The sequence below is a fragment of the Pimephales promelas genome, chromosome 5 (genome assembly GCF_988280905.1).
Source record: "Pimephales promelas chromosome 5, fPimPro1.hap1.1, whole genome shotgun sequence".
NCBI classification, from domain to species: Eukaryota; Metazoa; Chordata; class Actinopteri; order Cypriniformes; family Leuciscidae; genus Pimephales; species Pimephales promelas.
The window spans coordinates 28,885,164-28,941,707 of record NC_142773.1 but is presented as its reverse complement, the minus strand read 5'-3'; the positions used below and the strand labels follow the sequence as shown (position 1 = coordinate 28,941,707).

Here is a 56,544-nt window from a genome sequence, read left to right as displayed (position 1 = left end):
GTGTTTGACACAGGGAATCTGGGGTACAGTATGGGTGTCTCTCGTCCAATCTGGTAATTAAGTGGGGTGAGAGCCAGGAGGGGCTCAGCAGGGGCGATGCCTGGATGGTAGGGGTCCTTAAGTCACTGCAGGGTATGTAGGAGATCACAGAGAGCCAGAGACAGACACCCCACCAGGATTCCAGGCTGCTTTTTGACATGTCAGTAGTGTGGAGGTGTCACCATGCTTATGTGCAGATTGTGTCTCCAATTCATGGAGCCGAATGAAATGAATTCCACCACTATACTATACTATACTATACTATACTATACTATACTATACTATACTATACTATACTATACTATACTATACTATACTATACTATACTATAGGGCAAAGGAGTGAGAATAGTTTGGTCTTATACCGCTGTAAAATTCTGAAATTTTGTTTGTTAGCTAAAAGGCTCTTCCATAGGAAAACACAATGAATCTGTTTTAATTACCAATGCTTGCAGAGCTGTCTTAACTTTCTCACAATACAGCTGTAAAAAAGTACACAGAATGAGCAACAAACTAATTAATCAAAATAATATTACAGAGATTAATATCCATAGCAATTATGAACCATTAGGTCAGTTTAGCAATGAAATTTTCAGTCTGCCTATGATGGGAAATCATTAAGTCCATTGTTCATAATATATATATATATATATATATATATATATATATATATATATATATATATATACACACGCACATTAATAATACTGAGAGGCTCTTTCGCTTTCCTCTTTTGTGTAAGACTCTGTAACATAAGTTTACATTGCCAAAACAAAGAGCAAAATCTGATGCCATTTTTAGTAAATCTCTTTCGTGCAAATAAATATTAAAAAAACTGTCTGATTGGATATGAAAACATTCTCCCTTTGTATAAAATGAAAACGAATTTATCAAACATCATATCAGGAAAAATTATACCGGGTCTTTGGGTTCAACAGTTTTTGAAAATTAAATTAAGGGCTTGCTCCCCAAAGAAATTGAGATCATATCATTACGACTATTATACTTTAATAATATGACATTAATTGAAAACCAAGGAGTGACCTGCTGGAACACACTTTTTCTCGGCAGTGCCTCTGACAAAAAATGCCCCTTGGGTTGATTTACAGTAGTACTTACATTGGGAGCTAATAAGTAGAGTTAAATGAAAAATACGGGACAACGTTTTTAATTAGGGCAGTCATCCCTAAGAACAACATACTTCAAGTTGATGAGTAAGATTATCATACCCAGATTGCAAGGTATTATGCTGGTTATGACCTACAAAATTGACTCAATATAAGGTCAAGGTCGAGAATCATCATGTCCTGCTGAGTGTCAAAATTAGAATGATTTGAAAGAACATAGAGAAAGTTGTCCTAATTCAACACACAATTACAATCAAAAGCCATTTAATCAATCTAAAACTATTTTAAACAGCATTTTACTAATTATTATGCATGTAAGCTTTAATTAGTTAATATTAATTGAGAGGCTATACTTGTAAAAATCCATTTGCCACAATAAAGGATAATTTCAAATGAACATTTAAAAGAAAAAGAAGATGAGGATTGGTAAAAGGGACCTAAGATATGGATATAGGTATATGTAAGATATAACACTTTAAAGTGTTGAGATTGATTAAACACACACACACACACACACACACACACACACACACACTATACCAATAACTTTCTACACTAAAATCATTTGAACAGCAGGCAACTTTTTGTCACTAAAACATTTGCAGAGGGCCATTACCCAAATCCTCAATTGAGAGGGTTCTTAAGGAGCTTAAGGGTCTTGAATCTCATAAGAGAGCAGTCTAAAGAGGCGCGTTCAGCTCCGCTGAGCCTTTAATAAGTGAGATACATCCCTGTCCCTCTGTGCACCTCTCTTTAGCTCACATTTCAGTCAGGACTTCAGCGGATGGCAATACTAAAGTAGGGTGAAAAGGTCTCCTTTTCTTTGTACACATATGAATTTTTGGTCAGTTCAGTGTCATTCCAAAACGCATAAAAAAGTAAATGTCGACTAGGCTATATTGCTGTACACACAACTGAGGTCACTAATCTCATGAGGAAAAAAAAGACGCGATTATGTTCAACCGTTTAGGCTAGCTACGTTTAAATTTGACTTGGTTCAAATGTTCCAAACCTTCTACATTCGTATTACAGAATTGAACCAGTCTGGCAGCAATTTACCCAAGTTTGACATGTTTTGACATCATGTTAATCTAACAGGTGAAATGAATAGAAATGGGTCTGTAATTTCACGAGGATTACAGGCAGAGCATTTACATTAATTGCCTATTAGTGCTCTCACAAGTTGCTTTTTTTCTTCTTCTCCCGGACGACAAAAACAGCCATGCACGAGCTCAGAACACGGCGTTATTTGAGATTTGGGGTTTACAGATGAGAACATCGACACATATGGTCTAGAACCACCAATGAACAATGGCTACATCCCTAAATGCATAATGTCATTTTACAACAAAGGAAAATGAAGCCGACGCACCGCTGATGCGTTTCCCTGCAGCTGGCAAATATCATGCTTACTGAAGTCACCGAAGTTACGCTATGTAATCACGCTAATTAGGCTGAAAATCAAAACTTTAACATTTGTCCTCTTTTAAAACTAAATGAAACTTTATTTCAGAAGTTAAAAATGATAAACATTCAATGAAATTATTTAAAATGTGGAGTAGTATCTGGCTACTAACTTGGGAAGAGATGATGTAGATAAATACTTTTGTTGAAGATTTTGTTGAGTTAAAAGAAAAGAAAAAAGAAGTTAAAAAAAGAAGGGTTAAAAGAACTCTGAAAAAAGTTAGGCCTATATTTCCTTATTATAGCCAGATTTTTTAATTTTGTTGATTTAATGAGACGATTTAACAGTTCACCAAAAAAGACAAAGTCTGTTCCACAAATAGATAGATCATTCTCTTATGAATTCCCACCGTAAAAACAAACATAGCATAATCTAGCTGTCACTTTTTGGATGAATAAATCAGCGATGTGGAACTTTTGCTACAAAACCTGTCATCAAAATTGTTTTACAGGGTTATTTTACATCTGAGTGATAAGTTTAATTTCATTCGCAAGCTTAATATCCAATTTAAATGCATATGGTATTACAAGTGACAGCGTTTTGCATGCACTTTAAACATTAGGTGTAATGAGGTTTGGTGATCTCGGAAAATTTAATAAAAGTTTAAATAAAGATTAATCGTGAATGAGATGAAAATGAGTATTTCCTATAGGCTAATTTTGGCACTTTGGCGACAGCTAGGCCTGGTCAAACGGCTTCATATCTTTGAGGAATTATTGAAAAAAAAATCTAAATAAATTATTAAACTTGCCCAAAAAACAAATGCCATAAATATTACAATTATTGGCCTGTTGTCGCTCTATGTTTTGCCTGTTGTAGGTGTTTCCTTCCCAAGAGATGCCCAATGAGTTTTTTTTTTCCTTTCTTTTTTTTAATTAAAACTTTAAAATTAAACAGACACAAATAGACATAACTGAAGACAAGGCCAGCGTTGTCATAATGCAAAATTACAACTAAATAGCATTTCCTATATAACACGATTTTATCCTCGTGATGCAGTTTTATATGCTGTGTGTTTGCTGGTTGGTTCTCAGCCTCAGCTCACCCTTTTGTAGGTTATTATTACTTCACTCATTAGCACAAGGGTCTTTTACAGAACAGCAGTTTATCTGTCAAAGTTGGAAAATTTCAGACTAAAAGGGCTGAATAGAGCTCTTCCAGCCATGCAGCAGAGTTTTACAGAGACATGTTATACTACTGGGATTACTTTAATGGTGGTTTGTGATGTCACAGTGTAACATCCAATTAAAGCTCGTCCCCAATGACATTCTGACAATGCCAAACCTTGCATGGCATCCTATAGGTAAATTAAGTGAAATGTGGTTAATTTACCATTTTTTATGTAGCCTACGGTATAAAAAATTATTGGTCTCTATTAGCCTACAACACATTATTTTGCTGGGTTCTGTCAGCAACGTTACGAGCGAAAGAGCTGCGTATTAACCATCATCAAAAAACATTGAATAACTAAACTTGCTTCAAGAGTTTGAACAGAAGAAAAGCCTCAAGATATTATGCCACACATTTTTTTTTTAATTCAGGAGAATTATTACGTCAAACATGAGATGACATCATGAATATTGTAGTAGGCTATAGTTCAAGTAGCCAACTGACCCCAACGACATGACCTCTCTATTCTCTAGGCTATACGTTTCTCTTGCATAATGTTTTTTTTTTATAACATTTAGATAAGAAAAAAATAGTATTTAGTTTTTACAATATTTAGTTTCCTTTATGGGTTATGAGCTAGCCTATACAACGTTTACAACTTTTTTGTTGATGTAACAGCCAAGTAAATAAAGTGAAAACCAGAAAATAAAAACTTACGAACTTTTGAAGCTACTCAGTCGGTTTGTTCTGGTGGTCACAGATGAAATCGAAATGTTTGTCAGAGGCTTCGTGTCACAGAATGACACTGGTGTGATGTTGTATGAATGACATGACCATGTCATTTCCTCCCCATTGAGACTCGCTGAGTCCTTTCACCGATATTATTAGCATCTGGGTCAGTCATTATTGTAGTCTATACAGAACAAAACGAACGAGGGGGTGAAGGAGACAGAGCATTTCCTGTCCTTGTGAGCTTTTCTGAATATTGATCTGAATATAGATGTTAGAGTTGTAGTCTAAACCATAAGATGCATTTGCATCAAGATCAAATGACTGTCAATGCATATAGTTGAAATCCGAAAAAGTCTGTAATAATAGAGCTTCATGTAAATGTCACATATTTTTATGACTTTAAACTTGGGTAATAAAGAACGTAACAAAAACACAGCTTTTGACTGGCTGGAACGTTTCTATTTTATGTGCTCACAAAGCGTTACCGCTATTGTGCAGCAGTCGGTTATGCCTGACCTCAGATTCACAATGACAAACTTTTACTAAACAATAACGAGAAAGGATTTCGGGGCGCCCAGTTTTACTCTACGGTCTTTTCACTCTTCTCTTTCTCTCCGTCGTGCTCTTTATTTCTCCAAAATAGGCTACATGCACAGGAGGAAGAAAAACAAAATTCCAAAAGATTCTGAGGGAAAACAAAGGGCAATATACGGATAATGTTGAAGTGAAAAAAAAAAACGTTTCAGTTTCAAAAACTATACAATATTATTTTACGTTTGTTATGTTTCGTTATTCTTTATTCGTTATTAGCCTATATATTTTTTAATGTAAATTCAAGGGTACGCGAAGACTAAACCTTTAGGAAAAACAAAAAAAAATTAGAACATGATATCATAAAACTCATAAAAATAGGCTGGTCAGTATATATATATAGGCCTATAGGCTATATATATATATATATATATATATATATATATATATATATATATATATGACTATGACATATGTATAAAACTATTTGAGAATAAGATATTATAGTAAACTCAATAGGCTCTGTGAAAATAATATATAGGCTGTAGTCTAGACTATAAATTAAGTTTTATGGGGATTTTTTTTTTTATAAAACTCAATATATGGACAATATATTGGCTATATGTGTTATTCTCGAAAACGTTTATATATATATATATATATATTAGACTCACCCACATTTTGCCTATATTTCTACAAAGCAGTAGGCTCTTTCGTTTTGTTATTGGAGAACTACTTTTGACAAATGATTACAATTTATGGATGCGGTTCATTAAAATAAACACGCAACAGAAGTTAGAAGCAAAGTTAATTTTGAAATGAAATTTCATTTTTTTTTATTCAGCCCAATTTTCTTGACGGTCAAACCCCAATATGAAATTATTTATTTAAAAAAAGTAAGTAATTCCCAGCTTGTTCTTGACCTCTTAAACTACGGTCTGAAGAACAATTAGCAAAACACAGTGTCTTTCAATTTCATCTGTGATTGACGGCTCAGGCAAGTCCAAGTGTGCAACATACAGCCTATTGAAAATATTTTAGTTCGTTTTCACGTCTATTGCAAATTGTTTCACAATTTCGACTACCTGAAATTATGATTCCTAATATAAAATCTCATGATATTTGTGGATCTTTAAGGCATCCAAACGTTCAGTTGGTCTCTATACATGAGGAATAGTAGGCCTGCATCTTATGCGATGTCATCATATATTATTGAAATTAGTTTGACACGGCTGAATTGCTGAAAATAATTAGCCTACACCAAAACAGCATTTAGAACTGTGCGCAAAATTATCGTTTTCGACATTGGTGATGTGAAGATTTTGAGAACTGAATTGAACATCATCAGATGTCTACACCTGTTGCAGAAGTCGCTTATATCTGAGGGACCCGAACAGATGTCCCATTCCACGTCATCCCGCGAGGCTTAAAACATCTGAAGTTGGCCAGCAAACTGAGAATCGACTGTGACTTCCATTTGGGATTTGTTATTTAATGTGAGTTGCCTATAAAATGTTTAGCAAGATATTTGTTTACAACGAAGTTGCTTCGCACCACCACTCCAAGTTCGATTCAAACTGAAGTTTCCGGCATGGGAGGCAGGCGCGCTAACAAGGACAGTAAAGACTGCAGTCTTGGGTCTAAAGAGATTGCCTCTTCACTTCAGGTGAGGAGTGAGTTTTACCTGCACAGGTCTTCAATAGCTGGCCTCCGTAACAATCCCCCCTCCCCCAACAAGTTATATTGTTAACTTATAAACAAGTTATAAGATCATTAATTTATGATACAACTTGATCTATCTAGGCTATATGATACAGGCGAACTAATGAAGTCACTTATAGCCTATACGTCACAGGTCTTCCGACATCCGATTTTTGATGTGCTATTAATCCTCAATAGTAATCGATTCAGTAATATTTCAAAACACAAAATTATTCACATGAAAATAACCACTCACTTAAATTGGTTAATTTAATGACCCACTTTTTTTAGTGTTGAATTGAAGATTTTAGACCGTCTCTACCCAACAAACACACACAGTTTGGAGCATAAGAAACAAACTAAAGACATTTTTGGAAATATATTGTTTATTTCATTTAAATTTAAATATAATTTTAAATATGTTTTATTTATATTGTATTCATAAGAACACAATGACCTTCATTAAGAAAATGAAAAGACATGAATAGGCAACATCAATGTTTTTTTTTTAATTCAATCAATTTTTAGGTTTCAAGTTTTTTTTAGTCCAAACTTTAGATGATTCTCAGCTGTTATAAAATAGCCTATACAACAATGATTTGCAATATAATTTTACTTTTTGCAATATGCGTGTAACCTAAATGCCGTTCAGTGCAATGCACACTGTATCTAATTTGCATAATTTTCTCTTGGGGCAATAATGAAAATAGTATAAATAAATACCTGATAATGAGAGTAATTTCGAATATTTTCATACATCTCATTTTTCATAAGAATATTGATATTTATTTCCCTATTCACTTGTCACCCAAAATGCCTTAAACAAACAAGTCCTGGTGTCCTCTACTGAGCATGGATGAAATTATGTTTCATAGCATCCTGTTTAGTATTATAGCCTAACAGAAGTCATATTCTGATTTAAAACCCCATACCGTTTTCTTGAGATGTTGATTTCTGAAAAAACAATTTGAAAATAAGTCAGATTTAAATGATAATAACAAAATATGATAATATTTCCATAAGTGTGCTAAATTTTCACAATAAGCGTCTAGCCAACATTCGGTATCTCTGCAAAGCCCTGAATATGCTCTTTACAGGACATCCATTACTTAAAACCGTGACTTGTATGTTGTCAGAGAAATTATAATGTCCTCTACAGATAAAAAAAAAAAAAAAAAAGCCTCAATTGGGTCTCAGGAGACTATGATGAAAAGATCAACACAAACATTAAAATCAGAGGAAATACCGGAACATAACAATAAAATTACGTGATATCAGAAGTTCACAATCTGAAACAGGAAATGGTCGGTAACCTTTATCTTCATCCTCTAGGTCCCTCAAGGTTTTCCCCCTATTTCTTCAGTTTGTTTTCAAAAGACAGGAAGCTGGGGGATCCCGTGTGACCCCAGCATTGTTCTAGACCCGATATCACATCCATTGACTGGGTCACATCTGTGCTGATCTGAGCTCTATGATCTGTGAGCTGGCAAAAGCCATTGCACGCATTCACAAATCCCTCTTTGCTTCTGCGCGCGACCTTTTGTAATGGGGGAAAAAAAAAATAGACTTTCGTAAATGTTTCGCAAACTCCAAAACGGACAGCCTTCTAATAAAGCTTATCTACGAACTAAAGCTTATATATTCTACTTACCATTCAAGTAGGCCTATGCTATTCGTTCGACTTTTACTAGGTCAAGATAGGCATTAGCTATTAAATTAGAGTACACTAAAGACACATGAAGATTTAAAGTATGTTCAAGTCTCGAGGACTCAACCCTGACCCAGAACTGGAGATGCTGCATTCGATAGGCAAGTTTTTGTTTTCGGTTTGGTTAGATGGTTGATTTTTTTTTTTTTTTTTTTTTTTTTTTTTGCGGGCTGTATATAGGCTTGCCTACCACCACGACAACGCGATTCAAGAGTGTTAATCCTCAAGGCTTTCTCTAGGATAAAAAAGGTGCATCAAATTACTCAAACCCGCAATATGACCGCTTTTAAAAGTTTTGTGTTTCTGTAACAATCTTTGTTATGACTGGCCTGACAAATGTCACATTTTAGGCTTACCATTTTACTTTAAAAATGACTTAAAACCTCAGTTTAGAAGTAAACATTCTTCATGTATCAGCGTTTCCCTGTCTTTACAAAACAAACATAGTTGTAATACCCTATAAACATCATATTTAACTCGTATAGCCTTGTCAGTTAACGAAAACTAAATTTGAATGCAATCTAATGCCTACAATAACACAATAAGTTATAAGAAATAACCAAGAACAGTTGACCATAATTATTTTTTATATAGGTTTACATTACTGCCTTTATTCTTGACAAAATTTGAAAATATTTTAAAACCAGTATTGGAGGGGGTATCACTTGTCTTAAGAAAATGGAAGAGAGCGCGAGAATGGGAACATGAATGCACTTACAACACGCTGTTATCATAACTGAACAAATAAAAAAACTAAATAAATATCTTATTTCAAACGTGCCTTATAGATTATAGCCAAGAGTCCGTGTGTACATAATCTATGGCTGTATATGACCTAAATTAAACAAAACATAGCCTACTCAAAACACACTACAGCAAATAGCCTACAAGTTTTTGCAGTGCCCTAACAGGTCTCTGCATAACTTTAAAAAGTTTAATAAGATCAATAAAACACTTCAAATTACGCTAAATGAAGATCGCACTTAGGCTACTAGCATATAGCCTCATGGGCTAAGCAAAATGAGCGCAATATCTATTCATTCATTCACTGTAGCCTACACAAAGGCCTATACCCAGAAATGAAAGGCTACACTTTTGATCTTTAAGTGTTATGCATCAACTAAAAGTAACTTTTATTGTAAAACATGCTCTTTTGTGGCCAATTGATGATGAGCACACAGATGCTTACCGTGATCGAACACCTAACATTCAGACGTCACACCATGTCAGACAGCAACTTCGCATACACGATTCTAAAGAAGTATTCTGAAAGTTTTCCATTCAAAAACTTCGTGTTGCATTCATGTTTTTAAATCTTTTCAGATGAATGATTATATCATGTAAACTGTCTGTAGCCTATACATTAAACAGTGCAGGCCTATGGATTTGAGATAGATTTATCAAAACTAACTGCGATTAAATAAAGCCGAGGATCCCTCTGTAAAGTCAAAAATGAAAATGAAAAGCTAGTCCACAATTTCCCAGGGATGAAAGGAAAAGGTGAGCACGAGAGTGAGGCTACGTTAGCTCCAGGCTATCTTTGCTAAATACCACAATGAGAGCCATGCGTCCACTTTTTGTTAGTAAATTTGATTTTCAACAAGGCCAAAAACCGGTCCTGGAACTTCCCAATAAGCTCACTTCCAAAGTGGTCGCTGGTTTTATTTTGACGCTCCAGGACGCCACGCACGCTCCAAAGATCACTGGTTTGCTTCGCTGGTTTCTTTTAAAGCGCCACAGCTATTTATCCTATTTAAAACTACTGGAGTGAATTGCTTTTCCTCATTATGTTCCACGAAACAGATGAAATAAACCGATTGATTTAATGCAATATTTTGGACACGAATGGCAAACCCTGTTTAAAATATACAAGAACATTAACACACAATACGCCAGACCATAGGGACATTGCATAGCCCATCTACTAACATTTCAAATGATGGCGGTTTGTTTTAGGCTATTGAAAACGAGACATGTTTTCATCATTTACTTCTGATGAAATAAACGGACGGTAAATCAAAACATTTTTTTGTGAGTGATGAAGGGTGCTATACGTGCGTAGGCCAATTAATTTTTCATTATGAGGACTTAAATACACAGTTATAGGTAGGCTACTTACATAGGCTAGGTTTCTGATTTAACCGCAATTGCACAGCAATTTACTACTGTAGGATAATGTGGACGAAATTATGAAATTGGACAGACTGTGACCTACTACCACAGAATTACGTGTAAACTGAACACACCCCTCCCCCAGTGCGATCTAAACGATAGTTTAGAGACTGCTCAAAAAAAAAAAAAGAAAAGATAGCGATTTCACACACAGGCAAATAAATGTGTTTGTCAAATAATTCGTTGTTCGCCTAGTGGTTTAAAAATACAAAATATTGGAATGCTGAACACTTCTGGGCAATAGCTACTATCGCTTTAAGTACTGAGAATAAGGCGAGGTTGGATGCTGTCATTTACTCGAGAGTCACTGGGTCATGTGATAAAATTTCGCTCCATTTATTGGCCAAAGGCACGTGTCTAGGATACCGGACTACGACGTCACCCGGGGGGACTCGTATTAAAAATAAGAACAAAAATCCGTAGTGAAAGTATTCCAGAGCCAGTTTGCGTTTCCTTGTTTACTAGAGCAGGTCTACTGCTTTGATACTGCATAGATTAAATTTGCCTGTATATTTTATAAAGTAGATATAAAGACAACTGCAAGGGGCACACTGTGGAATTAATTTTTAAAACTATGTTTTTTCGTTCTACGCACACAAGGCGGTTTCGTCGTATTTAACCGACAAAAGAATCGGAAAAAAAGGATTTGTCCTTTTTTCCTGTTTGTTTCTCTTTGTAGTGAGACAAAAATAATAAGGAAAATATAGACTAACTGGAACACAAACATTCGCGTGTGTGCGCGCGAGAGAGAAAGGGGTTAAAAAGAACATTTGGATAGTTTCACTATGGAAGAAAATGATCATAGCAACAGAGATGTGGAGCGCCAGGATTCGGGCGATGAGTCCAATAGGGCTATTCTACCCCTGTTGCAGGCTCCTGGAAACCTACTCCCTCACAGAATCACCAACTTTTACATCGACAACATTTTAAGACCAGACTTTGGTCGCAGGAAAGAAGGAACCAGACGCGACGAAATTAATTTAGTTGAAAGAGAGAACCGTTGTCCATCGGCTCCCGGATCAAGACAGGTAGGAGCTCCGGTGTCCGGGGAAGGAACCTCGAGCCCTCACCAAGTAAGCGCGTCTAAAAAAACTGATATTACTGCAGACGCATCTCTGAAAGCCCGTGCAGAGACTGGAGATCAATGTTTAAGCTCAGATTCGGATTGCTCCCAAAGTAACGCTGGGCAGACGAACAAACCAATGCTTTGGCCTGCTTGGGTATATTGCACAAGATATTCAGACAGACCTTCATCAGGTAAGATTTTATTTTATTATTATTATTATTATTTTTTTGTTCAAAGTTTTTTTGTAGCCTACTCAGAAAGTGCGCCTCTGTTTGGCTTGAAAGTGAACAAATAACAATAAAAAAGTTATGTTTGTAAACTATTAGACATTTTGTAGATTAGAAATGGGGCAAAGGAAGAGGAAATGTTCTTTATGCTATATGCGAAACGGCCCGCCAAGAGTCAGGGAGATCTATTTTGTGGAATCCATTCTCTTTAAAATTAACAGGAATAACCACATTTTTATTATATGATTTAAAATCGAATATTTGCATTTTAAATACACAAAATATTTGCTAAATACATGTGTGTACAGCTATTTTATTTTATTACTATTAGCCTAGCCCATATAGGCTTTTTTCACCGTAAATATCATCCGAACTTTGATTATAATTATGTATTATTTTAGAGGCATAGTTTTATGTAATCAGTTTAAAACCCTAAAAACAACTAGGCTATGTTAGTTTCATGGTGCAATATAGCCATTCGTTTATGTTTGACTTAAAAGGGAGAAAGAGGCTTAATAAAATAATACAATATTAAGATTGGTAGTTTTGCTACATTTTTGCCTCTATTTATTAATAATTATTTTTGAAATGTAACGGGTAGTTTTGTGCCATTGTTACTTCGATGTCTTTGTTGATATTTAATTAGCATATTTTTGACAATGGAGTTGGACGCACCACGGAAGCTAAATGCTACATCAGATCTCTTCATAACTAGCTCCTGAAATAAATATATAGCCTTTGTGGCCAATTATTACAGCATTAACCGGTACAAGATAGATCAAAATGCCGTATGATTTTAGACAATATTAATAAAAAAAATCTCTTTTTGATCAACTAATTTCAAATGAAGTTCAAATGGCGCACAAAACGGCCTTCAGAAAAAGTAGCAACGCAAGTTGTCAAGGCGAAAATTCTGATTAATAGGCTTATGTTCTCCAATAATCTTTGACGAATAATCTTAAAACATTTCAAATATGCAGTCCGGAAACACAATTTGACCAAAGTTTTTAGACAACGAAACCGACTCATTGCCTATTAGTTGGACAGGTCACACTAACTTGGTGTAGTCTAACAGTCATGTCGAGAGTGCAGCCTACGTTTATGCGAAATGGATTTTCGATCACACAACGTGAAAAGATTAATATTATATCATGGCAGTCAAAATATACGCTATAGAAATCAGCTTAAGCTAAAGAAAATGTGCACAAAATAGGCTACGAGCAAGGGCTCATATCAGATCAATCTATTGTCAGCATTCATGATACGCGGAAGGCGGGTGTATTGGAGTAGCTTATCCAATAATTAAGAAAAAAATGAATATGGAGAGGGAAAGCTACCAGCATTTAACGAAATGTGCTACTCTTAGAGCAAGTTTAAAAACGTTCTCTTATAAACGTAGTTCCTATGGCAACAGAGAGAGGGAAAAGCCTCTTTCACCCCTCCTTTTCTGGCAGTCACCCCCACCCTCACCACTACACCATGCTCCCATAGTAAAATTAGAGCAGACTCTTTGAAACATTCGATCTGAAAGAATGGGCTATACTTCCTCCCATTAAGTAACTTTATATTAGACAACATTATTTATTATTGTAGCCAATTTTTAGGCTAATATAATACAACATTAATATGTGCATTTTACGGCCTGATCAAAACGCAATCTCTTTCATTATATTCTGAAATGCAGGACCAAGATCCCGCAAACCAAAGAAGAAAAATCCATCCAAGGAAGACAAGCGTCCAAGAACAGCATTCACAGCGGAGCAACTCCAGAGACTCAAGAATGAATTCCAGAATAACCGTTACTTGACGGAGCAAAGGAGGCAAGCTTTGGCCCAGGAACTCGGACTCAACGAGTCTCAAATCAAAATCTGGTTTCAGAACAAAAGAGCGAAGATTAAAAAAGCCACGGGGAGCAAAAACACACTTGCATTACACCTGATGGCACAAGGACTATACAATCACGCAACACATGCAAAGGACGACAAATCAGACAGCGATTAACGTGAAGGACAGGACATCTTAAAATGCAATAATTCTAAACAAGGGCCAGTGTACAAAAATACCAGCATTAAACGAATGAAAACTATATGTATGAGATCATATGATTCTGCAATATTATATGTATATACTTTGTGTACGGTGGTGTAAACCCTTTTCAATTAATATCACTGCTGTACACGGACTGAAACTTCAGATAGCGCAAGGAAAAGGACGCTTCTTTATTTAAAAAAGGGGAGCGATTTGATTGACACTTGACGTTGAGCCACATGTGACCGTGTTTAATCCATGCTGAAGTCCAAAGATTTTTTCCTGCTGCATTCAGGCAACTGTGATTTAAAATAAATGTAAAAAAAGAAAAAAAAAGTTTTATCTGATCTAGATGTTTGTTTCCATGTATAATTTTATTAGTCCTGGATGAATGTTTTACTTTTACTTGAGTTGTTATGACATAAGACAACATTGCATAACATAATTTCATGCTTAAAATAATTCAGTATATTGTAGCCTATTTAAAAGATATATGCTCTAAAATATATCCGTCAAGGATGGTTCACAAAATGTCCTCACATTTTCAGGAAATAGATCAGTCGTCTGAATGCATATGAATCAGCAAACCTCAAAACTACTTCTAATCCAAGTACTTGATTTAATTTGCTGTCTGTTTATTTAGCTGGGAATGTTCAATAAAAGTTCTCTCATATTCTTTTTCTAAATGGATATCCGGCAAGTTTTTCGTTTGGTGGAGCATCCCTGACTTTTATTTTTATTTTAAGCTTCACATGAAATTATAATCATTACTTGGCTCAAAAATAAAAATAAACTCCCAAGTAAAATAAGTTGAATATTACCATTTAAAATGTTGACAGCGGTGAATATATCAAGAAAGTCTGCAACTATCTTTTCCCCCTTTTTATCATTTTACTTGTTTTTTTTTTTTTTACATACTGTGAAAACGAAGGAGTATCATCAGCCTCCACAATACATTTCAATAACATTTTGTAAATTAAGATTTAGAAAAAAAGAAGATAATGAACTTTAGCAAAACACGAGTGCAAGAAACATTTTAAACCTATAAAAGATAAATAATCTGCAGTAGGCCCTATGTATTAAAAGTAAACAGACCATTTCATTATTTTTTTCCATCTTTATTTTATATCAATTATAATATTTAGCGTAGCATTACTAGATTATTGGTAGGCCTATGCCTACATCGTTTATTTGTGTTAAGAGTTTTAAACGAGAACTGGACTTATTGTTGAAGTTTATAAATGTTTTTAAAAATTAATAAATATCTGAAAAGATGAAAAGTACCAGGCCTAGATTACATTAATGACCAAAAGCATAAATTTCACTTTAAATTTTGATTTGTACTACTTTTCACCATATAAAACTCAGATGCTAAAAGTAGGCGGGGCATATAGAGCACGAAGTTCTTTACCAAACTAAAATAGGTAAAATAGACATAGTAAAGCCCACAGTGGGATGCAACAATGATTATACCTTTAGGCTTCAACCAAGAGGTGTCCTTGATTCCCCAATCATGTTTGAATCTCTCTGCACAAGCACGAATAAAATTCACGAAGGAACAACTTAACTGCGTGTCCTACACGATAATGCTATCGGTAGCCTACAACATTTTAGAAAAGTAAACGATGAAAACTTTTTGCAATTAACTTATTAAAAGTTTGCAAAATTATAGGCTAAAACCAAACAAATAAATAAAAGTTCGTATGATGATAGCCTATAAAGTTTGTGTAACTCAAGCAAGGCATATAGCTAAGAGCCGCAAAACTTGTTGATATAGCTTATTATGGGACATGATACACAGCTGGTTTAGCCCCATCTTGTTAAGTTGCAGCAAAATATCTAAACTGTAGACTAAACTCAACTTTAGTACAAATGTCGACAATGGGGAGTTCAAATGCATGTAATTTCACTCATAAAATTTATAAAAGTAGCCTATTAAAATATCAAAAAAAAAAAAAAAAAAAAAAGCATAGGCTAACTATTCAGACAGAAAAAAAAACTTCGAAGATAACTCTTAGGCCTCTGCAAATAAAGCACGGGTTTTCTTTGGTTGCGTTTGTAAACAAGAAACGGCTACCTGATGTCACGAAAACATTTCAAGAAAAGTCGTATTAGTGAAAAAGTCCTACACAAAAGGCGAGCTATCTCTGAGAACCATTCCCAGCATTGACCTGTTCATCAATGCCAGAGAATCTCATCTGCATTTCTATTCTTGCCAAGCTTGTATGTGGAAGTAACGCCCAACGGCCACTGTCTTGATGAGCCTCACTGGGAAGAAAGAGGCAGTTGCCGCTCAGACGCGCAGCGAGGCTCCTGAATAAAGTCTGTGGCCGGGAGACCCCGTTGAAGGTCAACGCCTCCTGTCACAGCTGCAGGTGGCTCGTTTCACTTCGCCTACATTTCATCACCTCTGAATTCTGCACGGATATTTCTTAAAGGCATCGCATTAATTGGTTTCATTTCAAACACCAACAGAACGTTTCTGCAACCCAAGTTGAGATGAAATGGTGTGAGGAGATTAGATCATCTCACATCCAGCTCTGCATAGGATGCAGGAAAATCTCAGGATCTCACCCTTCCTCAAGCTGTTTTGTCCAAAAAGTCATACCATCAACTTTTGGCAGCTTGTCTGGGCAGATATAATATGAAGTTCAACAGGCCGGCTTACAAGTTTGATGTCCATCCCAGCTCCCAATAGATATAGCAGAACCTCAGAGGCCCTGCTATGGATAGGCTATTACTTCTTCGAAGATTTGTCTTTGACACACATACACACACAATTTTCCTCTCCCTAAAACTGGTCTTTCCAAAGTCTGAATGGCTTGGGTTCCTGAGGCCAGTCACTCTTTAAGAAAACAAAAACAACACAGACCAGTGCGGCTGATCTCACTGGTCTGTGTATCACAGAAAAGCCTATCTTGTCCCTATTCCAAAGGAGTCATATATCTATAGATTTTGAATGCATCCTAGTCAAACTTGAATATGCAATGAAGAGCTGGGGCTTTGTGGCGGAAATATAATTAAGGCAGTGAAAGATGTAGAGGGTGAAGAATGGGGATGACATCAGGCCAATTTCACACTTGGCACTCGGATGGCCAAGCCAAAGCCAGGCTCTTGCCACGCAACACAGATCAAAGCACACTGCCAGTTCAGAAAAAGCAAAAAAGGATTTAAGTATGCTAATCTCCAGGACAAATATATTTTAATCTTGTTAGAATACAAGTTAACGCCACAGCTCAGCGGTTGAACTTTATAGCGAATTTAAGGGAGAGATCAAATTTCACTTACATTTTTTTTCAATGTGTAGAACTTCTGGTCCATTCTGACTGACTTGAGGGTAATTTTACAAAATGGTTAATCATCCAGTTGATGTGATCAGCAAAAAAAAAAACAGCATTGCTTTCGGTGAGGATGTCTAGGGCAGCATTTTGATTGCATGGGAAATTGATGTTTACTTGTCCAGTTCCCTTTGTTTGGAGTCATAGCCCACTGCACCAAGTAACACTTGATCAGTCAAACTTAAGCTCAAAGCACAACACACAACTGGATAAACACAATTGAAGTAAGCTACTTTGTATGGTCACAACCAACTTTTTAAAAAGAAAGCAGTTTCCTGAAGGGGGCCAGTTACATACACATCAAATTTAAGTTTAGCATAAAAAAAAAAAGAAAAACAAAAACAAATGTTCTGAAAAAAAAAAAAAAATCAAATCTTCCAAGAACAGCAAAATTCAACTCTGAACTTTGATGGCGTTCTTTATAAATTTCATTAGCTGATCGAGCATTTCTGGGACCAAAAACCTTTAAAAAAAAAAAAAAATTATAGCTTTTTAGCCATTTAAGCCCAAGATTACTTGCCAAAAAATATAAATAAATACAAATATATATTTAAAATATAGAAAATTTAAATATAATTTATAAATTATATTCTTTGGTTTTCAAAAAAGTTCTTTTCTTAAGATTATTAAATCTAGGCTGATTAAAAATGGACTGATTTTGCTAAAAAAAAAAAAAAGAATTACAGATTAGTTTGTAAATTGCAGAAAACAGTACAATTACATTATTTAATCATTTACATAAACTGATCAAATATAAAACAGCCAAGTATTAGATTTCCCAAAAGAAAGCGGAATCATTGTAGATTCCTAAACATTTCCTTGTGATATCTATAATTTTACGACTATGCACAGGGGGCTGACTTGAGTTAAACAATGCAACATTATCAGAGAAAACAGTGAGTATTGTCATTTTCCCCCTCAGTGATTTGGCTGACACCCATATCCAGACTACTCACAGAGCTAAGCAATCATGGCGTCTCTTGCTCCTTTACTCTCCCAAAACAGGACCTGCCCCTGTGCTGCTGCCATGGTGGCGCATGCGTAGTTCTGCATGGAGGGAGCTGTGAGGGAAGGGTGCGAAAGGCATGCCATCATACTTACCCAGCGGCCATGTTCAAAAGCCCGACTTGGACAGACATGGGACATCAGAACTAAACAAGCAGACTGTGCTGTGAAATGATTTGGGATGATAAAGCCTATGGGTTTGCCGTCACACCTAACCTGCCAGTTAACAGTTCTTCAGACAAATTATTCTAAATTAGGGAAAATGTGCAAAAGTATAAAAACAAATGACTCATTTCAACACTGTATTTGAAACATTTTATTTACTTTTATCAAGAATGAAGCCATCATAAATTACACCATAACACCACATTGATTGCCATTTCAAGTCCACCAAAACTACATAGGTTAAAAATAACTGATAATGGAATTGAACATAAATTGCATGCCATTAGCAGGCAATCGTTTAACATCAATTTAGTTTTCACACACACATATACATTTATATGTGGTATGCATATATAAAAGTGTGTCCATTACTCAGCAGTGAAAACTCATTCATTTGTAATAGATTTTTCATTTATAATACTAATATAAAATTATTGTTTTCATCAAATTTAGTAATAAAAAAACTAAACAAAAAAACAAAAGCCTACTTTAGGAAAATATTTGATGTCTCCATTTTTGGTCCGTGTTTTGGAGTTCAGCAGACACTGATGTGAAACTAAAGTTCACTGTGCTGAAAAACAGAGCTCTTACAGTGACCTGGATATGAAAAGAGAACAAGGCATAAAATTACTGAAGCAATTACACACACACTTACACATAGCTGTCTAAATGGGGACATTACATAGGCATTATGTTTTTATACTGTTCAAACTGTATATTCTATCCCCGTATATACCCTACCCATCAAACAAAACCTTCTGCATTTACTTATTTATTTATTTTTGTTGGAGATTTTGGTCAATTCAGGGAACAAATATCCCCAAAATATAGTGTCTCTTACACACACAAAAAAGTATTTGTTTGATAATTTCTTATTCTTATAAAACTACTTGCATAACCAGATCAACATTACTCATTAAGATTTAAGACTTTAAATCTTACATTAAGATTTAAATAAGGTGCAAAAATAATTATTTTTATCTACAAAGAGCATCTACAAATTATGAATTACATTTAAATTAAATAAATACTAAGTGCATTGAAGGAAGAATCAGCTGAGCTACGAAAATTAACATTTAGCATAGTGCATATAAATGTAACATCAATTTCTGTTTATTTTCCCATTCTTTAACTAGGAATAATAGTGATATTTCAGATAGCTACAGAAAATCGCTTTCTAAATTTAGTTTAATTCTAGCAGAATATGTGTTTTCACTATTCCACTAAGACTCTCAGTACTTGCAGATTTTTGTTATTAAGGAAACTAAAATGCAATTCTCGAAGTTTGTGAATTGCAGATTTTAAAAGGAAATCACTGAGTATTGTCTAAGGCATAATGTGGAAAAGGCTACATGTAGATGATATACATCATAGGGTTAGAAGTTTAAAGATAAAATACAAAAAAAAAAAAAAAAAAAATTGTAAAATAATAGTTTAAATAAACAAACAAAAAAAGGTTTGATGTCAAGCACACCAGGAAAAATAAAAAAATAAAAAAATTGTACACACTGCATTAATATTTGCATGCAGAAATGCATTAAAAGTCTAAAGCAAAATCTGGAAAACAATGCACAATGCAAATCAAGTCAACACTATGGTTCAGGTTTACTATATGCTTAATAGTGAACGAAAGAAGGTGTATCACATCATACATAAATACCTGATACTTCAATGCACAATGTCTTAGCCACACGGTCTGTCTCACTGGCAAAGAGGGAGATGATATCATCTTCCAACTCTTCCACAATGCTTTCACACTGCAATATACATTTCAAAAATATAGTTAGAATTCTATGAGCATGTTGACAGAAAATAAGCAGAAATCATTCACAACAGTAAAAATAAATGAACACCGTAATGAGCAGCCATCTTTAGTGCTATAGTGTTAGCAAGTCTGCCATCTTGGACGGTTCACGAATCACGATTCACGAGGTAACTTGCAGGCAAATGGCATGAAGTAATTTTACTCTGGCCTATAATTCCAGTCATCTTGTAAATAAAAAATTAAATTAAAGTCCAAAATTAAAGGTTACAGTACGCATGTCCTATAGACCTTGATCATTTGCATTTAATAAAAAAAAAAAAAAAAGAATTAACAGCAAATATAACAAGAAAGAAGAAAGTAAATATAAATATATATATATATATATATATATATGAGTCCATGTCTTTTGTTTAGGAATAAGACAGATATCAATGATCATGCAATACGTTAAGTTTTCAAAGGGTTTTCAGAAAAGAAAACCCGTTTAATAAAATATGATTTATAACTGTTATAGGAAAAAAAAAAAACAATGTTAACGTAATAAATTTCATGGAAATTGTATGATGAACTGGGAAACTTCTACTTTATATATATATATATATATATATATATATATATATATATATATATATATAAAATATAACTACAAATCTTTACAATGAAAAATATATAAAATTGATACTCACAGCAAACTTCAAGGCACTGGAACTCTCTGGACCATCAAACTTAAAATTTTTGAAATCCGGAAAATTCCCGGCATCATTTCCTCTGGGTGCAAATCTCTTGTAACTCTTCTCTTTGGTGTCCGGGTCCTCATAGAGAGCATAATCGCTCATGCTATTGCAAACTTCCTCCAGTAGTTCAGTTAAGTGAGTTTCGGACCTAGCAAGAGGAACCTATCGGAAAAAGATTTCAGAATAATAAAAAAAGAAGGAAATGCTGGCTAAGTTATTAAATCCCCCTTTCTTTCTTTTTAAACAACAATAAAAAAAATCTTAAAAAAAAAACAGGGCACTTAGGTCACTTAGATGACCTTTTCCTTCCGTTCCCATTTAAACACATCCCCTGTGCCACGACGCTGACTTTTAACCTGTATCTCCAAAGTTGCAAAAGTAGATCCCCTTGCCTTGGCAACAGAACAAAAACACACTGTGGTGTCTAGACAGGTCAAGGTGCACCCTGCTCCCGCCCCTTTGGCCTCCCCCGGAAGGAGAAAGGGGAAAGGGTGACGGGGGGCGGAGAAAGTGAAAGGGCTGGAGAGCGGGGGGTAAGCAGTGGGGAGGGGAGTTGTCAACAGCAGCCAAGTGCAGGGTAAACAGTGGAGTCCCATCCTTTGGTTCTCTTGGGCAGCTCATCTCTTCCACCCTCCAATGATCAAAGCAGGAAGTCTTCCTTGTCAGGCCAGTCAAAGGCTGGCGGGGTTGGGGGGCGAGGGGGTTATTGGAAAGAGGACAGGTTGCAGATGAGCTGGATTTTCTTGCGATGTAGATATATCCCTGACCCCATTGTCCCCTTTCAGACACAGTATGGACCCTTCCGGTCTCACCGATTACATTATGAGGGCGTCTCTACCCCCTCCACTCTTGTGAGGCTCGGTGACATAAAGAGGCTTCCGTGGCTCGCTGCCATCTGGTCACAAATAAGATAAAAGGTCCCATGGAAGGACAGCAACCTATCCACACATCCCCCATCTTTTTAATTAAAAAGCTGAATGCAGATGGATTGACCGCAAGATAAGACAATTTATGAACGACTACGGGTGCAAAAATCCTTGAACGAAGGAGCCGATCGCTTGACTATCGGTGCAGGATCATGAAAAAATTAAATATTGTTCACCAGGACTACACAACCACATTGTTTAATAATGCTCGGGGTTAAATGTCATCCTCGGCATAAAAATGGATGGATTATAATATCTGAGATCTACACCAATTACACTTTTAAATTCAACTCATTAAACTTTAGGCTAACCACCAGAGAACAATAAGAGAGATTCTTTCATGCACAAAAGTCCAAAAGCAATAAAAAAAAAAACTTGCCTTTGGATCTAGCAGAGGATGGCTTGTGTGACGCATCCTCTGCCGAGTTCTTATCACGCAATCCTGAAAATGGTGGGGAATTAAATTCCTCCCCGTAACAGTCTGAAGGGTTTGAATAGAAGCTGTCAATAAAGAATTTCTGTAGGAATAAAGAGAGGGGGGGCTAGGCGGCCCAGGCAGAGAAAAGGCTTCTCAGGGATGCCATCCTTCACTGAATTCCTATTGGAGAGCCAGGCATCATTGTAGTATTAGGACAGAGGGCATTTTGCTGCATTAATTCCCTAATTTTTTTTTTGTTGTTGTTAAAAACTCTAAAAATGCACACACAAAAAAGCATACAGATTAGATATAGGACCCAATCAAAGGTTTTCGTCCTTATGGATACATAAATTGACCTTTTAGCAAAAGCGGTCGAAGGTTTTCTTTAGTGAGTCTGCTAAAAACATGGGGGCGCATCGCAGGGGTTCACCTTCAGCTTCTGGGCAAGTGGACCAAGCCAAGTATGAAAGGAGAAACAGGGAGGGATTTGGGGAGCTTTAATTAGCATTTATTTTTAAGTGAAGCCACTCTCAGGGAACAGTGAGCGAGTTCTGCTACACTGCTTCTGCTTTGCTTCCTTATTATTGAAGAGAGATGGGATACTCTTGAACCAAAGACCAAAGCAGTCAGATGGAAGAGGTCGACAAGGATCGTTCTTCATTTCCCGGCACCTCATGGTGGTTACGCGCGATAAGGATACATGCTTGACGTTTAACTTGGTATGGACATGTGTGCAAAACTGTTTCACTCTTTACATTCATCACTGGTTTACAGCAGCAGTTAAGGGTTTCTTTGGACTCGTTAAATATGGGTAAACGGTTCTAGAATCTCAGCCTTAGCTTTCCACTTGATATTGACCAAAATCATGATGTTTCAGCTCCCTAAACAGCAATTTAAAACCATAATAAGCAATTAAAACCCAAATTCCTGACTTCACCTCAATGAGCTGATAAATGACAAATTAAGAAAAAAGACAGATGCATGAAAAAAAATGAAGTTCCTCATTAATCAACTGTTTCAACTGCACTGAAGCAAGACAAAATTTTTAACAGGTTTTCTTTCTAATCCCTAACAATACCTGCATGTTAGTTTTTGTTTTTACCTAGACAGTGTACATAAACCCATATTAAAATTCAGGCTTGATGATGTTCTATCATCAATTGGGGGCTGAGCATTACTTGCGTTAACGTTTCACATTATACAGGCTCACAAACATTTTACCCAGTTGAAATAGCCTGAGAGGTGAGGGGAAAAGTCAGAACTGAACAAACACTTGTTATTAGGCAGCAGTTACAATCAAAAAGGGATTAACCCCTAATCAATAGTAGAGTCAGGGACCTAATGACAGTCCCTGGATACCAGGGGTCAGGGCTTAGAGTTCATTGGGTCTGACCTTTACATATTGACACCACTGTTGAGAAGGAAACAGTGAAAATGGCTCCCTTTACTCAAGTAAACAAAACAAGCTTTTAAACACCAGGAAATATTAAAGAGCTAAGGAAGGCAACTAAGCACTAAATAAATACACAAATCTCGAACATAAATACAATTAAGTACTTAAGGAAAAATGTGTTAGTGTTTTTAATAAAAATAGCTCATAATAAATGTAGTGGTGGTGAAGACTGTAAAACTGGGGCACTAACTGGAAGGATACAAGCACTAGTCTAAGGACAGTTAAAACTTTTCACAATTTATCACTATCAATGTTGTGCTCTTGAGCAAGAACAAAGGTTGCTCTTTAAAAAAAAGAAAAAAACCTACCATAAGCATTACTCTAAGTAACTGATTTAGACAACATTAAAAGTTGTTTTGTTGATAATTGTAATAACTATTTTTGTAATTTATTTAGGATTTTCTAAACTTTATACTTCAGAAAATTACTGATTTTATCGCCTTATCGATTTTAAAATGTCTCCGGCATGATAATATTTACATACAGATAAGGTGATCGGTCTTCTTAAATCTATTTGCATGCTGAATAACGACTGGGCTTGTCTCTTTCATTTGTGCCTTCATCAGGCACAGTGACTGATACTAAATGTTTCAACAACTTTGACACCATTCTCTTGTTGCTTCGCAAGCACTGAAATTTCTATCAGAAAAACGAGTTCCCTTCGAAAGTGGATTCAACATTGGTTGTGAGCAATTAACACTGAATCACACCTTTTTGTCTGTAAGACTTCCGTCGGGTTTAAGTCTGAATCCACCAACATGAATCATCTTTTTTGGATCAGTTTGGCTGATTGAATAGTTGAGTTCCTCTGCAATCGCCACACAGGCTAGAAAAGAAAAAAAAAATCATTACAATCATTACATGATCATTTAAACCTCAATGGTAGACAAAAAAAAAAAAGATACGAATTAAAAAAAATATGCCTGTAATTTTTTTTTTAACTAAGAAAACTAAGACAATATCTCGTATATTGGAAAAATAGAGTAAAAATATTTTTAGCAGGGATGACCCTTAACTTTTTATAATTGAAACTTTGTATACGCACTGCAAAAAATGTCTAAATCACAATTTTAAAGCAGTATTTATACATTACTATGCTTCTTTTTTATGTTGGACACCTACTTGTACAATTAATGAACTTGGGTCTTTAATCATGGCTAGTATTTAAATAATCTGAACTAGAATAAATTTTTTTATCAATGGATTGTACATTTTTTATTAATTGTTTACCTGCGTACACTTTTTTTAATGGAAAAAATAGCAATGACGAAAAAAAAAATGCACTAGCTATGCTTCTGGTAAAATCTTGAGTTAGCTGGTGCTTAGTCATGCTTGCCATATTTCCATGGCAACTGTTAAATCTGGGCGGAGCTTAAAGTAGGCTTTATCTGAGCCAAGCTTTGCACCCCTTGACTTTCCAAAAAAAGCTTGGTTTTAGCACAAGTTTTATTTCGCAATGCAAGTAAAATTTTATATTATAAACCAGCAGGGCTTTTGAAAGAGTCTTCCATGTGACCAGAATGGAATAAACATCTAAATTGTACATTTACCAAACAAATTAACTTCGGAATCCTCTGAAAGTAAGAAATGAAATCTATTCACATACAAGACAGTAGATATAGATTGTTTCAGTGTTGGTTTCATGTTGGCCTTTCAAAAGATTTCCATATGACATTTATATTTATGATTAATCTGAAAATTAGTCAACAAAATAAACCAATTAGACATATTTGCTTGACTAAATTTAGAACAACGGTTTAGGTTGAAAAACGCATTTATAATTTTTTTGTAATATAAAAAATAACTGTTTCAAATAGTATCACATTAATTTGTGGAAAGAACATCCATTGACTAAAGACTTGTACTGAAGATAATATTCATAATATCAAGTAATTACAACTATAATCTAAATTAGCTTGGAACAATCAACTGAAACTTGCAAAAAACGATAATAAAATGTAGCCCTTAAATGCGACAACACTTATGTTGAGTTTTATTGTTTTGAAAAATTACAAGTAATTTATGAAACCAAAACACAGCTAATAAAGTAAATAATGCTGCAAGTTGTGATAAAACATACACATACATTTTGTAATTAACACATTATGAAAGTTTCAAAAGTATGGGCTATTTAAAAAAAGTAAACTTGATCTACTCCAATTTAAAACAATATAAATTTATTAATTAGAGCTCACTCCAAGTACTTTGATTATATCTAAGTCTAGCTGACAAACGCACTAAAATCATTATACAATTTTAAATTAATTTTTCCGAGATGAGATAAAGGAAATCAATAGTACTACTAATTATGATTTTGGTCAATACATTTAACTTCATGCAGCAGATATTATGCAAGATATTATACAAGTGGTGTAACGTAGGTCAAACATGAATAAAAACTGCTCTACTTACTGAAAGTTTAACTTAACAGGCTTAATTACAGTTCATCTCAAAATGGCTTTTTTTTTGCAATTTTTTTGCAGACATACTTTTTAAACAAGTATAATCAGTTGGCGTTGAGCATGTGGTTGTTTGCCGTAAAATATTTAAAAAAGATAAAACATATAAGGAAGGATTTTAATTGTTTACAGGGCATTCTAGTCAATGAAAAAAATTAAACCTGAACGAAACAACATTTGTGTACATGTTGCACTATATAGAAATACAAATAAGTTTCACCCTGTTCAGTTTATGGCCTCACTTTGAACTTTAAAAAAAAAAAAATCAGTAGTAGATATTTAGTAAATTTGGTATTTAGCAAGCCATTATTAGTCTTTCCAAAAGGTCAAAGGTTTCATGAATAAATTAAGTGAAGAATTGCTCAATAAGAATCATGTGGGGGTTGGACAGAACAGAACCATTTATGAAAAAAATATTGCTGAATATAATTATGTGAATGAAGTAATTATCGTAAAAAATAGTAAGACAATAGACAGATGTACGTCTAGCCTAGCCATTAATTCTTGATCAAACTACTTCATGATTCTGAATAAATTAGCATTTATTGCACATGCTCCCATTTATCTGCTCTGATGCATAGACTGTAAAAAATATGCTCTGATGCCACAAAACTGTTAACAACATGGTGATGACAGTTTAAAAGAGAGTGGAAATCAAATGCAAGTGTAATACATCTATAGGAAAAAATAAAAAAAATGGGTAAATGTGCTGTAGTGACCAGATCACTCATCACCTACTATAGCATTACAAGTAATCTCTCTCTCTCTCTCGCTCTCTCTCTCTCTCTCTCTCTGTGTTCTGTGTGTGTGTGTGTGTGTGTGTGTGTGTGTGTGTGTGTGTGTGTGTGTGTGTAAGGCCACATAACATTAACTCACCTGAACAGTACAATGCTTCATCTTTCTTTGACTCTGTTGAACTGGGCAACATGAAAACAGCCACAAGAAGAAGGCAAATCTGATTAATCCATGGTGACATGCTGGTCTCCTGAATTAGGAAAACATGGATTAATGGAAATTGCATTATTCCATTTTATAGAGACACTCACATTCTAAGCAATTGTACTGAAAGTACTTTACAATCTTACAATATCCAACTGGAAAAAAGAAAACTTAACTTTTAAGCAAACACTCAGCTATTATACAAATATACCCAAATTGGCATACACAAGATAGCCAACGGTTTGGGTCTATCAGCTTTGCATATATTAAAATTAGTGTCTGGCCTTCAGAGGGCCCGTTTGGAAAAAATATGGGATATATTACATGGCGTAAAACATCAGTGGTCTACTAGGATAACAAATCTAATGCCACAATTACAATGAGTACACATCTTTTTAAACAAACAAGTTTCTCTGAGGACAATGAGTGTCAACATAACTAAATGTTTTGAATGGGACTAATAATGGTTTGAAAAGGTATGTGGCATCTTGCTCAATAGAAAACTAAAAAATACACAAGCCTTTTTAATAATGGTTGGAATAGTGAACACCAGGAAAAAGTACACACACCTCCACCTCACTGTAGTATTTAAAATGCCATGTTTTCAAGCTATAGCCTTAAAAGTCCCTTTTACATAGATTCTAAGGTGTAACGTTATGCATATTGGTCTTGACGTTTTATAATCAGCTGACTTTACAATCTTTTTTTTTTAAAAAAAAATTCTGAATGAACTGACGGCGTACTACTTTTTTCGTCCATCAACCACGTCATTTCCTTTTTAAAACTAACGTGCTGCTAACCAAAACAGTGACTCATCACAATATATACCTCTCTGACATATAAAAGAGTTAGGATAGTCTAAATGAGAGTCACCTTAATAGTGCGCTCTGAATACTCAGAGTAAAACTTGCAGCTGCACAAAATCTGTTCATGTGTTCTAACAGGTGCACCTGTTTCGTATGTATGAGAGTAAATTAGCAAAAAATAAAGAACTAAAACGGCTTACATATTAAGGACTGGATAGGGTAACGTACTTGGCCAACCTATCATTTTACATTCATTATATCAAGACATCATAAACAGTCAATTTTTGTTGAGAAGTGTTTCCTGTCTTACCTGAGACGTAAGAACAACAAAAGGTGAGTGAGGTAAGTTAAGTAAATGGTAAAAGTTTTCGTTGGTACATAAAAAAAAGAACAAACTGAGGCCGACTAGGGTACACGTTAAATAAGAGGTAGCGTACACAAAAGCTCAACCATCCGTCTGAAAATGAATTACAAACGCTCTTCCTATACAAAAAGCAAAGACTATCTACGTGCCGGTCCGTCGTGCTGCCACGACCAGCAACCTTGCTGGTCACAATGAGAATTGACAGCCGCGGCATCCAATGAAATCGCAGAATTCTGACTTTTATCCAATGAGAGCAAAGAATGCCTACACTTCAAATACCCGGATGAGAAAGTTCCCACTTCCCAGACGCCACTCGACCAGATTGTCAATCAAGCATAGGAACTTTATTTTACTGTCTAAGGGTAGGAAATATAGGAATCATCTGTTTTTAGTACCTGCAGTTATGTGAATAATTCCATGAAAGAAAGTAGGTTTTCAGTCAAAAAATAAAATAAAAAAATACGTAAAATAATTTGTTTTTGTAACAACTACCTAAACTGCTTCATTTGTTGCAGTTAATTAACAATTGCAGTGTGTTAAAATAGTAAATATTGTTTTCAAAATATCATATTGTTTTCTATTGGGTAAACAGAGACAAGATTAAAGTTAAGCTACTTATGTCGCATAGATGAAGTTACAGAATATTATAGTTATAGAAAATACATGAGTATATGTATATGTTATATACATACCCCTGATAAATATGATCAAAACTGGCTGTAAGAAATAAATCTGCATCATTTATCTTTTTTAAATTTCATTCAAAACATATTTCATAATAATTATTTCATAATTTAAATTATGAAAGAAATGTTTTTCTCCAAAACACAAATATTGGTACCTCTAGATTTTTTTAGGAGTAAAATATCTCTGAAGTATATTCCCATTAATATATACCTTTTTTAGCACACCAGGGTGACTAGGAACATGAAATTGTCCAGCCATGACTTCTTGTTTCACAGGAGTTTAAATATGAGGAAACACAAAGGCCAAATTCCCATAATTATCCATCACAATGAGTAAAACCAAAGAATAGTTCTGATGTGCATCAAAAGATTGTTGAGCTTCACAGAATAGAAAGTGACTGCAAGAAAATAGCTACAGTAGCCTAAAGCATTGAAAATTCCCATTTCCACCATCAGGGCAATACTTTAGAAGTTTCCAATCAACTAAAGATGTTACAAATCTGCCAGAGGGTGAGGAGGAAAGTTTGAGTGGCCAAAGACTCTTCAAGGATCTAGGTGGAGAATTACAGAGATTAGTTGAGTCTTGGGCTCGGAAAGCCAACAACAAAAAAAAAAAAAAAAAAAAAACGGCACAGGGTTCTGTGGTCAGATGAAACTGAAAATAGAGCTTTTTGGCAGCAAACACACTAGATGGGGTTGGTGCACACATGAATAAAAAGTACCCCATGAGTACAATTTATTATAATACAACTACCCACAACATCTTTAATGTCAAAAAACATTTGACATTAAAGATGTTTGAAACATCTTTAATGTTGTGGGCATATTTTTTTCTGCTGGAGATCCTGGACAACTTATTCAGATACATGGCATTCTGGATTCTATCAAATATCAACAGATAAAAAATCAAAACCTGACACCTTCTGCTAGAAATCTTATATGGAGCATGGTTGGATCTTCCATCAGGACAACGATCCAAAACAAAAATCAAAACAAACAACACAAAAATGTGTTAAGGAGCCTGCTGGAGGAATTTCCTGCATAGCCATCAGAGGATGGGTACATGGTGGTCATAAAGGGATAGACATGGTCTGAAACAATGCTCAGGTAGGCCGTGGCATTTTAACGATGCCCTATTGGCACTAAGGGGTGGTGATGGTGCAGTGGATATGACGCATGCCTTTGGTGAGAGACCCAGAGTCTACTGCGAGACAATGTGTCCCTGAGCAAGACAATTAATCCATAGTTGCTCCAGAGGCGTGCGAACTCTGACATATAATTTTAAGTCGCTTTGCGAAATAAAAGCGTCAGCTAAATGAATAAATGTAAATTTGGAACTAAAGTGGGCCAAGAAAACATCCCCCACATCATTACAGCACCACCAGCAGCCTGCACAGTGGTAACAAGGCATGATGGATCCATGTTCTCATTCTGTTTATGCAAAATTCTGACTATTCCATCTGAATGTCTCAACAGAAATCGAGACTCATCAGACCAGGCAACATTTTTGCAGTCTTCAACTGTCCAATTTTGGTGAGCTCTTGCAAATTGCAGCCTCTTTTTCCTATTTGTAGTGGAGATGAGTGGTACCCGGTGGGGTCTTCTGCTTGTAGCCCATCCGCCTCAAGGTTGTGTGTGTTGTGGCTTCACAAATGCTTTGCTGCATACCTCGGTTGTAACGAGTGGTTATTTCAGTCAAAGTTGCTCTTCTTTCAGTTTGAATCAGTCGGCCCATTCTCCTCTGACCTCTAGCATCAACAAGGCATTTTCGCCCACAGGACTGCCACATACTGGATGTTTTTCCCTTTTCACACCATTCTTTGTAAAGCCTAGAAATGGTTGTGCGTGAAAATCCCAGTAACTGAGCAGATTGTGAAATACTCAGACCGGCCCGTCTGGCACCAACAACCATGCTACGCTCAAAATTGCTTAAATCACCTTTCTTTCCCATTCTGACATTCAGTTTGGAGTTCAGGAGATTGTCTTGACCAGGACCACACACCTAAATGCACTGAAGCAACTGCCATGTGATTGGTTGATTGGATAATTGCATTAATGAGAAACTGAACAGGTGTCGCACCTAAATCCTTTAGGTGAGTGCATATTTAGCCTACAGTACCGGTCAAAAGTTTGGAAAAATTAGTATTTTTAATGCTTTTGAAAGAAGTCTTTAATGCTCATCAAGTCTGCATTTATTTGATCAGAAATACAGGGAGAAATATTATGCTGATTTATTATGATACTTTTTCAGCATTAATTAAATAAAAAAGAAAAAGAACAGCATGTATTTCAAATATATAGCCTATACTACTGTTCAAAAGTTTGGGGTCAGAATTATTTTCAGGGAAAGAAATTACTTTTATTCAGCAAGGATGCGTTAAATTGATCAAAAGTAATAGTAAAGATTTATATTGTTAGAAATTATTTCTATTTCGAATAAATTCTGTTCTTTTTAACTTTTTATTAATCATTGAAACCTAAAAAAGTATAACAGGTTCCAAAAAAAGCATATTTCTGAGGGATCATGTGACACTGAAGTTGAAAATTCTGCATTGCATCACGTAAATAAATTATATTTGAAAGACCACACACAAACAGACAATTTTAAATGTTTATATTCTAGTTGTTGTTTACATTCTTTACCCACAATCCCTTGCATTTCTCCCTTTTTCACAACTTTTCACATTTGAAACCTTTAGTGTACATCAGGTCAGACAGACGGGATGTGTATCATCTATTATGGAAAATATTCAAGGTAGGCAAATTGTCATTGGGTTCCTCTCTAAAACCACACTATATTATTATTACCGTAGGCTAGGTTTCGTATAGGTTGTTAACGGATCACAGTGCTCAAGTCACGTAAGTGCTGAACATTGCTCTTCCATGTTTCTTGACACTTTCAACTGACAAACAAACAATAAATAAAGTGCAACGCTCAAAACATTAATTGGGACGAAAACGGGATAAAAAAAAGGTACGCCTCTCTCCCATAGCTCTCTCCAAATGAGTAGTGCGCACGCATGCGCAACGAACAACGTTACGTATGAGTCGCGTGTATCATTTTACTGCTCAAATATTGCACGTCGTTTATGTTTTCTTAAACACTTAAAACTGATCTATTTCTGAAATAGACTGTATTATGTGTACAGAAATGCACTATTACTAGGCCAGTTCCTGCAATGCACGTTCTCTGGTACATTTTCTTGTATTAAAACCGATCTTGGTGTGCCACGGCACGCGCCTAATATAAACAAACTGATTTATTCTCTTCACAGCGAACAATGAACGTTATGACAAACCTGGCAGAGAGAGGTCCTTCAGAGGGAAATATCAAATTCCAGATATGAATAGGTAACTTAATGTTGATGATCTAATTTTGAGTTCAACGGCCTAGCTAATGGACTGTGTGTTTGCCAAGCTGTAATAATGGATATAACATAATGACTATCTACAAATAAAAATGTCTAGTATTATATACAAGTCTATTTATATTTATTTCCATGTAGACATGAACATGGTAGAGTATACACATTTGATACATTTCAAAGTGTTTAATTGTGCGTTTTAGGTAAAGCTCGTTTATTTCTGAATATGCCTGAATAGATGACAGCAAGATCAGTATCTAAATGGCTCTTTGGTATTGCTGTATCTTCTTTACTTTCAAAGTGATTCGGAAGAAGGCTTTCTTGTGGATGACTGGCTGACATCCAAACAAGTGAGTGCTTACTGTACATCCAGAACACTGCTTATATTTGAATAGATTTAAGTCTATTCAAAGGGTGGTCTTACAAAAGGTGGTCTTAGATCTCTGAATCTTGCCTTGAAGATCATGTGATGTGATTGCATTCACAGAGCACAGTATGACATGCTGATACACAGCAGTAAATATCTGTTAAGACCATAAGATGCCAGGTCTCAGGTGATGATGTCACATTCTGCCTCAGGATTGTGACAGGTGGTTTCTTCACAGGGCCAGCTGTCCTATTTTTTTTTGCAGCTAATGGTATATTATCTGCTAAATGTGTCCTACGGCACAAATACAAAGTGTTCTGTGGATAAAGGGACCTTACTACTAGAAATAGCCTTAACTGTGACAGGTTCGAGGTCTCTTGAGGATTGACCAGATCTTAAGTGAATGGAACTGCAAATTCTTCACATCGCTTTAATAACTGAGAAGACTAGCTGAATAGAAAGTAGCAAAAATATTTGCACACCAGGACCAACGTTACCTACCCCTGCTTTAGATTATTAAAGTTCTGATCATGTTGTATTCCACAGATGTGAGATTTATTTAAAAATGCCAAAAAGTATTCAATTGGATAATTTGACAGTATTTACCATTTGCCAATAATTGTAATAATTCAGTGAGATTTTTGTGTGCACAAGGAGTCTAATAATACATCTTATTCACGGCAGCGCCATCTTTGATTTTTAATGAGAATTAAAGCGAGGCTGTGAGGGATAGATATGCATCTCTTCAATGGGCTGTACTGTTATTTATTGTGTTTTCGGATTGTTCTGCTTATGAAACACTGGAAAAATATCTTTCCAAGAAATTTCAGTTGACAAAAAAACTCCTGACAATGTAAGCTGTGGAAAATTGTAAGTAATCTAGGAGCTTTATTCAGCTTTTTACAGCGGATGCAATTGGAAACACGGTAAGTCTATCCCTCACAGCCTCACTTTCATTTCCTGTCATGGCGCTGCTCTGAATAAGGTCTATAGCCGGCGGTCTACATGGAGATTTGATGTCAGCAATGTCTATGACGCTTGAAGAAAACTACCTGCAAAAACTATGTGCAAGCATATGTATCTGGACAAAAGCTGTTTAAAACGCAAAGGGTGGTCACACTTAATATTGATTAGATTTAGTTAATTGAAGTTAACTGATGTATAAAATCTATTTATGCGATTATTTTTGAAAACTTTTCTCAGTACTGTAGCTGTGAAGGTAGGTCTCTTCAAGCGCCTTAGAGACGTTGCCACAGTTCTTCTGGATTTAGTCTGTCTTAGTTTTTTCTGTTTCTACATGCAATTCCAGATGGACTCGATAATGGTGAGATCCGTTCTTTAATTGAGTGGTGACAGATATTATGGGAGTGGCTTGATGCAGCGCAGGGGATGCTGATAACTTGGTCTTGACCCTTTAGAAACTTTAATTAATCCTGTTACACAACAAATGAATGACTCATTAAGTGTTCTTTGGAACATACTTAAATTGAGGGTGTATTTCTCAGGGTCTCTTGGATACATCAGATGAAGAGCTGAACGATGACCTTTTGCGTAGCGATGATGAGAACGAAACTATGAGGTAGGGTGAACTTTTCCTCTTCCTGTAGCAACCTGGTCTATAGGTGAACTGTTGGTTAAAGGTTGAACTTTGATGCGCCCCAGAGCCTTTGTTTCGACTAAGCTTTGCTCAGAGCAAACACTGTCAAAGCACAATGCACATAATGAGAATGTTGTTTTCAGAATGCCCTTATCTTGCTATTTTTTTTTTTTTCTGGCAAAAATCTGGCAAATTTCCAAACAAGAATTACAACGCTGCACTTGGAGAATACTGATTTCCTGACATGGGCAATAATCTTAATGCTTCATTAAAATGGACATGTGTCAATATTGTTTTTGAACAGTTATATTAATGCATTGTGGTACATTTGACAGGTTGTGTTTTCTTTTCAGATGTCACGATGAAAGTTTTTCTAAACCCAAAGTGCAGGCGATTGCAAAGCCTTACCTCGTGTGTGAAACTCCACACCTTGCTGAAGACCAAACCATATGTCCTAAAGAAGAGCAGACAGAGGTGGACCCTGGTGAAGTTTTAGACATCGAAATCAATGCTCCTTCTGGAGATGAATTTCAAGTGAGTTACCCCTTTATCTCTTTAGATAGCATTGGTTTGTCGTTTTTTTTTTTCTCCTTCCCCTCCTTAAGCTCTTTCGGTGCTTTGGAATTGTCTCCCTTGAGGGAGGGAGGGAGTGACAGGGAGGTGAAATTAGATCTATTATCACTCTCTACCAGTTTATTTGTCTGTGCCCTGACAAAGTTAGTGCTGACAGCTTGTTTGGTGGAAGGTAATGCCCCCCTGTTGTCTCCATGGCAGAACTGAGCTCTGACCTTGAGGCCCGCATCCCTGCGGAAAAGAACCTTTGTGTTGTAGGAGAGACTCCCCGCCAATTATCAGCCTCAGATAATGCATAGGCTTCTATCAAGCCGTAAACCAAATCTGATAACGTCCTGTGTAGGTGAAAAGATTATTGACCCTTCAAAAGATATCTGTGTGACTTAAATATGGTGGATATAACTGATACTCTTCTCTTGTTTTCCTGTCCACCAGAGAAAGAGATTATCCCTAATAATGGTGTGATGCGTGTTGTGAAGTCAATGTATCATTATTTCAAGGACGTCTAAGACATTGCTGAATAAAGGCTTGCCTTTCATTGTAGGAGGAGATACAATCTGTTCATAAGTGATTGAGAGCAATACAAAATAAGGTCAAATAAGCTGTCACTGGACAACCTAGAGTGAGTAATTCAATGATAATGCTATTGAATATGTTAATCAGATACAGGGACAGCTTTATCCAAATGTCAGCTGATTAGATGTTCAGATGATTAATCAATAAAACATAAAGCCTGTGATGAAACACTGTTATGTGTTTTTAGCAGGAAGTTGGTGACTACAGTGACCATCAGCAGGCAACATAAAGATGGATTAAATATGGATGGTTTTGCCCAGTTTACACATTAGGGCTCAATGCTAAGGATTTTTTTTTTATGGTCCGAAGGGCCAGTGGTTCAGATTTTTACCTGCCCTGCCAAAATTTTCACTGGACCCACCGCAAAAAAACGAATTAATTAATTAATTAAGTTAAAATGGTTATTGTTTTCATTGTGTTTGACCCATGAAACCTTAATAAATAATGTTATGACACCAAATTTCAGATACCAGTGAAATTTCACAATTCTCGATTCCAATTTTGATATCACAGCAAAAACTACTTGCTTAACAAATATACATTTCATAAGTTAAGAAAGAAAAGCTACAATATGAAAAAAATAATAGCAATAGCACAACTAAATACAATAGAACAAACATACAAATTAATTTAAATAAACACCTGAGATCTGGATGTTAAAGGTGCAAAGTAATTTCTCCACTTAATAAAGTTTATGGCCCTGTTTATACGCGGACGCTCGCGGTTAAAGACCTAAAAATATTTTAGCGGATGTGCCTTTCGTTTACACGGTGACAGCGTTTTGGGGAATTAAAAACGCAAAAAAGGGAAACCACCCTCCAGAGTGGAAATCTTAAAAACGCTCCACCGCCACGTTCCTGTGTAAAGGGTAAAAACGCAAAAGTCTGCTTGACAGACAGTGAAGGTTGTACGCAGACTCGCGGACTTGGTGTTGTTGGTTGGCAGTGCTTCACATTGCAACCTAGCCGCCTGGAGTGCATACTGCATCGAATTTCACACACTTTTGCGTCACCATATGCACGCGGATAATATCCCACCCATAACGCTTCACTAGTCGCAGAATAAAAAGTGATAACGCAACGCCACTTTTGCGTTTTCCCTTCAGACGTTTCAGTGTAAACATAGCCTAAACCTAAAGAAATTACCTACCTTGTGGGGTGCCTGCCATATTGAGCATCACATGACGAGCCAAATACTGCTAACTTTATCTTTGTGACCCCATATTAGCTGACACTTTCATTCGTAATGGGTCTCAAGTACACCTGTGGGTAGGTATTTCTGTTATGATATTATTATTGACCAAAAACCTTTGTGCTTTTTCCAGTATAAACTCCAAGTCCCCTTTGTAACAAAACAAAAATGAGTTTTTGGATATGCTAACAGTTTCCTTGTAGGATTCAGAAACTTGGTTTCCATCTCTTGATCTGCCAGCCTAACCATTTAGTTTGCTAAATAGATGCTGATATCTTAAATCTTCAGCTAATTGGATCTGTCTGTCACCTTTGACCTACCGCTCTAACAGCAAGAATCTGTTAGCCTAGACTGTAAACATAAACATACACCTGCAGTACAGATGGTGTCTGCTGTTAGGTTTACAGTCTCTGTGCACAGAGTGTCAGCCTCCAATTGTGGCTCTGAGCTGCATTGTTTGTATCAGGAGTAGAGACACAAAAGGGACCGGGGGGGCTTTTTTTTAAGCTAAGAAGGGGTTGTGCTTGTGGGGGCTGGGATTCCCATCGGCACACTGGTCACTTTTCAGTTTTGAAATGCAAGCTGACATAATTTTAGCTCTGGAGCCTATTCAGCAGTTTTCTTTAATGCTGGGTCATGCGCTGTTCTAGCTTTACAGAGTAAATTCAATGGAAAATCATGTTGTTTCCTGTTAATTGTGTTATTATTTTGTAAAAAAAAAAAAATGTTCTGGGCTTTGGCTTCATTTGAGTGCTTTGTTGGCCAAAACTGTAAAAAAACAAAACTCAGTGTTGTCATTTTGGAAGCGATAAAGAGAACCTAACCTTTACAACTTTCCGATGTAGAAAATAGAAAATGAATAAATGGTTTTAAAACAACCATTTCACTCGCACCATTCGACTCTTGATCTAGTGCACACCATGCACTGTACATTTCTGTATAAAAAGCTTAGGGGCAGCTCTAGCAAAGCTCAATTGACATTTCAGTTTGTTACAAATGTAATTTGCATTTTGTCAGAAGTTATGACCCTGTGCAGCACCCTATTTCCATTAAAAGGATGTGCTCCCTACCTACTGATTGGAGATGTCACCCGAAACCATTCTGTTACGCAGAGCAGTGAAATTGATTGTGACACATAGTGTGAAAGGAAATAATTGCTGATTCATAGCCTGTTGAGAGGAAGACAGGTTAAAATGGAGGGTTCGATATGATGCTTGTTGTATAGATTTCACAACCACCATTGCTGACGGTTAGTGCGGCAATGGCTCAGGTTTTCAGTACTGGTCAAGTTCTTCAGCAGTTTGTTTTGTCACCATTCATTTGATGGCGGTGATCTGTGAGCAATCAACATCACATCACGATGTTTTTATAGATGATTTTTCTTTATGTTTTGTGGTTGTTTTGGGAATAGTGCAGAGTGGAACCGATTGACTTGAAGCGGGGCTGCTTTGGTAAACAGGGATCTTCTGCTTTGGAATGAAAGACCTTGGGGTTAATAGACAGACAAGAGTATGGGGGATTGATACACACTCCATAACATAATCCGCACACCCCCAGTCCCAGCAGACCAGCACTCAATGGGAATTTATGAATTTATTAAACATAAAATGCTTATCCTGCCAACTATTTGCATGTATTAACTTTAGTACATGTAATTGCGCATTTTCATTGGCAAGCAGGTATATGTATGCATGTATAGATCTTTTTGTCATGCGAGAATGTGAGCTTGGTGAGTTTGCTTTACGAAATTATTTCAGATATCAAGGGTTGTTGCTCCTTTTACTGTTGTTGATATTTGGATTATGCAAAATAACTTGGCAGTTTTCCACTTTGAGTCAATCATGCGAAATTAGCTTTGTGTTTTGCTTTGGATTTAGCATCTCTCATGTGGTAAAAACATCTTTTGCATTAGACGATTACTGTAAAGCCCTATATAATATTTAATTAATGCAAAAGACAGTGGTTGCACATTCTGATAGCGCTGCGGTATTGTTCTAAACGTGTCCCTCTAATTGTTTAATTGATGATGAAGAGAGCCCTCTCCCTCTTCCCTCTCGACTCCATGACGAATGCTGAATGAAGCGTTGCTGGTGTCGGATCGGCTGAAACTGCTCATTTAACATGTCAGGAGTGAGTAGAGTGAGTGTAAATTATGCATAGTTCCACATTAGCATTATGTCATGTGCAAAAAGCTGACTGGAGTTGCAGATGTCTTCATTCGCTCTAAAGTAAACTCCTCTGTAGTGCCTCAAATGGCACACCTGATGCTGATTTTATATCTTCCAAGGTTGCCTTTTGAAATCGCCTTATAAATATTGCTACGTTAACATCAGGCATATTAAATGGACTGATATTTATCTAAAAATTTCTTTCATGTAAAATGTAGAAATACAATATCTCCAAAAAAAAAACGTTTGTTTTTAATATTTTGCATTTTGGTTAGTATTTTATTTAGAAAAAGTTAAGTCACAGAAAGTTGTGAAATATAATTTGAATGCTAAAATAATATGTGTATAAGTAGTATAAATGAATCTGTTTTTCTAGTCATGCTCTGTTCACTTTATGGGCACATTTGTATTTTCTGTAAAAATGTTTAAGGTGGTTGCTCACACCAGAGGTTTTAAGTATTAAGGCCCTCTTCTTTGTCTTTCCCTTTCTTTACCTTTCTGTCTCTCTTTCCACGTTCCCCTCAGCCCCTGCTCTTTCTATCCTGAAGTCACGGTAATCTGTGATCATGGCATTAATAGACACAGACAGGCGGAGGCGAGGTATCACAGCCCCTCCTTCCTCTCTTTGCAGCAAGAGTGGCAGCCTTATTGTCTGCTGGCGTCGTTGGAGTAAAGTCCTGAATTGCCTGGCTTTATTCAAATGATATCACATTTGATAAAGTCATCTCTCAACGAGAACATCATATAGCTCTGACCCTATTGTAACAGGTATACAGTATCATTAAACACTGCTTTTAGAAGATGTAATCAAATGTGGTCTTTTTGCTCCCGCTCGCACCCCTCGGGCAAGTACGTTCCACCCACAGACCAAACCCTTCAGAGTCCCGAGTCACACCCTAGCTCTCTCTCTTTCTGAGCCCCCACAACACTTCGAGCCAATCGGCTCCTTCGCCAGGACCAGAAGAGCCCTCTTTCGGCAAGGTCAGTCTCAGGCCTGCAGCCGCTATCTGCCTGAGGGCTTCGCAAATTTACTTTCATTTCATCAAGCTGTTCTTGCTGTGAATAATGAGCTGATAAATATTGCTGTGGGTTTAGATTTTTGGTTTGTCATTTCGTCTTAAAATTTATTGTCTTTTTCAAAATTAGGGGTATTAATACTATTAATATTCATAATGCAGTTTAATAAATGAATTGACATTTATTATTAATACAAATTTGAATGTTTATATTGTTGTGTTATTATTGATGATAATAATAATACTACTATTTAAAAATATCTTAAAAATGTATTATTGTTGTTGTGGTTTATCAGCAATAATATTCCAGAATACATCATTAATAATTATTGTTTTTGTCAATGATACAAATTCCCAAATGCATTATTAATAATAAAACATATGTATTATTTTCATTGTCGTCTATAATAATGCAATTCCAAATTACATTATATATTTTAATAATAATAATAACAATATATGCTTAAATATTCTAGTCATTACAGTAAATAATTGCTTTCTTGTTTTATTAAACTGCAAAGCTCCTTGTTCATTGGAATGTTCTTTAATAGCTTGTAAGTCCATTTCCTGTCTTTAAAGGAAGTTAAAGTGTCTGTACTGAAGTAAGTGTTAAATAGGCATTATCCTTTTCTATTGCAGTGCCCTTGATGTCTATACAAAGCCTGGCCTGGCCTGCTGTGGTTCCCTTGAGCATCCAAGAGAGTAGCAGCTGCTCGCTCAGTGTGTGTGTGTGTGTGTGTGTGTGTGCTCTCACAGACAGTGCTGTGTATATGTTTTCTACTGCTATTAATCATGAGTGCCCTGGCTAAACACTGTTTGAGTTGAATCTGTAAACATTGATAGGCGTCCTTGTGCAACTGGAAAGGTTTGATATGGGCTTTAGGCACATGTTTATTTCATTTCCAGGGAGGAGGGGGACTTAATGCTCAATAGGATGTGAGGTCACGGGCTTGGTACATACAGTATGCCCCAGCATCAACATTTCTATTCAGTTGAAGTCTTATTCATTAGAAGATGTCAAAATATCATTCCAAAACATCTTCTCCTCAAATTAGTTCTGCTCTACACATTAGATGTCAAGAAATTAGTTTTAATCAATTAACCTGAACCTGTAATCCTCTTTTCTTTTAATCATACAACTTACATACAAATCATTGGTTGTTGCCTCCTTAAAAATGGCTTCATAAATGTGCACATTTGACATCATGGCACAGGCTGCTTTTTTTTTTTTTTTTTTAGTAAATGAGGAGAAAAATCAGTTTCCACTTTCCAGCGGCAAGGTGTTGGGTGTTTGACCAAGCACACTTGTCTGTTCTTCAAAAATTGTTTTCCAAGCCGGTTATGTGCTCTGGGTGCCCATGATGTGGTGGTGTGTATTTTTCCACTCCCAAATATGAATCTCAATCGAGTGCTGCACTTCAGAGAGCAACTCAGCCTAAGCCAATCAGCAGTGTCGTCGGGCCAAGGCTTGGTATGATGCCGTTTAGAATGCAGGTGACAAAATGCCCCCCGGAAACTTCCATTTGCCAGTGGGCATCTGATTAATCACGATTATCATACCATTATCATACAATCACACCCTAATCGTACATGCAGGGCCCCATCTGTGGTGTGTGTGTGTGTGTGTGTGTGTACGGAATATTTTCTGTGTAGAAAGGTGCTTAAATATTAATCCTGTCTATCATTTTAAACTTCATTTTACAACTGCATTGAGTATTCCATTGAATTGAAATGGATGAATTGCCTCCAGTGAAAGATCTCATTAATTCCATTAATTGCAGGAGAGAATGGGTTGGCTGCTGTTTGTTTGCTCTGGCTGAATGACAGCTCTGATAGTGAGTGAGGCAGATAAAGGTTCTTTGCTATGGATCAGTGGATTGCCCGCAAGTTTTTAATTCAGTGATGTCAGAAGTCACTTAAATGGCTGTGGTGGAAAGGAAAAGATCAGACCGCTGTCTTGTTAAAACACATCACAAATAATCCAGGTCATAGGAGTTCAGTTTAGAAAATGATGCAATTTCTAATAAGCACCGTTTTGATTTTGGCTGCAGTGCATATATATATATATATATATCTTTTTTGTATATTATAATATTTAGATGATTAAATAGTTACCTATCCTGCAATAAATTATGTAGAAAACTCGAAATAACGAAATTATTTTTAAGTGAATAATTTTGTCCTCATTTGACCTTCTTCAGCAGTAGCCCTACAGCACTTTTTAATTTAGAGTGCACTGAATATAAACATCCCTCTTATGACTCTCTGATTCCACAACAGCATCTCTCCTTCAGGAAAGAGCCCCAGCGGCATGACCGTCTTTCCTCTCGATCTGTGCGGTTTCAATGGCAATTCTAATACTGAGAGTGGAAGACAACAGGCAGAGCATGATTCTAATGAAACATCCTCCCATTGTCCTCTAAATCATCTCGGTTATTGAATGCAGTGCAATCCACACCTGGCTCCAACCCTGGAGAGATTCGGCTGCCTCTATCTCTCCCTCTCCTTCCTGCTCCGTTGCTCTATCTCTCTCTCTCTCTCTCTCTCTCTCTCTCTCTCTCTCTCTCTCTCTCTCTCTCTCTCTCTCTCTCTCTCTCTCTCTCTCTCTCTCTCTGTAAATGCAGGATTAGCCATTGAAAGAGCATGCTTGGTTATCAAATTCATACAAACGGCTTTTGCTTTTGTGTAGTGCTTTTAATTAAATCCTACTGGGGGGCTGGAACTGACCTTTTGAGTGGAGAACTGATTAAGTGCACAATGGCCAGTTATTTCTGAACCACAGTCTGTTGCATAGAGCTACTGATTAACTTTCTGTTTAGGATGACTTGGCTTGAATCTCATTCACACACAGGCCAAGGAGAGGAGAAAAAAAAGGAGTAATCAATTTTGGTTTAGAATGTAGATTAAGAACGATAGCATCAGGTAATTAACACGGGTAAGGGTGGCATTTTTGTATGTGAAGTACAGTGAAAAAGGGCTTATTTGAGAACCGAGGTGGATATTTAAGAGGATAAAGGTGAAATCAGGGTGGTTAGCTTTTATTTGAAAGGATTCATTTGACTTATATGATTTATATCGAGGAAAAATGATTGTTATCATGCCCCTGAAAAGCTCTGTGCAAGCTATGTCAGATTGCCTAATCATAATGGCAAGGGTGCCAGCAAAGTTTCCTCTAACATTTTAAATGTGAGCATACTTGAGACAATCATTGTACTGTAAATGTTGTCTTGCCAAAACAACAAAAATAATCATTTTAATTAATAAAAATAAACATAATAGGACCTTTACCATTATTTCAGTCTTCAGTGCTAAAAAAAACAAAAACATTTATCATTATGAAATTTTTTTGAATTATTTGATAAATAGAAAGTTCAAAAACAAAATAATTTATTTGTCTTTTATAAACTGTATACAATATAAACTCATAATCTGTTTAAATTAAATAATTAATCTTTTTTTTTCAAACGTTAAAATGGTTAAAAAATAACAATGCTTATAAAAAATATACTTTTATTTTCTACATTTTCTCTACTTTTTATTTATTTATAATATTTAAAAAGAAATATAAATATAAATTCTTATTTTATCCTTTATTTTCCTCTTAATTTGCTTTAGAGGTGATAAAATTATTAAGAAACCTGCAGAATATATATATATATATTTAATTTTTTTTTTCATAGTGTCTTGAAGTAAATGCCAGAGATTTATAGATGTTGATGTACTACTGTCATTTATTTTTTTCATGCACTGTGGTCTACATGGATTGTTTATTTGAATGTGTTTTTTGGTGCTCAGTTGTTGGTGTTTGTCTGTTTTAGGTTGCACCTGACTTGCGAGAGGGTCTCTCTCCTCAACCCTCTGGGCATAATCTTAAATACTCCTGCAAGGGACAGCCTGCCCCAGAGGAGACACTCACCAGACCCTGTCGCCGTCCTGGTGAGACCACATATCCCAACTGCATACAGTGCTCCAGACGGTTGAGCAAACACATCCAGTCTCGGAAGGTGTATGCTTAGATGTGCACACACTTTTTTTTTTTTCTTCTTTTCTTTTTTTCTAACCGAACCATCTGTTACCGTGCTGCTCTTACAGTTGGGACACTTTAGAACCCTGTAACCTAAATCAATACACTAATGTTTAAAGGTTTGGGGTCAGTATGATCTAAAAAATTATTATTATTATTATTTCATTTAGCAAGGGCACATTAAATTAACGAAACGTATCAAATACATGTATAATATCACAAAGGATTTCTATTTCAAATAAATGTTCTTTTAAATTTACTATTCAAAGAATCTTAAAAGTATCATGGTTTCCACAAACATACTAAGCAGAACAGAATGTGAATTAGATATATGCATTTACAATGTTTTGAATTACATAGAAATGCCTATTTGCCTCTTTAACCTTTGCCCCATCCTCAGCACCTGCTGGATGCGGTCAGACACCCAAGGTGGAAACAGAAGTAGAGATGTCACATTAGATCAGCGGAAATATGGCAATATGGCACCCTCATGTTCACTTCCCCTCTTTTTTTGTCTTTGTTTCACCCCTCCTTCAAAGAGCCAGTGTTCCCAGGACAGCATATGTTTGATCAACAACACTCTGCTTCAGTCTTGGACACTAATCCGCTCCTCGCTGGACCTGCTCCCATGGGCTCCATTCATCCTCCAGGATATGAGAGTGACCCCTGGAGGCCCAGTCCAGCTTTGCAGGGTCTCACGGATCTGTCAAAGTCTGGGTCTCCCCACCGTGGCCACTACTCTCTCCCTAAAAATCGATCAGTTTTGTCTGGCTGTCCCTTTTCTGCTTCCTCTGGACCACAAGCACAGGTAATATTAAAGGATGTAGCAAAATGACCACTCCAAGTCATGAGACGACTCTGACCTCTTGTGATGCTTAAGGTATTTTGCCCCATAAATACTATTTAGATCCTTTACTTTATCTCTAGGTGTAGTGTACTTCGGATAATTAAATACCAAGTGCGTACTTGCCTGTTTATAAGTTTTGTTGGAGCTGTGGTCTAGTTTGTGTCAAAAATTGGCAACAAAAAAACCCTGCTAATATCATGTAAATACAATTTTTAATGTCTACTCTAAATACATGAATGCACTTCAAAGTAAAGGATGAATAAGGGTAAGTCTGTTTGTTCTCATGGACAGAAGGACCCGTAGGCTACGCTGCCCTCTAGTGTTTTTAGGCAGTTTTGGGCAATTACTCTGTTTTCAGTTTAGCTTCATTAGGCTGAGACTGAGCTGGATCATTTCTACATCAAGGTCATTACATTTTGCTCTCTGTTGGCCTTTTTCTTAAGCGTATCAATACACACACTTATGTCATCCATGAATCTTTATTTATTTGTACACCATTGAGTTGTGGAGCTGGCCATGTTTATATGATATTTTATTTATACATTGTTGATTCTCACTTGTAGCTAATTTTACAGATTTTATTTACATTTTAATCATCAAGTTCAAAGTATGTCGTAATTCAATTTAAATGTCATCAAACAACAGCTCTTAGATTGGACGTACTATGCCCTTTGTCTTGAACTGTGTGGCCAATCACAAAGCAAATCACAGTGTCAATCTGCCTTCATCAGTAGTGCCAGGGAATTGTGTTGTTTAAAGCTAAAACTCATTTAGTTAACATTTTAGTTAGATGTATAAAGAATTAAATGACTAAAAAATTGCAATATTTGCATCCAAACAGCAATATTATATATATTTATTATTAATAATAATTATTATTATTGTTAAGGTAATATTTTCATGTGAAAGCACATCAATTATTTCAGTCTTCAGAGTGACGTGATCCTTCACAAACTATTTTAATACGCTGATTCTGTGTTTAAAAAAACATTTCTTATTATCATCAATGTTAAAAACATTTTTTCTGCATAATTTCTTTGTGGAAACTGACACATTTTCTTTAGTATTCTTTGATGAATAGAACATTAAAAAGAACAAGATTCAAGATGGAAATCTTTTCTGACAATATAAATGTCTTTTAATGACACTTTTGATCATTTGAATGCATTCTGACCCCACACTTTTGAACTGTAGCGTGCTTCTACGATGTATATTTTATTGGTAAAGGTCCTCCTCCCATTTATTCACTACGTGTAAAATTTTGATTAACTTTACTAATCCAGCAAGCCTCACTGGCTGAGCTTTTATTACCAACTGCAGCACATATCCATCTCTAATAACAGCCTCCATCCAACTCAGAAACCTGCTGTGCTGGTAAGAGCTGTTGCCAGGATGGTGCAGAGTGCCAAGCCCATGGCTGTTGCCAGGGGGATGCCCATTGCTGCAAGGCAGCCAGCAAGTGCCAAGTCTAAGATATCTGCCAAAACTCCGCCAGCACCAGGGATGGTGGGAAGAAATGTGGGTCAGAAGGTCAAGGTGAAGCCCCAAACTCCTCCAGCTACTCAAAAATGTCCCGCAAAGCTGCTAAACATGACAAACAACAAAGAGGTCAGTGTGATGTTTGTGACAGTCACAACTTTATTAAAAGAAAACCTTGTTGAGTAAGACATTAGCTGTGTTGTAATGTTTAGCATCATTTCACAGTTTTTGAAGGCTAGGAGTCTCTCTTTTTCTCTGGACTTTGATATAAATGTGTGTGGTAATAGAGCCTTTCACCCCCATGCTCAAGGTCAGGCAGTCTGTGTGAACGCTGTTCATTAGACCAATTATTACCTCTAACAATGCAGTCAGGAGGAAATCAATAGCCACTGTCAGGGCTGTTTCAAAGCCTTGCTCTGAAAATCAATCAGTCCAGCTTCTATCTGCATTCTCCTCCTTCAGTCATGTTCAGTCAGCAGACATTTGCCAATATCAGCAAGGATTTTTGTTTAAAAAAATGCTTTAATTATATTTAGCAGTGTGTCTGCGCCTTAAGCAATAACAGAACACAAGCGGTTACACCTTATAGTGATTTTCTTTGTGTTCGTTATAAAAACGTGTACTAATAAATGTTTAAGCTTGCTTGTTATAGCATTGAGTTGTTTATTTGCTTAACTGGTCTATTTTGTTATCCTCAGCATGATGAGGTGTTGTACAGGCAGAGGCTGAAAAAGCAGAAGCGACTGAGGGAGCAGGTTATCAAACATAAGGAATGGATGCGATCTATTCGGGCCATAAACAATAGGCGTCTGCTTCTGGAGAGCTTTCAAACTAATAGTTCCACTGGACACTGGAACAACTACCAAAATCAACAGAAACAGCCGTGCATCATGAATTCTTGCCCTCAAAAGGTTTCGCACCAGCAGCCCTTCCATCATCGCCCTCGCTGTCTCGTTCCGAAGCACCAACCGGAATCCCAGTCTCTGCCTCCACAGCAGCACCAGTACCACCTTTTAGCACTTCAGCCGCCATGGCAACGAGCTCCACCAGCTCCAGGAAATCCACCAGGCTGTGCAGCAGAGGTGCTGCATAATCAGCCTCATCAGCATGGCACAGACAGGGTGATGTTACAGGGGATGGAGCAAATCCCAAATCAGATGAACCAACAGTACAGTAATGACGAGGCCCATGCAGCAGATCCGCAGGTAGTTCGGCAAAGAGGCATAAGGATATTGGAGCAGAGGACTTCTGAGGGGCCTGTTCCCACCAATATTACAGTTGTCAAACACTTCAGCCCAGGTGTAAGTACTGTACTTCCACATGAATTATCACATATAACTGCTACTTAGGCATTAATTTGTCAAAATCTCAAATAACTCTCACAAGTGCTGTGATTCGAGATTTACAGATATTGGCTTTATTATAGGCTATTACAATACAGTTTATTTTGAATCATTTACTGCTTACTCTGTGATTGTCTGATTACTGATTACTTATAGAACTGATTACTTATGCATTATGAATGTTTTGATTATGATAATGATGATATCATTTTTATTTAGCTTATAATGCTGTACTGTGTCAAGCATTTCTGTAACAAAAGCAAAAATAGCTGTAATGTAAAGTTATTTTTTGCAAACAACACACATTACAATATTAAACATGTTTACATGTTCAGTGAATTAAATAAAATATGTAATTTCCAAACTGAATTAAGAAATAAAATCAAATAAATGTAATATATTATATTAAGTATTGAAATAATCATTCTCCTCTTCCAGTTTGAGCACAATTTTTTGATAACTATGTTAATATATTTTGGTGCTGTTTCCACAGTATGAATAGCATATGTCCATATATTAGTTTATGGCAATATGCACATGAATATAGATGTAAAAAAAATGCCCTTCTTTTATTCCTCTTTCCAAAACAATCTCCTTAATTCACCCCATATATGAATTCAATCTCCCCCATGCAACATCACAACGTTCTCCTTTCATCTCTGTCTTTCCATGTGTAGCCACCCTTTCTCTTCTCCCTTCTTTCCTTTCCATAACCTGTCCTGAGACGAGAGGCACGCGAGCTTTGGAGACCGATGAAGATAACAGGGTGTCAGTCTTAATAGAGGTTGTGGTGGTGGTGAGGGAGGGAGAAATATCTGCAGACAGCCGAATCGATGAGGTTGCATTTGACAGAGTGGTGTGGGCCTGCTGAAAGACAGATCAGCAAGATGCTACCCAGGGACATTGTTCCGCTGTCAGTCTCATCCACGCTGACAATGTTATCTCTCTCCCTCTCTCCAGTATCAAGTATCTTTCAGGTGTTCAGAATTGGATGTCACCCCCTGAAGACGTTCAATTAATCTTTGGTGTGTGTTTGCTGGCATTATGTGTGTGTGTGTGGGCACGCTCTCTTAATACCTGTAAATAGAGAGTTGCTAGTATGGCGGATTTGGATTGAAGAGCTTAGCCACAGATAAGGGAAATTAATTTTTCATCAGGAATAATAGCAGGCGTGCCAACAGGGAACACAAAGCAGGAGTGAAGGCGAGTGGGGAATTTGTCAAGTGTTGTCACCCCAGGATAATACTGCTTACTCTGTGATTGGTGTAATGGAGGGCTGTGATTTCTATGGAGGAGGATTAATCACTTTACACTGTGCTGAGAGCAGCGGAATACAGATAGCGCTGTTTCACTGCGTCAGGTTGTGCTTCTTTGATTCGGGATGTCCTTGGGACATGTTTGTGGCATAATATGGCCTAAAGTCGTATGCGCATTCAGTGCATCAAAACAGGGGTGTCCAGAGCAGTAAACCCCTTCAACTAAGTATCAGTGAATTTAAAGGGATACTTCAGGATTTAACATTAAGCTTTGTATTACCGTCATATCCCCCTTATGTATTTTTTTGTCTGGAAAAAAAATCCTCCGATAATGCTAAAATCGTCATTTTGCGTCATTGGAACATTTTTTGGCCAGAGGCTAAAGACTACAGCCAGTAGAAGGGGCTGTCCCGCATGTTTTCAACCCGCCCATAAAGGGTGGGATCTCACTCACTGAATGTACACATAGTGTCAGCCATCTTTTTTTTAAGCTAAACTTGTAGGCTCATGTTCTGTGGAAAAAGCTGAGTAACTTAGTAGGAGAAAGCCGAGTAGTATCATTCTCTTTTTCACGGACTTGTCCGGGATTCTGCTTTTGCTTTCTGCAGTCACCATTCATTGTTTACATGCATAGCTTTTGTTTCAATCTAGCTGAATTCATTCCGATTGGTCAATCTGAAATCTGCTAAACAAGTGATCAGTTGATGTGCATTTTAACATTGTAAAGAAAATTCCTGCTCCTCTGTGAGAGATACGAGACTGGTATCTCACAGGTGTCGCTCATTGGTAATCATGCCACCGGCCTCGTGCTGTTCAAAACAGTAAATCAATGGCGACTGTTTCATAATCGCAAAAGCCAAATCCCGGACATTTTGGGTGATCTCGAAACACATTTTCGGGCAGACTCATCACGGAGACTCACTAGTAGCCCAGACTTGTTGTTTAGCGCTCTGTTACCACTAGGCGTGGCCTCCTAGGGCAGCAAAGCAAGTGCATTCTGGGAGTTGTTGTCTTTCATCCACATAAGCCAAAAATACATTTTCTGGCTTTTCTCAGTCTAGAAAGCTCCAAATTCAAAAATAATTTCACATTTCTTTTACATAAATGACCCATTTTAAATACACATTCATCTTTCCAGAGGTGAAGTATCCCTTTAATGGCCAATAATGTCTAATTTCACTGGTCCTCTTACTTTCGGAATTATAATTATTTTGGATGAAAACCTCTGTATAGTGGAACTTCTAACCATTTGAATTTCTCAGTGATGTGACACTCTTCTCGCCTCTATTGGTTATTCAAGTCAAACTGGGCCCCTAAACTTTAGCTTTGAACTTAAACTTCCAACTTGGAAAACTGCTGAACTGTGGTTTCTTTGGTTAATTTATCACACCCAAATCAGCTAAAAGAATATAAAGCAAAGATTTTTAAAGAAGCTATGTGTTCGTATAGATTAAATGATTTTTGGACATTGGGCCTCATTTCCAACTTAGCCTTAGTGTTATTTATCAGTGGAGACAGTTGTCAAAAATTTTCATCCAGACGTTCCAGTCAGCATAGTTCGCCGGTGTTAGGCTAGCGCGAGTTAACGGTAATTAGCCTGCCATTAAAAACAGTTTTATCCACTCCACAGTACACCAAAAGCAAATAAATTATAACGGCGCACTATCGATGTAAATGTCTGTTAAGAGAATAATGTTAAAAATCAAACTACTCTTGCATCTCAATGATCGCAGTACATTTATGCAATACTAGTTTCTCAGCAGCGGCGGAATTTCATTCTGTACACATTCTGTTTTGGCTGCTCTCAGTAGGTGTTGTTTGGCACTAGTAGTAGCTGAAGAAGAAATTGAAGGTGGTTAACCTGAATTTCTCTAATTATTCAAATTTTTCTTTTTTTTTGGTATTTTTATTCTGTGTTTGTGTTTTTTATATATATATATATATATATATATATATATATAAAACCCTAATACATTGTCTGATAATAGACTGTCGCATAGACCATGTGGGAAAAATCAATTATGTCCAGGTCTGTTGTCCTGCAGGAAATGTTGTGATGCTCTGTCTAACATCATAACATAGTCTGTGGGAGTTCCATTGTTGTTCATCACTGTAGGCCAGTTGTTTTGACTGTAGGCCTGGGGATGCCCACTGCTTTCACAGCAGTGTAGTGGTCTGGTGTGACATTGAGGCCCAGCCAGCCAAGAGAGGTGCGGAACTTGAAGCAGAGAGAGTCGCAGGGAATCCTGATTTGTTTATGCTCATTAAGCTCTGAGGTGGGAGGTGGGACACTCGGCAGGATAACAGGAAAGTAGATGCAGCATGGGAAGGTCAGGAAGACACCTGGAAGTTGACTAAAAATACACTGAGAGTTCAAGTCCATCATTAGGACTGCATTCCACCAATAGTGGAAATATCTCGATAGGCATTGAACTTTGAGCTTTATAATTTTACAGCTATTATTTATGCTCTAACAGCAACATTACACACTAAATAAAGTTTGAAAAATGTAATCGCGAAGAACGGGACCTTTAAAATTCATTTTTATATAGTTTTAGTCGGCGAAAAGGGGGTTTAGCAGACGTGGGCTTCTGTAAAAGGTTGTCATATAAAAATGAAATCAATGATGTCTGAGTGAGGATGACAACCTGGGTGGACAAACCGGTCAACAAGTTGAATTTGAGGTAGCATTCTTTTGACTCTAATTACATGTTCCCGGCAGACATCATAGATTTCATTTTTATATGACAGCCTTTTACAGCAGCCCATGTCTGATTTCCTAAAAAAAAAAAACAGGTGTTTTGCCCCCATGGGTACAAGTGGAATGTTCAGTGCGCATTACATAGTTTGGTCTGCTTTTGTTGCTTTTTATCAGAATACAACTTTGGATAAGAAAAGAATGGGACAGGCATAATAATATCTCTAACATTTCACACAAACTAAATGAAAATGACGAGTTTAAGACTATGTTAAGGATATTATGTAGGTACAGATATATTTGATGCATGTGATCCTATCCATTTTTAACATTCCTATTCTTTTGTTGTTGTTGTTGTAGACTATAAATGGGAGTTAGTACAAGTTCTGATCTCTCTTCACAGATGAGTGAAGATACTAAAGCGGTGACTGAAACAAAGGGTAGAATTGTCACCTTCAGTATGCCTGATTCATCTCCACCTTCAATTCTGCAATACGGGCTTAAGCTAAACCATCCCAATGAGAAGAGAGGATCTGGCCCTAACCAGCCCCATGACAAGGTAAATGTGTCTTTGCCTTTATCCTGTTGTAAACATGGGCGAGTGCTGAGTCCTTCTGGATCATTTTCCTTATTTATTGCCATTTTAAAAACACAGCCTCTTTTTCATCCTCAAAACAAATCAATATGGCGCCTACCCCGTTACTGAGGTCTTGAAGATCCATTGACCACACTGTATGCCCGGTTCCATTAGTGCAAAATTTTATATGGCATCTAACCTCAAAAAGGTCTACTCTTGTTTTAGTCAATAGACTAAAAAACATTGAGGCATCTCATTCGTATTGAAACATCAGCAGACGCCAGAAGGGCAAACTAAATTGGTCGTCCCGGCATGCGCCTGGCGCTCGCTGCAGGTTGTTGTTCAGGGGCGAGGTATAGTCGAAGAGGGCCAGATGGGCAGCGCCCACTTGGTGCCTGGCAAACAGACGAGCGGTAGAGCAGGATGAGGGGGAGAGGATGGGCAAGGCTGCAGATCTGGTGTCAGTTGAAGGGCTTTCTTCATCAACCGCTGGGGTCCATCTGAAAAACCTGCTGATGTCAGTAAGACCCATTCAGGTAGGTCAAATCCCCACTCCCCTCCCAACTCCACCACTCACTGTCAGGCCTGTCTACTCGCCCTGGAAAGCTGATACGATCAGTGCAATTTACTGTGAAACAGCTTAACCCCTTTGTGAAAGTTAGTGCGATTAATGACACGCTGTCACTATGGTATCATAAGATTGGCATTGCATTCTTCTGCCCTTGGTGTTTGTCAACTTGGAAACATCTTCAATTTCTCATAATTTTCTGAAAGTTTGTCTGCTGGATATAAATGCTCTTTTATCTCTAACTTAATTTACGTATTTTGTTATAACTTTAGATTAAATTTGCGACACGTTAGGTATCATGCACTAACCATGAACAATACTTTTACAGCATTATGAATTTACAATGATCAATAGTACACTATCATTCAAAAGTTTAGGGTCAGTAAGTTATATATATATATATATATATATATATATATAATATGATGATTCATCAACTTCCTGTCTAAAAATGTATTGTGTAAAGTGTTTTTTTCTGATAGTGGCTTTGTTTCTGTCTCTGCTTCTTCCGAGTTGATCATGATGATTCAACTCGAAAGAAGCAGAGACGGAAACAATGGCACTATCAGAAAGAAACACATTATATAATATATTTTTAGAAAGGATTTTGATGTGGAGACTGTCTGATAAAGTGTCTTGTTTGACCTAACAGTATGTGGCATCTTCTCTACTGGATCTGACACCTGGTTTATCTGTTCTGAGAGAACGGAATAAATGTTTGGCTTTTGCTATGTAATTATTCGTAATGCATAAGCCCCTCAGATGACTGAGCAGGAAGTAGGAAGCTCTGAGGATGAAGTATTTCCCCATAGTTCCCCATCCTTACTGCAGCCAATCACCTGCTGTTGCTTGGTCTGTTGATGTGCCTGTCAGCACAGTATGACTCTATCCCTGGTGTACGCGGATCTAAAGGCTTGACGGGGTTGAGAGGCGTTCGGCTGTCATGTCGTGCATTACTGCACAGAGAGTGAGAGGTGATTGTTCACTCGCTGACACAGAGGCATCATAGCACACTGCCTTGAGCAATGCTTGCATGGCAGTCATCTGAATCACAGCTTTCATATTATGTGTTTTGTATGTGAGTAGGTGTGTTTTCTTTCTTCCAGATTAAACCATTTTCCCCCCTTGTGGCTGTCACTATGCATTATATTTGGCTAGCTGATAAACTACTTGGCTGTTCATTTAATTAAATAAAAATATAATTATAAAATGAGGATTAAGAAATTAGTTTTGAATGAAAGTAGAAATTGCGATTAATCACTTATCATGGTGTTATTACATAAAATGGTAATCCTATCATTACTGGGATTAGTGTTCATAATGTTTTTTTTTTTCACTTGTGACTGGAATAGTCTTGGTAAGAAATGAAGGCATATTGCAGTTCATGATGCTGCGTTTCTTAATTTCATAAAGCTCCGCTAGAGGGCAGTCTTAGTCGACTTGTTGAGGTTTAGGTAAGGCTGAATACAGAAAGGTCAAGAGGGACAATTTGCTATGCTATTAGTTATACTTCTTATATTTTATGGATGTCAGTATTTGATGAGTTACTTTGAAACAATTATTTCGAATTGTTTGCTTATTGTACTTTTCAGAGATTTCTCAGAGGGAGAAAGTGACTGAAAATTTCAGAATGGCACTTTTGAAAAAAAAAAAACTTTCAGCTGCATTGCATGTATTTGATTGAAAATGCAGTAAAAACAGGAATACTGTGAAATAATAGTTTACAAAATATATTTTTTCTATTTTTATACATTTTTAATATGCTTATTAATGTACTCAAGAAATATTTCTTATTATCAGTGTTGAAAACACTTTTATATATATATATATATATATATATATATATATATATATGATATGCATTATACATTATATATGATATATATTTTGAATCATTGATAAATAGAAAATTCAAAAGAATATTTATTTGAAATGGAAATCTTTCTTAAAATTATCAAAGTCTCTGCTGTCTCTTGATCAATTTAATCCATCCTTTCTAAAATGAAAGTATTCATTTATTTTGAAAAATCAACTAAAATTTCAGTTTTAGAGTAGCCTATATATTCATTACAGTTGCCTATACATTCATATGCATAGCATTCACTGAATCCATTGTAAATGTGATCAATGAAACAATCTGTGCGTGATTCATTTAGCAACATCCGTGGTGACAGGATGGGATCTACACTAAAGTCGTTTTCAAGTATTTGCTAGATGTTAAGATCTATACCACCCACAGCGTCCTGCAGTGACCAAACGGCTACCTGGAATGTTAAAACGAGCGGCTATTACATGCAACATTGATTCTCAGTGGCTTCTAATGAGCTGGTGGTTTTATGATGTCACAAGCATTACAACAACACCACTGACCCTGACAAGCAGCAGGCCCACTGTCACCCTATAAAAATGGACAGAGTACACTACTGGAAGGGGATAATGGGCGCCAGCCCAACATCATTACTTTTTAATGAGTGTCCCACAGGGGTCATACCTTTGATCTGACCTTTATAACCTTCTTTTGACACAGGTGGCTGTCAGGGGAAACGAACGCAGTGCTTTCATGTAAGTAGACTCCATATTAGTTTCCCAGCATGTTCACGTTTCAATCATATTTGTTTATGTGGTATTGGGTACCATATACCATGATGCTCTTTTTTTTCCCCTCTTTTTGTCTCGGATATTATAGACCCTTAAGTTCCGGTGTGAGAACAGAGCCTGTTACTGATCAAACCTGTGTCAACTTCATAGTTAGACTGAACCGCTGAATCTCTCGGACACCAACTCCATCCAACATGCTGAGTAGAATATTTTCAGTGTTCTCCCAGTTTTTTGTTACAACATTTTTGTTAGGATGTGATATTTGCCTTTTTTGTGATTGTTGAAGACAGGGGTTTGACAGTTGTTTACATTTTTGCTCCTTGGTTTCCATTAAAACAAACACTACTTGCATGGTCCTGGGTGGCTTTTCATTTAATTTAGCAGAACATTTAAGAAACAGTTATATTGAGGAACGTTTGTGCAGTCACTCTTACTTATGCATTATTCTTCATAAATGTTATAAAATTTAGTCAAGTGTCTGTAGAAATTGCAGATAAAAATGACCTAAAAAAACAAAGGCACATTATGATGGAGAGAATAGCCTGTTCAAAACTGCCAGTAATGATAAAACACCTGTTTTCTATTTTCCCCCAACAATATTAACTAAAGCACTGTATTTGAGACAGGCACAGTGGTGTTTTTCATCTAGGGACCCCACAAGATCATTTAAAACTTTAGGAGCAGTCGTAATGGTGCAGTTTTGTTTTTTGTTTTTTTTTTTTGGTTTTTTTAAGAAATCCTGATTGGTTGATAGAAAAAAAGTTTATGAACATGTAGATACTGTGTCAGTTGTTCTCTAATGAAAAAAAAAAAGTAGAGTCACCCCCTTTCAACAAAGGAAACAGGAATGCAGACTGGTTGTTAGGGAAAGATTGAAGAAAAATATCAATGGTGGTGAGATAATATCAGCCGCCAATTTGAAAAAACAATAGTTTTATGTGATCAGGACCCAACAATTGAAAATCAAATGTTTTTTTTTTTTAATCTTTCTGATAAATGCCTGCCTATGCCACATGGTTTGACTCATGCAGCTGTCTAGCACCATCTAGTGGCCAAATTGATTGATATTTTTTTCAGCCTATTAATCAGTTGTGCTTTATTTTTTAAGCAGTTTAATCTTTTAATTAGTTTAAAATGTGATATTAAAGTATTAAAGATCTTTTAAGAAGTTTAAAATGTGATATTAAAGTTGAAATTTTGTTTATAACTTCTCTAAATATATTCAAGCAGGCTGTTCATAATTAGTTTAGATTGTTTTAATGGTTATGTTTGATGAGCTTCATGCTCTGTGTATTAATATATTATTTCTTAGTCGATTGTGGTATGAAAAGTTGTAGG

General features: G+C 36.4%; 3 protein-coding genes across 6 annotated transcripts; 2 read left to right on the top strand and 1 right to left on the bottom strand.

Moving 5' to 3' along the window:
* The first annotated feature begins 11,047 nt into the window (after positions 1-11,047).
* On the top strand, positions 11,048-14,241 carry en2b (engrailed homeobox 2b). The gene is made up of 2 exons (XM_039675771.2): positions 11,048-11,841; positions 13,562-14,241. The coding sequence occupies exons 1-2, from the start codon at positions 11,370-11,372 to the stop codon at positions 13,876-13,878; spliced, it is 789 nt and encodes a 262-aa protein (XP_039531705.1). The 5' UTR covers positions 11,048-11,369; the 3' UTR covers positions 13,879-14,241.
* Positions 14,242-18,551: 4,310 nt separating this feature from the next.
* Positions 18,552-28,491, bottom strand: cnpy1 (canopy FGF signaling regulator 1). 2 transcript variants are annotated; one of them, XM_089131263.1, is made up of 7 exons: positions 28,416-28,491; positions 27,981-28,020; positions 27,045-27,145; positions 24,420-24,535; positions 20,865-21,074; positions 20,074-20,170; positions 18,552-19,010 (listed from the first exon to the last, which is right to left on the bottom strand). In XM_089131263.1, the coding sequence occupies exons 1-7, from the start codon at positions 28,489-28,491 to the stop codon at positions 18,970-18,972; spliced, it is 681 nt and encodes a 226-aa protein (XP_088987389.1). In that variant the 3' UTR covers positions 18,552-18,969. The 2 variants fall into 2 exon arrangements, with proteins under 2 accessions (XP_088987389.1, XP_039533822.2); XM_039677888.2 differs by lacking the exons at positions 27,981-28,020; positions 28,416-28,491 and adding an exon at positions 28,224-28,365 and having other exon boundaries at positions 27,045-27,153.
* Positions 28,492-31,622: 3,131 nt separating this feature from the next.
* On the top strand, positions 31,623-55,562 carry rbm33b (RNA binding motif protein 33b). 3 transcript variants are annotated; one of them, XM_089131261.1, is made up of 12 exons: positions 31,623-31,718; positions 32,239-32,314; positions 32,630-32,678; positions 34,201-34,274; positions 34,646-34,826; positions 43,635-43,752; positions 44,380-44,648; positions 46,047-46,295; positions 46,865-47,467; positions 51,867-52,022; positions 55,136-55,170; positions 55,295-55,562. In XM_089131261.1, the coding sequence occupies exons 1-12, from the start codon at positions 31,703-31,705 to the stop codon at positions 55,371-55,373; spliced, it is 1,905 nt and encodes a 634-aa protein (XP_088987387.1). In that variant the 5' UTR covers positions 31,623-31,702; the 3' UTR covers positions 55,374-55,562. The 3 variants fall into 3 exon arrangements, with proteins under 3 accessions (XP_088987387.1, XP_088987388.1, XP_039533821.2); XM_089131262.1 differs by lacking the exon at positions 31,623-31,718 and adding an exon at positions 31,812-31,937; XM_039677887.2 differs by lacking the exon at positions 31,623-31,718 and adding an exon at positions 31,978-32,156.
* The last annotated feature ends 982 nt before the right edge of the window (positions 55,563-56,544 follow it).

Coding starts and splice junctions, on each gene's coding strand:
- en2b (XM_039675771.2), top strand. CDS start 11,370: ATGGAAGAAAATGATCATAGCAACAGAGATGTGGAGCGCCAGGATTCG. Junction 11,842..13,561: donor TTCAGACAGACCTTCATCAG/GTAAGATTTTAT, acceptor TCTGAAATGCAG/GACCAAGATCCCGCAAACCA.
- cnpy1 (XM_089131263.1), bottom strand. CDS start 28,491: ATGCCGCGGCTGTCAATTCTCATTGTGACCAGCAAGGTTGCTGGTCGT. Junction 28,021..28,415: donor GACGGACCGGCACGTAGATA/GTCTTTGCTTTT, acceptor GATTTTGTGCAG/CTGCAAGTTTTACTCTGAGT. Junction 20,171..20,864: donor CCAGTGCCTTGAAGTTTGCT/GTGAGTATCAAT, acceptor TGTATATTGCAG/TGTGAAAGCATTGTGGAAGA.
- rbm33b (XM_089131261.1), top strand. Junction 34,275..34,645: donor GATGAGAACGAAACTATGAG/GTAGGGTGAACT, acceptor TTTTCTTTTCAG/ATGTCACGATGAAAGTTTTT. Junction 43,753..44,379: donor CAGACCCTGTCGCCGTCCTG/GTGAGACCACAT, acceptor CCTCCTTCAAAG/AGCCAGTGTTCCCAGGACAG.